The sequence below is a fragment of the Opisthocomus hoazin genome, chromosome Z (genome assembly GCF_030867145.1).
Source record: "Opisthocomus hoazin isolate bOpiHoa1 chromosome Z, bOpiHoa1.hap1, whole genome shotgun sequence".
In the NCBI taxonomy this organism is placed as follows: domain Eukaryota; kingdom Metazoa; phylum Chordata; class Aves; order Opisthocomiformes; family Opisthocomidae; genus Opisthocomus; species Opisthocomus hoazin.
Window position 1 is genome coordinate 34006852 of NC_134454.1, and position 68615 is coordinate 34075466.

A 68615-nucleotide genomic window follows, 5' to 3' on the forward strand; every position below is an offset into this window, starting at 1 on the left:
GCAGAGGGTGCTCCCCGTCTGCACGTCAGCCCTCGCTGCCCACAGGCAGCTCTGCCCAGGTTTTCCACTGCTGCCCCCACGCACCGCGTCGGGGGCGGGGGGGTACAGCTGGGCCGACTGAGGAGCACTGATGGATGGGGAGGTGTCAACGGTTTAGGGACTCATGCCTGCTGGTAGAAATTGAAATGCCATCAATACTCAGGGTCTCTTTCTCAGTGGAGGGGCAGGGGGTTGGACATTGTTTGGCGAGAGGTCTACTGTTTGTGTATCTGCTTTGGTTTTCAAAACCAATGCCTGCAGATTTCTTTACTGAAAGAGTGGTCAGGCATTGGAACAGGCTGCCCGGGGAAGTATTGGAGTCACCATCCCTGGAGGTGTTCAAAAAACCTATAGACATTCAGGTCATGGTTTAGTAGGCATGGTGGTGTTGGGTTGACGGCTGGACTTGGTGATTGATTCTATGGTTCTGTGATGCTATGATTCTATGATTCTTTGTTCAGTGTTCTCTGAGTGCTGTTGTTGGGTTTGGAACCTTGAAGGCGATGGTTACGGGTTTCTGTGTCTAGATGTTAGCATTTTCTGTCTCTCTGAGATAGCAATGATCTATTGTCTCTTTCTTTTGTAGAACATGACTTCCTCAGATAAGGATTTTTCAGAAGACAGTAACTTTTCGCCAAAAGCCAGCACCAGCAAACTGCCAACAGATGCGTCTCCTGACTCTAAATGCCCCATCTGCTTGGATAGGTTTGACAATGTTGCGTATCTAGATCGCTGCTTGCATAAGTTCTGTTTCCACTGTGTCCAGGAGTGGTCAAAAAACAAAGCAGAATGCCCCCTGTGCAAGCAACCCTTTTTTTCCATTTTCCATACGATTCGTGCCGAAGATGACTTCAAGGAGTACGTACTCCCCTTTTCAGAAAATAGCTCTTTTGCCAGCCCTGATGGCCGGAGATTTCGTTACCGTACCACTTTAACAGGCGAACGCCGCGCCAGTCGTTCCCCGTCCCGAAGGACGCAGTTCCCTCCAGATAATGGGATATTGTTTGAAGGCTTGTCCAGCTCACCCGTGCGGCAGAGAGCCGGAGAGATCCAGCAGATGATCAGGAGGCTGGCCTCAAGGAGACAGGCTAGCGCGGAGGGCAGGTCTCTACGGCAGATTCAGGAGGAGGACATGATCAACTTCCGCAGAGCGCTGTACCGTACTGGTGTGCGCATTCGGAATATTCAGGATGGTGGCCGCTACCGAGACATTTCAGCAGAGTTTTTCCGCCGCAACCCTGCTTGCCTTCACAGGTTGGTTCCTTGGCTGAAGCGAGAACTTACGGTGCTGTTTGGTGCCCATGGATCTTTGGTTAATATTGTGCAGCACTTTATCATGAGTAATGTGACCAGGTATGACCTGGAAAGTCAGGCCTTTGCTGACGATTTAAAGCCATTTCTGCTGAATCGGACTGAACACTTCATACATGAATTCATCAGTTTTGCCCGTTGTCCTTTTAACTTAGAAGCGTATGATCAACATGCCAATTATGACTGTCCTGCACCGTCGTATGATGAAGGAAGCCACTCGGACTCATCAATTATTACAATATCTCCGGATATGGCATATTCTCGAGGGCCAGATAACAGTTTGTCTGTGACTGGTCTTGATCAGGCCCCCTGGGATGATGAAACTCCCGGGCCTTCCTATTCTGTTTCAGAAGAGGTTCGTGCAACCATGGCTTCTCCTCTGGAGATGTCAGAAAGTTCTGATGAGGACTCTGCTACAAAGAGTCAAAGAACCAAATGGCAGCCTCAGTTACAGGCTAACGCTGACTCAAACGACAGTGACTCTTCATCGGACAATTGTGTTATTGTTGGGTATGTTAAGCCGTTAGCTGAGAGGACACCAGAAGTGGTTGAGCTGTCCTCGGACTCTGAGGAGTCCATCAGAGAAGAGAAAAGGGAAGATGCGAAGAAACAGCAGCCAATGCAGTGTCGCAGCTGGAGTGACAGTGAACCAAGCAGGAGTTTCTCGCCACGTTCCCCCACATACAGGGAGGGTGTGGGTAGTGGTAGAAGCTGCTTATCTCCTGCAGCTGAGAAGACAGAGTCCAAAGATGAAGAGAAGAACAAGTGTAAGGTGAAAGATCTGTCTCCACGGGACCGGAACTGGAGCCTCTCTCCGGGGAGTGACACAGTGTGCTTCCCTTGGCATCACAGATTGTCCAGAAAGGGGAGGTCCAGGAGCCCACGGTCCTGTTCTCGGAACAGTCGAGGCAGTCGTGGCCATCGGTCTAGGAGGGAGCATCGTAGCAGAAGCCACCTTAAAAGGAGACCATCGAGAAGCAGGGATAGTAGCAAGCGTAGGAGCAAGAGAAGCAGCAGGAGGTCAAGGGCTCGTGACACCAGAGTCTCTCTAAAAAGCCGGAGAGTCTCTCTAAGTCGTGAGAGCAGTCCATCCAGAGAATTAAGCAGATCACGATCACGTAGCAAAGGCCATGGCAAAAGGCGATCAAGAAGCAGGGACAGCGATCGTTATTACATGAGAGACAATTATCAAAGTAGAGACCAGTGGGGTTACACTTCCTGTAGTCGAAAGGACCTTGGAGATGGCTATGACTCCTCCAGCAGAAGGAGGACTCAGCCTAATGCTCGTTATTCGAAGCAATCTGCTAGTCCAGAATACAGGATGCGATCATTTGTTGAAAAGGCAGATCCACAGAGCCAGAGGGGACTCCGTGAGAGACACTATTACTGTGATGAAAGATGCAGGTCGAGGAGTCGATCAAGCAACAGGTCAAGGACCCCTTCTGGAGGAACTAACAGAACGAAAAGTGGAAAGCCTGGTGGAAAAAGGAAGTACAAAACCCGCCATTTGGAGAATGCGTTTGTGGAGAGCACAAGTCTAGAAAGAGAAAATGACCCCGAGAAAACTTTCTCCAAATTCAGTGACTGCTACAAAAATGAAGATAGCCTTTCAGACAATCGAGCAAGCAGTGAGACAAAGCGTAAGAAAAAGACGAAAAAGATGAGGAGTCCAAGTGTGGAGATAGTCTATGAAGGAAAAGCGACAGACACAAGACATCTTAAAAAGAAAAAGAAGAAGCATAAGAAGAAACACCGGAAACATCACGTGAGTAACTCGTCACACTCTTCTCCAGTGGTGATTACGATTGATAGTGATAGTAGCAAGGAGCCACTAACTATGGAATGTGACAGCAGTATTACTTGGACAGGCACAACTCGGACATACGAGAGAGAAGGTGAGTCTCCATCTTCTTTTTTGGAAATGACAGGATGTGAAGATGTTTACAGAGTCGGTGAGAAAACTGGAGGAGCAGCCAAAAAGTACAGTATTCCTACCACAAGGGCAGACTTAGACGGTGACATTAGAAATGCTGATTTTGAACTTCGAGAAACATCGCCTGGTCGGAGGCTTGCCAGAGCGGATACCAGCAGTAGCATCCGTCACATAGAAACTCTAAGCAGCTACGTTGAAGAAGCACCAGCATCGCCTTCTGGTCAGCTGCCTTCCCCCAGGATGTCCTTCCTAGAGTGTCCAGAGAGACAACCACTGATACTAAGACTGCCAAAGAATCTCGTCAGCAGATCTTCTTGGTTTGGTTTCCCGGAAGAAAAAATGTAGCACACTTCCCATGGAACACTTCTTAAAATTGTGAATTTGTTTTGACTACTTTTTTCCCTTTGAGAACAAAAACAGCTGATGTGATTTGTGTATGTTAAAAGATGTCTGGGAAAAGTCTAAAACCTTTGACTGTGTATGCACTTTTAACTCACAGAAGATACAATATTGCTAGTACATAACTTTTAAAGTTTCTCAGAAGACTGTTTGGAAGTTGCAATTTCATAAAACCATCATACGATAATTCTTGTACTAGGTAAAATATATCCACAGAGTATTTCAAAGTTTTGTTTAAAACAAACAGCAAAAAAACAACCCAAACCAAAAGCCAGAAAATGCGTTTTATGGGGATTACTCTTCTTAGACAAGGGAAAAGTAGCTTGGTTCATAAGAAGCTGTTCAGGCTGAATTCTACTGTGCTTTCATCTATTTGTCTGATGCTCATTTGTTTTCATCTGAATAAAGCAATAATACTTTTTTTTGTTAAATTAATCTGAATGTGTGGACTGTGTGCTTTGCAAACGTAACATTTATCTTTCCATTTTGGGTGTCATTGTTTGGTGAGAGATCTACTGTTTGTGATTCTGCTTTGGTTTTCAAAACCAATGCCTACAGCCAGAAGTGCCGTGGCGGCAGGCTTGCTCTGACCCGGTGTTGAGAATTAACCCCGGCTGGCAACAGAGCACCCCACAGCTGCTTGCTCACTTACCCCTGTATGGGATGGGGAAGAGGTTTAGGAGGGTGAAAGTGAGAAAACTTGTGGGTTGAGGTAGACAGTTTAATAAGTAAAGCAAAAGCCATGCACGCAAGCAAAGCAAAACAAGGATTTCATTCAGTACTTCCCATGGGCAGGCAGGTGTTCAGCCATCTCCAGGAAAGCAGGGCTTGGGAAGCAGTTACTTGGGAAGAGAAACACCATCACACTGAAGATCCTTCCCTTCCTTCTTTTCTTTGCTTTATATGCTGTGCATGATGCCAAATGGTGTGGAATATCACTTTGGTCATCAGGGGTCAGCTGTCCCAGCTGTGTCCCTTGTTGTGCACCCCCATCCTACTCGCTGGTGGGGTGGGGAGAGGAGCAGAAAAGACCTTGACTCTGTGTAAGCACTGCTCAGCAGTAACTAAAACATCCCTGTGTTATCTGCACTGTTTTCAGCACAAATCTAAAACATAGCCCTATAGTAGCTGCTACAGAAAAAATTAGCTCTATGCCAGACAAAACCAGCACACCTGGCAGAGATAAAACAGGGCAATTCACAAAAGCAACGGAGGCTGAGCTGTGCCATTCTCTGCTCTCTCGGTGTGGTGGGCATGACCTTGGGGAAACAGCAAGCCAGACGAGAGAAAAAGAGAGGGAATAAGAGAAAATGAAAGACAAAGAAAGTCAAAGAGAGGGGAAGCAAGAGTGTGGCAGCACACCACAATAAGTTACGGCAGTCACAAAGCAAGCAAAAACAAGCAGAAGCAGCAGCAGAAGCACTTTAATGGTTAATCATAACATTTTTATATCCCCTTGTCCCCCACCCCCAGAGTCGCATTGGTGAGGGTCTTCTGGCATGTAGCTCCTTTGTCCTTCTGATTGGTCATCATGTGTCCGTTCACACGACCTTCACACTTATCAAAAAGTTGGTTTTCCCCATCCTGTTTCTTCGTTCCTTTCCTCCTGTTTTTCAAACAGAGGTGCACAAAATAATTAGCTCATAGATATGGCTCTATTCCATCAAGACCGTCAAGGCCGCCCGCGGCCCTGTCGATTCCCACACAAGAGCAGCCTCCAATTAAAGAGGAAGGATTTCTGAGACATGGGGCACACCAATTCTGAAATGCAAGCTCTGTGGAGGGCAAGACTTAGCGGGCTGGCTCCTTCCCACAGGAAAGCAGGGCCCTCGCCCGGCAAGAGCAGCATGCAGAGGGTGCTCCCCGTCTGCACGTCAGCCCTCGCTGCCCACAGGCAGCTCTGCCCAGGTTTTCCACTGCTGCCCCCACGCACCGCGTCGGGGGTGGGGGGGTACAGCTGGGCCGACTGAGGAGCACTGATGGATGGGGAGGTGTCAACGGTTTAGGGACTCATGCCTGCTGGTAGAAATTGAAATGCCATCAATACTCAGGGTCTCTTTCTCAGTGGAGGGGCAGGGGGTTGGACATTGTTTGGCGAGAGGTCTACTGTTTGTGTATCTGCTTTGGTTTTCAAAACCAATGCCTGCAGATTTCTTTACTGAAAGAGTGGTCAGGCATTGGAACAGGCTGCCCGGGGAAGTATTGGAGTCACCATCCCTGGAGGTGTTCAAAAAACCTATAGACATTCAGGTCATGGTTTAGTAGGCATGGTGGTGTTGGGTTGACGGCTGGACTTGGTGATTGATTCTATGGTTCTGTGATGCTATGATTCTATGATTCTTTGTTCAGTGTTCTCTGAGTGCTGTTGTTGGGTTTGGAACCTTGAAGGCGATGGTTACGGGTTTCTGTGTCTAGATGTTAGCATTTTCTGTCTCTCTGAGATAGCAATGATCTATTGTCTCTTTCTTTTGTAGAACATGACTTCCTCAGATAAGGATTTTTCAGAAGACAGTAACTTTTCGCCAAAAGCCAGCACCAGCAAACTGCCAACAGATGCGTCTCCTGACTCTAAATGCCCCATCTGCTTGGATAGGTTTGACAATGTTGCGTATCTAGATCGCTGCTTGCATAAGTTCTGTTTCCACTGTGTCCAGGAGTGGTCAAAAAACAAAGCAGAATGCCCCCTGTGCAAGCAACCCTTTTTTTCCATTTTCCATACGATTCGTGCCGAAGATGACTTCAAGGAGTACGTACTCCCCTTTTCAGAAAATAGCTCTTTTGCCAGCCCTGATGGCCGGAGATTTCGTTACCGTACCACTTTAACAGGCGAACGCCGCGCCAGTCGTTCCCCGTCCCGAAGGACGCAGTTCCCTCCAGATAATGGGATATTGTTTGAAGGCTTGTCCAGCTCACCCGTGCGGCAGAGAGCCGGAGAGATCCAGCAGATGATCAGGAGGCTGGCCTCAAGGAGACAGGCTAGCGCGGAGGGCAGGTCTCTACGGCAGATTCAGGAGGAGGACATGATCAACTTCCGCAGAGCGCTGTACCGTACTGGTGTGCGCATTCGGAATATTCAGGATGGTGGCCGCTACCGAGACATTTCAGCAGAGTTTTTCCGCCGCAACCCTGCTTGCCTTCACAGGTTGGTTCCTTGGCTGAAGCGAGAACTTACGGTGCTGTTTGGTGCCCATGGATCTTTGGTTAATATTGTGCAGCACTTTATCATGAGTAATGTGACCAGGTATGACCTGGAAAGTCAGGCCTTTGCTGACGATTTAAAGCCATTTCTGCTGAATCGGACTGAACACTTCATACATGAATTCATCAGTTTTGCCCGTTGTCCTTTTAACTTAGAAGCGTATGATCAACATGCCAATTATGACTGTCCTGCACCGTCGTATGATGAAGGAAGCCACTCGGACTCATCAATTATTACAATATCTCCGGATATGGCATATTCTCGAGGGCCAGATAACAGTTTGTCTGTGACTGGTCTTGATCAGGCCCCCTGGGATGATGAAACTCCCGGGCCTTCCTATTCTGTTTCAGAAGAGGTTCGTGCAACCATGGCTTCTCCTCTGGAGATGTCAGAAAGTTCTGATGAGGACTCTGCTACAAAGAGTCAAAGAACCAAACGGCAGCCTCAGTTACAGGCTAACGCTGACTCAAACGACAGTGACTCTTCATCGGACAATTGTGTTATTGTTGGGTATGTTAAGCCGTTAGCTGAGAGGACACCAGAAGTGGTTGAGCTGTCCTCGGACTCTGAGGAGTCCATCAGAGAAGAGAAAAGGGAAGATGCGAAGAAACAGCAGCCAATGCAGTGTCGCAGCTGGAGTGACAGTGAACCAAGCAGGAGTTTCTCGCCACGTTCCCCCACATACAGGGAGGGTGTGGGTAGTGGTAGAAGCTGCTTATCTCCTGCAGCTGAGAAGACAGAGTCCAAAGATGAAGAGAAGAACAAGTGTAAGGTGAAAGATCTGTCTCCACGGGACCGGAACTGGAGCCTCTCTCCGGGGAGTGACACAGTGTGCTTCCCTTGGCATCACAGATTGTCCAGAAAGGGGAGGTCCAGGAGCCCACGGTCCTGTTCTCGGAACAGTCGAGGCAGTCGTGGCCATCGGTCTAGGAGGGAGCATCGTAGCAGAAGCCACCTTAAAAGGAGACCATCGAGAAGCAGGGATAGTAGCAAGCGTAGGAGCAAGAGAAGCAGCAGGAGGTCAAGGGCTCGTGACACCAGAGTCTCTCTAAAAAGCCGGAGAGTCTCTCTAAGTCGTGAGAGCAGTCCATCCAGAGAATTAAGCAGATCACGATCACGTAGCAAAGGCCATGGCAAAAGGCGATCAAGAAGCAGGGACAGCGATCGTTATTACATGAGAGACAATTATCAAAGTAGAGACCAGTGGGGTTACACTTCCTGTAGTCGAAAGGACCTTGGAGATGGCTATGACTCCTCCAGCAGAAGGAGGACTCAGCCTAATGCTCGTTATTCGAAGCAATCTGCTAGTCCAGAATACAGGATGCGATCATTTGTTGAAAAGGCAGATCCACAGAGCCAGAGGGGACTCCGTGAGAGACACTATTACTGTGATGAAAGATGCAGGTCGAGGAGTCGATCAAGCAACAGGTCAAGGACCCCTTCTGGAGGAACTAACAGAACGAAAAGTGGAAAGCCTGGTGGAAAAAGGAAGTACAAAACCCGCCATTTGGAGAATGCGTTTGTGGAGAGCACAAGTCTAGAAAGAGAAAATGACCCCGAGAAAACTTTCTCCAAATTCAGTGACTGCTACAAAAATGAAGATAGCCTTTCAGACAATCGAGCAAGCAGTGAGACAAAGCGTAAGAAAAAGACGAAAAAGATGAGGAGTCCAAGTGTGGAGATAGTCTATGAAGGAAAAGCGACAGACACAAGACATCTTAAAAAGAAAAAGAAGAAGCATAAGAAGAAACACCGGAAACATCACGTGAGTAACTCGTCACACTCTTCTCCAGTGGTGATTACGATTGATAGTGATAGTAGCAAGGAGCCACTAACTATGGAATGTGACAGCAGTATTACTTGGACAGGCACAACTCGGACATACGAGAGAGAAGGTGAGTCTCCATCTTCTTTTTTGGAAATGACAGGATGTGAAGATGTTTACAGAGTCGGTGAGAAAACTGGAGGAGCAGCCAAAAAGTACAGTATTCCTACCACAAGGGCAGACTTAGACGGTGACATTAGAAATGCTGATTTTGAACTTCGAGAAACATCGCCTGGTCGGAGGCTTGCCAGAGCGGATACCAGCAGTAGCATCCGTCACATAGAAACTCTAAGCAGCTACGTTGAAGAAGCACCAGCATCGCCTTCTGGTCAGCTGCCTTCCCCCAGGATGTCCTTCCTAGAGTGTCCAGAGAGACAACCACTGATACTAAGACTGCCAAAGAATCTCGTCAGCAGATCTTCTTGGTTTGGTTTCCCGGAAGAAAAAATGTAGCACACTTCCCATGGAACACTTCTTAAAATTGTGAATTTGTTTTGACTACTTTTTTCCCTTTGAGAACAAAAACAGCTGATGTGATTTGTGTATGTTAAAAGATGTCTGGGAAAAGTCTAAAACCTTTGACTGTGTATGCACTTTTAACTCACAGAAGATACAATATTGCTAGTACATAACTTTTAAAGTTTCTCAGAAGACTGTTTGGAAGTTGCAATTTCATAAAACCATCATACGATAATTCTTGTACTAGGTAAAATATATCCACAGAGTATTTCAAAGTTTTGTTTAAAACAAACAGCAAAAAAACAACCCAAACCAAAAGCCAGAAAATGCGTTTTATGGGGATTACTCTTCTTAGACAAGGGAAAAGTAGCTTGGTTCATAAGAAGCTGTTCAGGCTGAATTCTACTGTGCTTTCATCTATTTGTCTGATGCTCATTTGTTTTCATCTGAATAAAGCAATAATACTTTTTTTTGTTAAATTAATCTGAATGTGTGGACTGTGTGCTTTGCAAACGTAACATTTATCTTTCCATTTTGGGTGTCATTGTTTGGTGAGAGATCTACTGTTTGTGATTCTGCTTTGGTTTTCAAAACCAATGCCTACAGCCAGAAGTGCCGTGGCGGCAGGCTTGCTCTGACCCGGTGTTGAGAATTAACCCCGGCTGGCAACAGAGCACCCCACAGCTGCTTGCTCACTTACCCCTGTATGGGATGGGGAAGAGGTTTAGGAGGGTGAAAGTGAGAAAACTTGTGGGTTGAGGTAGACAGTTTAATAAGTAAAGCAAAAGCCATGCACGCAAGCAAAGCAAAACAAGGATTTCATTCAGTACTTCCCATGGGCAGGCAGGTGTTCAGCCATCTCCAGGAAAGCAGGGCTTGGGAAGCAGTTACTTGGGAAGAGAAACACCATCACACTGAAGATCCTTCCCTTCCTTCTTTTCTTTGCTTTATATGCTGTGCATGATGCCAAATGGTGTGGAATATCACTTTGGTCATCAGGGGTCAGCTGTCCCAGCTGTGTCCCTTGTTGTGCACCCCCATCCTACTCGCTGGTGGGGTGGGGAGAGGAGCAGAAAAGACCTTGACTCTGTGTAAGCACTGCTCAGCAGTAACTAAAACATCCCTGTGTTATCTGCACTGTTTTCAGCACAAATCTAAAACATAGCCCTATAGTAGCTGCTACAGAAAAAATTAGCTCTATGCCAGACAAAACCAGCACACCTGGCAGAGATAAAACAGGGCAATTCACAAAAGCAACGGAGGCTGAGCTGTGCCATTCTCTGCTCTCTCGGTGTGGTGGGCATGACCTTGGGGAAACAGCAAGCCAGACGAGAGAAAAAGAGAGGGAATAAGAGAAAATGAAAGACAAAGAAAGTCAAAGAGAGGGGAAGCAAGAGTGTGGCAGCACACCACAATAAGTTACGGCAGTCACAAAGCAAGCAAAAACAAGCAGAAGCAGCAGCAGAAGCACTTTAATGGTTAATCATAACATTTTTATATCCCCTTGTCCCCCACCCCCAGAGTCGCATTGGTGAGGGTCTTCTGGCATGTAGCTCCTTTGTCCTTCTGATTGGTCATCATGTGTCCGTTCACACGACCTTCACACTTATCAAAAAGTTGGTTTTCCCCATCCTGTTTCTTCGTTCCTTTCCTCCTGTTTTTCAAACAGAGGTGCACAAAATAATTAGCTCATAGATATGGCTCTATTCCATCAAGACCGTCAAGGCCGCCCGCGGCCCTGTCGATTCCCACACAAGAGCAGCCTCCAATTAAAGAGGAAGGATTTCTGAGACATGGGGCACACCAATTCTGAAATGCAAGCTCTGTGGAGGGCAAGACTTAGCGGGCTGGCTCCTTCCCACAGGAAAGCAGGGCCCTCGCCCGGCAAGAGCAGCATGCAGAGGGTGCTCCCCGTCTGCACGTCAGCCCTCGCTGCCCACAGGCAGCTCTGCCCAGGTTTTCCACTGCTGCCCCCACGCACCGCGTCGGGGGCGGGGGGGTACAGCTGGGCCGACTGAGGAGCACTGATGGATGGGGAGGTGTCAACGGTTTAGGGACTCATGCCTGCTGGTAGAAATTGAAATGCCATCAATACTCAGGGTCTCTTTCTCAGTGGAGGGGCAGGGGGTTGGACATTGTTTGGCGAGAGGTCTACTGTTTGTGTATCTGCTTTGGTTTTCAAAACCAATGCCTGCAGATTTCTTTACTGAAAGAGTGGTCAGGCATTGGAACAGGCTGCCCGGGGAAGTATTGGAGTCACCATCCCTGGAGGTGTTCAAAAAACCTATAGACATTCAGGTCATGGTTTAGTAGGCATGGTGGTGTTGGGTTGACGGCTGGACTTGGTGATTGATTCTATGGTTCTGTGATGCTATGATTCTATGATTCTTTGTTCAGTGTTCTCTGAGTGCTGTTGTTGGGTTTGGAACCTTGAAGGCGATGGTTACGGGTTTCTGTGTCTAGATGTTAGCATTTTCTGTCTCTCTGAGATAGCAATGATCTATTGTCTCTTTCTTTTGTAGAACATGACTTCCTCAGATAAGGATTTTTCAGAAGACAGTAACTTTTCGCCAAAAGCCAGCACCAGCAAACTGCCAACAGATGCGTCTCCTGACTCTAAATGCCCCATCTGCTTGGATAGGTTTGACAATGTTGCGTATCTAGATCGCTGCTTGCATAAGTTCTGTTTCCACTGTGTCCAGGAGTGGTCAAAAAACAAAGCAGAATGCCCCCTGTGCAAGCAACCCTTTTTTTCCATTTTCCATACGATTCGTGCCGAAGATGACTTCAAGGAGTACGTACTCCCCTTTTCAGAAAATAGCTCTTTTGCCAGCCCTGATGGCCGGAGATTTCGTTACCGTACCACTTTAACAGGCGAACGCCGCGCCAGTCGTTCCCCGTCCCGAAGGACGCAGTTCCCTCCAGATAATGGGATATTGTTTGAAGGCTTGTCCAGCGCACCCGTGCGGCAGAGAGCCGGAGAGATCCAGCAGATGATCAGGAGGCTGGCCTCAAGGAGACAGGCTAGCGCGGAGGGCAGGTCTCTACGGCAGATTCAGGAGGAGGACATGATCAACTTCCGCAGAGCGCTGTACCGTACTGGTGTGCGCATTCGGAATATTCAGGATGGTGGCCGCTACCGAGACATTTCAGCAGAGTTTTTCCGCCGCAACCCTGCTTGCCTTCACAGGTTGGTTCCTTGGCTGAAGCGAGAACTTACGGTGCTGTTTGGTGCCCATGGATCTTTGGTTAATATTGTGCAGCACTTTATCATGAGTAATGTGACCAGGTATGACCTGGAAAGTCAGGCCTTTGCTGACGATTTAAAGCCATTTCTGCTGAATCGGACTGAACACTTCATACATGAATTCATCAGTTTTGCCCGTTGTCCTTTTAACTTAGAAGCGTATGATCAACATGCCAATTATGACTGTCCTGCACCGTCGTATGATGAAGGAAGCCACTCGGACTCATCAATTATTACAATATCTCCGGATATGGCATATTCTCGAGGGCCAGATAACAGTTTGTCTGTGACTGGTCTTGATCAGGCCCCCTGGGATGATGAAACTCCCGGGCCTTCCTATTCTGTTTCAGAAGAGGTTCGTGCAACCATGGCTTCTCCTCTGGAGATGTCAGAAAGTTCTGATGAGGACTCTGCTACAAAGAGTCAAAGAACCAAATGGCAGCCTCAGTTACAGGCTAACGCTGACTCAAACGACAGTGACTCTTCATCGGACAATTGTGTTATTGTTGGGTATGTTAAGCCGTTAGCTGAGAGGACACCAGAAGTGGTTGAGCTGTCCTCGGACTCTGAGGAGTCCATCAGAGAAGAGAAAAGGGAAGATGCGAAGAAACAGCAGCCAATGCAGTGTCGCAGCTGGAGTGACAGTGAACCAAGCAGGAGTTTCTCGCCACGTTCCCCCACATACAGGGAGGGTGTGGGTAGTGGTAGAAGCTGCTTATCTCCTGCAGCTGAGAAGACAGAGTCCAAAGATGAAGAGAAGAACAAGTGTAAGGTGAAAGATCTGTCTCCACGGGACCGGAACTGGAGCCTCTCTCCGGGGAGTGACACAGTGTGCTTCCCTTGGCATCACAGATTGTCCAGAAAGGGGAGGTCCAGGAGCCCACGGTCCTGTTCTCGGAACAGTCGAGGCAGTCGTGGCCATCGGTCTAGGAGGGAGCATCGTAGCAGAAGCCACCTTAAAAGGAGACCATCGAGAAGCAGGGATAGTAGCAAGCGTAGGAGCAAGAGAAGCAGCAGGAGGTCAAGGGCTCGTGACACCAGAGTCTCTCTAAAAAGCCAGAGAGTCTCTCTAAGTCGTGAGAGCAGTCCATCCAGAGAATTAAGCAGATCACGATCACGTAGCAAAGGCCATGGCAAAAGGCGATCAAGAAGCAGGGACAGCGATCGTTATTACATGAGAGACAATTATCAAAGTAGAGACCAGTGGGGTTACACTTCCTGTAGTCGAAAGGACCTTGGAGATGGCTATGACTCCTCCAGCAGAAGGAGGACTCAGCCTAATGCTCGTTATTCGAAGCAATCTGCTAGTCCAGAATACAGGATGCGATCATTTGTTGAAAAGGCAGATCCACAGAGCCAGAGGGGACTCCGTGAGAGACACTATTACTGTGATGAAAGATGCAGGTCGAGGAGTCGATCAAGCAACAGGTCAAGGACCCCTTCTGGAGGAACTAACAGAACGAAAAGTGGAAAGCCTGGTGGAAAAAGGAAGTACAAAACCCGCCATTTGGAGAATGCGTTTGTGGAGAGCACAAGTCTAGAAAGAGAAAATGACCCCGAGAAAACTTTCTCCAAATTCAGTGACTGCTACAAAAATGAAGATAGCCTTTCAGACAATCGAGCAAGCAGTGAGACAAAGCGTAAGAAAAAGACGAAAAAGATGAGGAGTCCAAGTGTGGAGATAGTCTATGAAGGAAAAGCGACAGACACAAGACATCTGAAAAAGAAAAAGAAGAAGCATAAGAAGAAACACCGGAAACATCACGTGAGTAACTCGTCACACTCTTCTCCAGTGGTGATTACGATTGATAGTGATAGTAGCAAGGAGCCACTAACTATGGAATGTGACAGCAGTATTACTTGGACAGGCACAACTCGGACATACGAGAGAGAAGGTGAGTCTCCATCTTCTTTTTTGGAAATGACAGGATGTGAAGATGTTTACAGAGTCGGTGAGAAAACTGGAGGAGCAGCCAAAAAGTACAGTATTCCTACCACAAGGGCAGACTTAGACGGTGACATTAGAAATGCTGATTTTGAACTTCGAGAAACATCGCCTGGTCGGAGGCTTGCCAGAGCGGATACCAGCAGTAGCATCCGTCACATAGAAACTCTAAGCAGCTACGTTGAAGAAGCACCAGCATCGCCTTCTGGTCAGCTGCCTTCCCCCAGGATGTCCTTCCTAGAGTGTCCAGAGAGACAACCACTGATACTAAGACTGCCAAAGAATCTCGTCAGCAGATCTTCTTGGTTTGGTTTCCCGGAAGAAAAAATGTAGCACACTTCCCATGGAACACTTCTTAAAATTGTGAATTTGTTTTGACTACTTTTTTCCCTTTGAGAACAAAAACAGCTGATGTGATTTGTGTATGTTAAAAGATGTCTGGGAAAAGTCTAAAACCTTTGACTGTGTATGCACTTTTAACTCACAGAAGATACAATATTGCTAGTACATAACTTTTAAAGTTTCTCAGAAGACTGTTTGGAAGTTGCAATTTCATAAAACCATCATACGATAATTCTTGTACTAGGTAAAATATATCCACAGAGTATTTCAAAGTTTTGTTTAAAACAAACAGCAAAAAAACAACCCAAACCAAAAGCCAGAAAATGCGTTTTATGGGGATTACTCTTCTTAGACAAGGGAAAAGTAGCTTGGTTCATAAGAAGCTGTTCAGGCTGAATTCTACTGTGCTTTCATCTATTTGTCTGATGCTCATTTGTTTTCATCTGAATAAAGCAATAATACTTTTTTTTGTTAAATTAATCTGAATGTGTGGACTGTGTGCTTTGCAAACGTAACATTTATCTTTCCATTTTGGGTGTCATTGTTTGGTGAGAGATCTACTGTTTGTGATTCTGCTTTGGTTTTCAAAACCAATGCCTACAGCCAGAAGTGCCGTGGCGGCAGGCTTGCTCTGACCCGGTGTTGAGAATTAACCCCGGCTGGCAACAGAGCACCCCACAGCTGCTTGCTCACTTACCCCTGTATGGGATGGGGAAGAGGTTTAGGAGGGTGAAAGTGAGAAAACTTGTGGGTTGAGGTAGACAGTTTAATAAGTAAAGCAAAAGCCATGCACGCAAGCAAAGCAAAACAAGGATTTCATTCAGTACTTCCCATGGGCAGGCAGGTGTTCAGCCATCTCCAGGAAAGCAGGGCTTGGGAAGCAGTTACTTGGGAAGAGAAACACCATCACACTGAAGATCCTTCCCTTCCTTCTTTTCTTTGCTTTATATGCTGTGCATGATGCCAAATGGTGTGGAATATCACTTTGGTCATCTGGGGTCAGCTGTCCCAGCTGTGTCCCTTGTTGTGCACCCCCATCCTACTCGCTGGTGGGGTGGGGAGAGGAGCAGAAAAGGCCTTGACTCTGTGTAAGCACTGCTCAGCAGTAACTAAAACATCCCTGTGTTATCTGCACTGTTTTCAGCACAAATCTAAAACATAGCCCTATAGTAGCTGCTACAGAAAAAATTAGCTCTATGCCAGACAAAACCAGCACACCTGGCAGAGATAAAACAGGGCAATTCACAAAAGCAACGGAGGCTGAGCTGTGCCATTCTCTGCTCTCTCGGTGTGGTGGGCATGACCTTGGGGAAACAGCAAGCCAGACGAGAGAAAAAGAGAGGGAATAAGAGAAAATGAAAGACAAAGAAAGTCAAAGAGAGGGGAAGCAAGAGTGTGGCAGCACACCACAATAAGTTACGGCAGTCACAAAGCAAGCAAAAGCAAGCAGAAGCAGCAGCAGAAGCACTTTAATGGTTAATCATAACATTTTTATATCCCCTTGTCCCCCACCCCCAGAGTCGCATTGGTGAGGGTCTTCTGGCATGTAGCTCCTTTGTCCTTCTGATTGGTCATCATGTGTCCGTTCACACGACCTTCACACTTATCAAAAAGTTGGTTTTCCCCATCCTGTTTCTTCGTTCCTTTCCTCCTGTTTTTCAAACAGAGGTGCACAAAATAATTAGCTCATAGATATGGCTCTATTCCATCAAGACCGTCAAGGCCGCCCGCGGCCCTGTCGATTCCCACACAAGAGCAGCCTCCAATTAAAGAGGAAGGATTTCTGAGACATGGGGCACACCAATTCTGAAATGCAAGCTCTGTGGAGGGCAAGACTTAGCGGGCTGGCTCCTTCCCACAGGAAAGCAGGGCCCTCGCCCGGCAAGAGCAGCATGCAGAGGGTGCTCCCCGTCTGCACGTCAGCCCTCGCTGCCCACAGGCAGCTCTGCCCAGGTTTTCCACTGCTGCCCCCACGCACCGCGTCGGGGGCGGGGGGGTACAGCTGGGCCGACTGAGGAGCACTGATGGATGGGGAGGTGTCAACGGTTTAGGGACTCATGCCTGCTGGTAGAAATTGAAATGCCATCAATACTCAGGGTCTCTTTCTCAGTGGAGGGGCAGGGGGTTGGACATTGTTTGGCGAGAGGTCTACTGTTTGTGTATCTGCTTTGGTTTTCAAAACCAATGCCTGCAGATTTCTTTACTGAAAGAGTGGTCAGGCATTGGAACAGGCTGCCCGGGGAAGTATTGGAGTCACCATCCCTGGAGGTGTTCAAAAAACCTATAGACATTCAGGTCATGGTTTAGTAGGCATGGTGGTGTTGGGTTGACGGCTGGACTTGGTGATTGATTCTATGGTTCTGTGATGCTATGATTCTATGATTCTTTGTTCAGTGTTCTCTGAGTGCTGTTGTTGGGTTTGGAACCTTGAAGGCGATGGTTACGGGTTTCTGTGTCTAGATGTTAGCATTTTCTGTCTCTCTGAGATAGCAATGATCTATTGTCTCTTTCTTTTGTAGAACATGACTTCCTCAGATAAGGATTTTTCAGAAGACAGTAACTTTTCGCCAAAAGCCAGCACCAGCAAACTGCCAACAGATGCGTCTCCTGACTCTAAATGCCCCATCTGCTTGGATAGGTTTGACAATGTTGCGTATCTAGATCGCTGCTTGCATAAGTTCTGTTTCCACTGTGTCCAGGAGTGGTCAAAAAACAAAGCAGAATGCCCCCTGTGCAAGCAACCCTTTTTTTCCATTTTCCATACGATTCGTGCCGAAGATGACTTCAAGGAGTACGTACTCCCCTTTTCAGAAAATAGCTCTTTTGCCAGCCCTGATGGCCGGAGATTTCGTTACCGTACCACTTTAACAGGGGAACGCCGCGCCAGTCGTTCCCCGTCCCGAAGGACGCAGTTCCCTCCAGATAATGGGATATTGTTTGAAGGCTTGTCCAGCGCACCCGTGCGGCAGAGAGCCGGAGAGATCCAGCAGATGATCAGGAGGCTGGCCTCAAGGAGACAGGCTAGCGCGGAGGGCAGGTCTCTACGGCAGATTCAGGAGGAGGACATGATCAACTTCCGCAGAGCGCTGTACCGTACTGGTGTGCGCATTCGGAATATTCAGGATGGTGGCCGCTACCGAGACATTTCAGCAGAGTTTTTCCGCCGCAACCCTGCTTGCCTTCACAGGTTGGTTCCTTGGCTGAAGCGAGAACTTACGGTGCTGTTTGGTGCCCATGGATCTTTGGTTAATATTGTGCAGCACTTTATCATGAGTAATGTGACCAGGTATGACCTGGAAAGTCAGGCCTTTGCTGACGATTTAAAGCCATTTCTGCTGAATCGGACTGAACACTTCATACATGAATTCATCAGTTTTGCCCGTTGTCCTTTTAACTTAGAAGCGTATGATCAACATGCCAATTATGACTGTCCTGCACCGTCGTATGATGAAGGAAGCCACTCGGACTCATCAATTATTACAATATCTCCGGATATGGCATATTCTCGAGGGCCAGATAACAGTTTGTCTGTGACTGGTCTTGATCAGGCCCCCTGGGATGATGAAACTCCCGGGCCTTCCTATTCTGTTTCAGAAGAGGTTCGTGCAACCATGGCTTCTCCTCTGGAGATGTCAGAAAGTTCTGATGAGGACTCTGCTACAAAGAGTCAAAGAACCAAACGGCAGCCTCAGTTACAGGCTAACGCTGACTCAAACGACAGTGACTCTTCATCGGACAATTGTGTTATTGTTGGGTATGTTAAGCCGTTAGCTGAGAGGACACCAGAAGTGGTTGAGCTGTCCTCGGACTCTGAGGAGTCCATCAGAGAAGAGAAAAGGGAAGATGCGAAGAAACAGCAGCCAATGCAGTGTCGCAGCTGGAGTGACAGTGAACCAAGCAGGAGTTTCTCGCCACGTTCCCCCACATACAGGGAGGGTGTGGGTAGTGGTAGAAGCTGCTTATCTCCTGCAGCTGAGAAGACAGAGTCCAAAGATGAAGAGAAGAACAAGTGTAAGGTGAAAGATCTGTCTCCACGGGACCGGAACTGGAGCCTCTCTCCGGGGAGTGACACAGTGTGCTTCCCTTGGCATCACAGATTGTCCAGAAAGGGGAGGTCCAGGAGCCCACGGTCCTGTTCTCGGAACAGTCGAGGCAGTCGTGGCCATCGGTCTAGGAGGGAGCATTGTAGCAGAAGCCACCTTAAAAGGAGACCATCGAGAAGCAGGGATAGTAGCAAGCGTAGGAGCAAGAGAAGCAGCAGGAGGTCAAGGGCTCGTGACACCAGAGTCTCTCTAAAAAGCCAGAGAGTCTCTCTAAGTCGTGAGAGCAGTCCATCCAGAGAATTAAGCAGATCACGATCACGTAGCAAAGGCCATGGCAAAAGGCGATCAAGAAGCAGGGACAGCGATCGTTATTACATGAGAGACAATTATCAAAGTAGAGACCAGTGGGGTTACACTTCCTGTAGTCGAAAGGACCTTGGAGATGGCTATGACTCCTCCAGCAGAAGGAGGACTCAGCCTAATGCTCGTTATTCGAAGCAATCTGCTAGTCCAGAATACAGGATGCGATCATTTGTTGAAAAGGCAGATCCACAGAGCCAGAGGGGACTCCGTGAGAGACACTATTACTGTGATGAAAGATGCAGGTCGAGGAGTCGATCAAGCAACAGGTCAAGGACCCCTTCTGGAGGAACTAACAGAACGAAAAGTGGAAAGCCTGGTGGAAAAAGGAAGTACAAAACCCGCCATTTGGAGAATGCGTTTGTGGAGAGCACAAGTCTAGAAAGAGAAAATGACCCCGAGAAAACTTTCTCCAAATTCAGTGACTGCTACAAAAATGAAGATAGCCTTTCAGACAATCGAGCAAGCAGTGAGACAAAGCGTAAGAAAAAGACGAAAAAGATGAGGAGTCCAAGTGTGGAGATAGTCTATGAAGGAAAAGCGACAGACACAAGACATCTTAAAAAGAAAAAGAAGAAGCATAAGAAGAAACACCGGAAACATCACGTGAGTAACTCGTCACACTCTTCTCCAGTGGTGATTACGATTGATAGTGATAGTAGCAAGGAGCCACTAACTATGGAATGTGACAGCAGTATTACTTGGACAGGCACAACTCGGACATACGAGAGAGAAGGTGAGTCTCCATCTTCTTTTTTGGAAATGACAGGATGTGAAGATGTTTACAGAGTCGGTGAGAAAACTGGAGGAGCAGCCAAAAAGTACAGTATTCCTACCACAAGGGCAGACTTAGACGGTGACATTAGAAATGCTGATTTTGAACTTCGAGAAACATCGCCTGGTCGGAGGCTTGCCAGAGCGGATACCAGCAGTAGCATCCGTCACATAGAAACTCTAAGCAGCTACGTTGAAGAAGCACCAGCATCGCCTTCTGGTCAGCTGCCTTCCCCCAGGATGTCCTTCCTAGAGTGTCCAGAGAGACAACCACTGATACTAAGACTGCCAAAGAATCTCGTCAGCAGATCTTCTTGGTTTGGTTTCCCGGAAGAAAAAATGTAGCACACTTCCCATGGAACACTTCTTAAAATTGTGAATTTGTTTTGACTACTTTTTTCCCTTTGAGAACAAAAACAGCTGATGTGATTTGTGTATGTTAAAAGATGTCTGGGAAAAGTCTAAAACCTTTGACTGTGTATGCACTTTTAACTCACAGAAGATACAATATTGCTAGTACATAACTTTTAAAGTTTCTCAGAAGACTGTTTGGAAGTTGCAATTTCATAAAACCATCATACGATAATTCTTGTACTAGGTAAAATATATCCACAGAGTATTTCAAAGTTTTGTTTAAAACAAACAGCAAAAAAACAACCCAAACCAAAAGCCAGAAAATGCGTTTTATGGGGATTACTCTTCTTAGACAAGGGAAAAGTAGCTTGGTTCATAAGAAGCTGTTCAGGCTGAATTCTACTGTGCTTTCATCTATTTGTCTGATGCTCATTTGTTTTCATCTGAATAAAGCAATAATACTTTTTTTTGTTAAATTAATCTGAATGTGTGGACTGTGTGCTTTGCAAACGTAACATTTATCTTTCCATTTTGGGTGTCATTGTTTGGTGAGAGATCTACTGTTTGTGATTCTGCTTTGGTTTTCAAAACCAATGCCTACAGCCAGAAGTGCCGTGGCGGCAGGCTTGCTCTGACCCGGTGTTGAGAATTAACCCCGGCTGGCAACAGAGCACCCCACAGCTGCTTGCTCACTTACCCCTGTATGGGATGGGGAAGAGGTTTAGGAGGGTGAAAGTGAGAAAACTTGTGGGTTGAGGTAGACAGTTTAATAAGTAAAGCAAAAGCCATGCACGCAAGCAAAGCAAAACAAGGATTTCATTCAGTACTTCCCATGGGCAGGCAGGTGTTCAGCCATCTCCAGGAAAGCAGGGCTTGGGAAGCAGTTACTTGGGAAGAGAAACACCATCACACTGAAGATCCTTCCCTTCCTTCTTTTCTTTGCTTTATATGCTGTGCATGATGCCAAATGGTGTGGAATATCACTTTGGTCATCAGGGGTCAGCTGTCCCAGCTGTGTCCCTTGTTGTGCACCCCCATCCTACTCGCTGGTGGGGTGGGGAGAGGAGCAGAAAAGGCCTTGACTCTGTGTAAGCACTGCTCAGCAGTAACTAAAACATCCCTGTGTTATCTGCACTGTTTTCAGCACAAATCTAAAACATAGCCCTATAGTAGCTGCTACAGAAAAAATTAGCTCTATGCCAGACAAAACCAGCACACCTGGCAGAGATAAAACAGGGCAATTCACAAAAGCAACGGAGGCTGAGCTGTGCCATTCTCTGCTCTCTCGGTGTGGTGGGCATGACCTTGGGGAAACAGCAAGCCAGACGAGAGAAAAAGAGAGGGAATAAGAGAAAATGAAAGACAAAGAAAGTCAAAGAGAGGGGAAGCAAGAGTGTGGCAGCACACCACAATAAGTTACGGCAGTCACAAAGCAAGCAAAAGCAAGCAGAAGCAGCAGCAGAAGCACTTTAATGGTTAATCATAACATTTTTATATCCCCTTGTCCCCCACCCCCAGAGTCGCATTGGTGAGGGTCTTCTGGCATGTAGCTCCTTTGTCCTTCTGATTGGTCATCATGTGTCCGTTCACACGACCTTCACACTTATCAAAAAGTTGGTTTTCCCCATCCTGTTTCTTCGTTCCTTTCCTCCTGTTTTTCAAACAGAGGTGCACAAAATAATTAGCTCATAGATATGGCTCTATTCCATCAAGACCGTCAAGGCCGCCTGCGGCCCTGTCGATTCCCACACAAGAGCAGCCTCCAATTAAAGAGGAAGGATTTCTGAGACATGGGGCACACCAATTCTGAAATGCAAGCTCTGTGGAGGGTAAGACTTAGCGGGCTGGCTCCTTCCCACAGGAAAGCAGGGCCCTCGCCCGGCAAGAGCAGCATGCAGAGGGTGCTCCCCGTCTGCACGTCAGCCCTCGCTGCCCACAGGCAGCTCTGCCCAGGTTTTCCACTGCTGCCCCCACGCACCGCGTCGGGGGCGGGGGGGTACAGCTGGGCCGACTGAGGAGCACTGATGGATGGGGAGGTGTCAACGGTTTAGGGACTCATGCCTGCTGGTAGAAATTGAAATGCCATCAATACTCAGGGTCTCTTTCTCAGTGGAGGGGCAGGGGGTTGGACATTGTTTGGCGAGAGGTCTACTGTTTGTGTATCTGCTTTGGTTTTCAAAACCAATGCCTGCAGATTTCTTTACTGAAAGAGTGGTCAGGCATTGGAACAGGCTGCCCGGGGAAGTATTGGAGTCACCATCCCTGGAGGTGTTCAAAAAACCTATAGACATTCAGGTCATGGTTTAGTAGGCATGGTGGTGTTGGGTTGACGGCTGGACTTGGTGATTGATTCTATGGTTCTGTGATGCTATGATTCTATGATTCTTTGTTCAGTGTTCTCTGAGTGCTGTTGTTGGGTTTGGAACCTTGAAGGCGATGGTTACGGGTTTCTGTGTCTAGATGTTAGCATTTTCTGTCTCTCTGAGATAGCAATGATCTATTGTCTCTTTCTTTTGTAGAACATGACTTCCTCAGATAAGGATTTTTCAGAAGACAGTAACTTTTCGCCAAAAGCCAGCACCAGCAAACTGCCAACAGATGCGTCTCCTGACTCTAAATGCCCCATCTGCTTGGATAGGTTTGACAATGTTGCGTATCTAGATCGCTGCTTGCATAAGTTCTGTTTCCACTGTGTCCAGGAGTGGTCAAAAAACAAAGCAGAATGCCCCCTGTGCAAGCAACCCTTTTTTTCCATTTTCCATACGATTCGTGCCGAAGATGACTTCAAGGAGTACGTACTCCCCTTTTCAGAAAATAGCTCTTTTGCCAGCCCTGATGGCCGGAGATTTCGTTACCGTACCACTTTAACAGGGGAACGCCGCGCCAGTCGTTCCCCGTCCCGAAGGACGCAGTTCCCTCCAGATAATGGGATATTGTTTGAAGGCTTGTCCAGCGCACCCGTGCGGCAGAGAGCCGGAGAGATCCAGCAGATGATCAGGAGGCTGGCCTCAAGGAGACAGGCTAGCGCGGAGGGCAGGTCTCTACGGCAGATTCAGGAGGAGGACATGATCAACTTCCGCAGAGCGCTGTACCGTACTGGTGTGCGCATTCGGAATATTCAGGATGGTGGCCGCTACCGAGACATTTCAGCAGAGTTTTTCCGCCGCAACCCTGCTTGCCTTCACAGGTTGGTTCCTTGGCTGAAGCGAGAACTTACGGTGCTGTTTGGTGCCCATGGATCTTTGGTTAATATTGTGCAGCACTTTATCATGAGTAATGTGACCAGGTATGACCTGGAAAGTCAGGCCTTTGCTGACGATTTAAAGCCATTTCTGCTGAATCGGACTGAACACTTCATACATGAATTCATCAGTTTTGCCCGTTGTCCTTTTAACTTAGAAGCGTATGATCAACATGCCAATTATGACTGTCCTGCACCGTCGTATGATGAAGGAAGCCACTCGGACTCATCAATTATTACAATATCTCCGGATATGGCATATTCTCGAGGGCCAGATAACAGTTTGTCTGTGACTGGTCTTGATCAGGCCCCCTGGGATGATGAAACTCCCGGGCCTTCCTATTCTGTTTCAGAAGAGGTTCGTGCAACCATGGCTTCTCCTCTGGAGATGTCAGAAAGTTCTGATGAGGACTCTGCTACAAAGAGTCAAAGAACCAAACGGCAGCCTCAGTTACAGGCTAACGCTGACTCAAACGACAGTGACTCTTCATCGGACAATTGTGTTATTGTTGGGTATGTTAAGCCGTTAGCTGAGAGGACACCAGAAGTGGTTGAGCTGTCCTCGGACTCTGAGGAGTCCATCAGAGAAGAGAAAAGGGAAGATGCGAAGAAACAGCAGCCAATGCAGTGTCGCAGCTGGAGTGACAGTGAACCAAGCAGGAGTTTCTCGCCACGTTCCCCCACATACAGGGAGGGTGTGGGTAGTGGTAGAAGCTGCTTATCTCCTGCAGCTGAGAAGACAGAGTCCAAAGATGAAGAGAAGAACAAGTGTAAGGTGAAAGATCTGTCTCCACGGGACCGGAACTGGAGCCTCTCTCCGGGGAGTGACACAGTGTGCTTCCCTTGGCATCACAGATTGTCCAGAAAGGGGAGGTCCAGGAGCCCACGGTCCTGTTCTCGGAACAGTCGAGGCAGTCGTGGCCATCGGTCTAGGAGGGAGCATCGTAGCAGAAGCCACCTTAAAAGGAGACCATCGAGAAGCAGGGATAGTAGCAAGCGTAGGAGCAAGAGAAGCAGCAGGAGGTCAAGGGCTCGTGACACCAGAGTCTCTCTAAAAAGCCAGAGAGTCTCTCTAAGTCGTGAGAGCAGTCCATCCAGAGAATTAAGCAGATCACGATCACGTAGCAAAGGCCATGGCAAAAGGCGATCAAGAAGCAGGGACAGCGATCGTTATTACATGAGAGACAATTATCAAAGTAGAGACCAGTGGGGTTACACTTCCTGTAGTCGAAAGGACCTTGGAGATGGCTATGACTCCTCCAGCAGAAGGAGGACTCAGCCTAATGCTCGTTATTCGAAGCAATCTGCTAGTCCAGAATACAGGATGCGATCATTTGTTGAAAAGGCAGATCCACAGAGCCAGAGGGGACTCCGTGAGAGACACTATTACTGTGATGAAAGATGCAGGTCGAGGAGTCGATCAAGCAACAGGTCAAGGACCCCTTCTGGAGGAACTAACAGAACGAAAAGTGGAAAGCCTGGTGGAAAAAGGAAGTACAAAACCCGCCATTTGGAGAATGCGTTTGTGGAGAGCACAAGTCTAGAAAGAGAAAATGACCCCGAGAAAACTTTCTCCAAATTCAGTGACTGCTACAAAAATGAAGATAGCCTTTCAGACAATCGAGCAAGCAGTGAGACAAAGCGTAAGAAAAAGACGAAAAAGATGAGGAGTCCAAGTGTGGAGATAGTCTATGAAGGAAAAGCGACAGACACAAGACATCTTAAAAAGAAAAAGAAGAAGCATAAGAAGAAACACCGGAAACATCACGTGAGTAACTCGTCACACTCTTCTCCAGTGGTGATTACGATTGATAGTGATAGTAGCAAGGAGCCACTAACTATGGAATGTGACAGCAGTATTACTTGGACAGGCACAACTCGGACATACGAGAGAGAAGGTGAGTCTCCATCTTCTTTTTTGGAAATGACAGGATGTGAAGATGTTTACAGAGTCGGTGAGAAAACTGGAGGAGCAGCCAAAAAGTACAGTATTCCTACCACAAGGGCAGACTTAGACGGTGACATTAGAAATGCTGATTTTGAACTTCGAGAAACATCGCCTGGTCGGAGGCTTGCCAGAGCGGATACCAGCAGTAGCATCCGTCACATAGAAACTCTAAGCAGCTACGTTGAAGAAGCACCAGCATCGCCTTCTGGTCAGCTGCCTTCCCCCAGGATGTCCTTCCTAGAGTGTCCAGAGAGACAACCACTGATACTAAGACTGCCAAAGAATCTCGTCAGCAGATCTTCTTGGTTTGGTTTCCCGGAAGAAAAAATGTAGCACACTTCCCATGGAACACTTCTTAAAATTGTGAATTTGTTTTGACTACTTTTTTCCCTTTGAGAACAAAAACAGCTGATGTGATTTGTGTATGTTAAAAGATGTCTGGGAAAAGTCTAAAACCTTTGACTGTGTATGCACTTTTAACTCACAGAAGATACAATATTGCTAGTACATAACTTTTAAAGTTTCTCAGAAGACTGTTTGGAAGTTGCAATTTCATAAAACCATCATACGATAATTCTTGTACTAGGTAAAATATATCCACAGAGTATTTCAAAGTTTTGTTTAAAACAAACAGCAAAAAAACAACCCAAACCAAAAGCCAGAAAATGCGTTTTATGGGGATTACTCTTCTTAGACAAGGGAAAAGTAGCTTGGTTCATAAGAAGCTGTTCAGGCTGAATTCTACTGTGCTTTCATCTATTTGTCTGATGCTCATTTGTTTTCATCTGAATAAAGCAATAATACTTTTTTTTGTTAAATTAATCTGAATGTGTGGACTGTGTGCTTTGCAAACGTAACATTTATCTTTCCATTTTGGGTGTCATTGTTTGGTGAGAGATCTACTGTTTGTGATTCTGCTTTGGTTTTCAAAACCAATGCCTACAGCCAGAAGTGCCGTGGCGGCAGGCTTGCTCTGACCCGGTGTTGAGAATTAACCCCGGCTGGCAACAGAGCACCCCACAGCTGCTTGCTCACTTACCCCTGTATGGGATGGGGAAGAGGTTTAGGAGGGTGAAAGTGAGAAAACTTGTGGGTTGAGGTAGACAGTTTAATAAGTAAAGCAAAAGCCATGCACGCAAGCAAAGCAAAACAAGGATTTCATTCAGTACTTCCCATGGGCAGGCAGGTGTTCAGCCATCTCCAGGAAAGCAGGGCTTGGGAAGCAGTTACTTGGGAAGAGAAACACCATCACACTGAAGATCCTTCCCTTCCTTCTTTTCTTTGCTTTATATGCTGTGCATGATGCCAAATGGTGTGGAATATCACTTTGGTCATCAGGGGTCAGCTGTCCCAGCTGTGTCCCTTGTTGTGCACCCCCATCCTACTCGCTGGTGGGGTGGGGAGAGGAGCAGAAAAGGCCTTGACTCTGTGTAAGCACTGCTCAGCAGTAACTAAAACATCCCTGTGTTATCTGCACTGTTTTCAGCACAAATCTAAAACATAGCCCTATAGTAGCTGCTACAGAAAAAATTAGCTCTATGCCAGACAAAACCAGCACACCTGGCAGAGATAAAACAGGGCAATTCACAAAAGCAACGGAGGCTGAGCTGTGCCATTCTCTGCTCTCTCGGTGTGGTGGGCATGACCTTGGGGAAACAGCAAGCCAGACGAGAGAAAAAGAGAGGGAATAAGAGAAAATGAAAGACAAAGAAAGTCAAAGAGAGGGGAAGCAAGAGTGTGGCAGCACACCACAATAAGTTACGGCAGTCACAAAGCAAGCAAAAGCAAGCAGAAGCAGCAGCAGAAGCACTTTAATGGTTAATCATAACATTTTTATATCCCCTTGTCCCCCACCCCCAGAGTCGCATTGGTGAGGGTCTTCTGGCATGTAGCTCCTTTGTCCTTCTGATTGGTCATCATGTGTCCGTTCACACGACCTTCACACTTATCAAAAAGTTGGTTTTCCCCATCCTGTTTCTTCGTTCCTTTCCTCCTGTTTTTCAAACAGAGGTGCACAAAATAATTAGCTCATAGATATGGCTCTATTCCATCAAGACCGTCAAGGCCGCCTGCGGCCCTGTCGATTCCCACACAAGAGCAGCCTCCAATTAAAGAGGAAGGATTTCTGAGACATGGGGCACACCAATTCTGAAATGCAAGCTCTGTGGAGGGCAAGACTTAGCGGGCTGGCTCCTTCCCACAGGAAAGCAGGGCCCTCGCCCGGCAAGAGCAGCATGCAGAGGGTGCTCCCCGTCTGCACGTCAGCCCTCGCTGCCCACAGGCAGCTCTGCCCAGGTTTTCCACTGCTGCCCCCACGCACCGCGTCGGGGGCGGGGGGGTACAGCTGGGCCGACTGAGGAGCACTGATGGATGGGGAGGTGTCAACGGTTTAGGGACTCATGCCTGCTGGTAGAAATTGAAATGCCATCAATACTCAGGGTCTCTTTCTCAGTGGAGGGGCAGGGGGTTGGACATTGTTTGGCGAGAGGTCTACTGTTTGTGTATCTGCTTTGGTTTTCAAAACCAATGCCTGCAGATTTCTTTACTGAAAGAGTGGTCAGGCATTGGAACAGGCTGCCCGGGGAAGTATTGGAGTCACCATCCCTGGAGGTGTTCAAAAAACCTATAGACATTCAGGTCATGGTTTAGTAGGCATGGTGGTGTTGGGTTGACGGCTGGACTTGGTGATTGATTCTATGGTTCTGTGATGCTATGATTCTATGATTCTTTGTTCAGTGTTCTCTGAGTGCTGTTGTTGGGTTTGGAACCTTGAAGGCGATGGTTACGGGTTTCTGTGTCTAGATGTTAGCATTTTCTGTCTCTCTGAGATAGCAATGATCTATTGTCTCTTTCTTTTGTAGAACATGACTTCCTCAGATAAGGATTTTTCAGAAGACAGTAACTTTTCGCCAAAAGCCAGCACCAGCAAACTGCCAACAGATGCGTCTCCTGACTCTAAATGCCCCATCTGCTTGGATAGGTTTGACAATGTTGCGTATCTAGATCGCTGCTTGCATAAGTTCTGTTTCCACTGTGTCCAGGAGTGGTCAAAAAACAAAGCAGAATGCCCCCTGTGCAAGCAACCCTTTTTTTCCATTTTCCATACGATTCGTGCCGAAGATGACTTCAAGGAGTACGTACTCCCCTTTTCAGAAAATAGCTCTTTTGCCAGCCCTGATGGCCGGAGATTTCGTTACCGTACCACTTTAACAGGGGAACGCCGCGCCAGTCGTTCCCCGTCCCGAAGGACGCAGTTCCCTCCAGATAATGGGATATTGTTTGAAGGCTTGTCCAGCGCACCCGTGCGGCAGAGAGCCGGAGAGATCCAGCAGATGATCAGGAGGCTGGCCTCAAGGAGACAGGCTAGCGCGGAGGGCAGGTCTCTACGGCAGATTCAGGAGGAGGACATGATCAACTTCCGCAGAGCGCTGTACCGTACTGGTGTGCGCATTCGGAATATTCAGGATGGTGGCCGCTACCGAGACATTTCAGCAGAGTTTTTCCGCCGCAACCCTGCTTGCCTTCACAGGTTGGTTCCTTGGCTGAAGCGAGAACTTACGGTGCTGTTTGGTGCCCATGGATCTTTGGTTAATATTGTGCAGCACTTTATCATGAGTAATGTGACCAGGTATGACCTGGAAAGTCAGGCCTTTGCTGACGATTTAAAGCCATTTCTGCTGAATCGGACTGAACACTTCATACATGAATTCATCAGTTTTGCCCGTTGTCCTTTTAACTTAGAAGCGTATGATCAACATGCCAATTATGACTGTCCTGCACCGTCGTATGATGAAGGAAGCCACTCGGACTCATCAATTATTACAATATCTCCGGATATGGCATATTCTCGAGGGCCAGATAACAGTTTGTCTGTGACTGGTCTTGATCAGGCCCCCTGGGATGATGAAACTCCCGGGCCTTCCTATTCTGTTTCAGAAGAGGTTCGTGCAACCATGGCTTCTCCTCTGGAGATGTCAGAAAGTTCTGATGAGGACTCTGCTACAAAGAGTCAAAGAACCAAACGGCAGCCTCAGTTACAGGCTAACGCTGACTCAAACGACAGTGACTCTTCATCGGACAATTGTGTTATTGTTGGGTATGTTAAGCCGTTAGCTGAGAGGACACCAGAAGTGGTTGAGCTGTCCTCGGACTCTGAGGAGTCCATCAGAGAAGAGAAAAGGGAAGATGCGAAGAAACAGCAGCCAATGCAGTGTCGCAGCTGGAGTGACAGTGAACCAAGCAGGAGTTTCTCGCCACGTTCCCCCACATACAGGGAGGGTGTGGGTAGTGGTAGAAGCTGCTTATCTCCTGCAGCTGAGAAGACAGAGTCCAAAGATGAAGAGAAGAACAAGTGTAAGGTGAAAGATCTGTCTCCACGGGACCGGAACTGGAGCCTCTCTCCGGGGAGTGACACAGTGTGCTTCCCTTGGCATCACAGATTGTCCAGAAAGGGGAGGTCCAGGAGCCCACGGTCCTGTTCTCGGAACAGTCGAGGCAGTCGTGGCCATCGGTCTAGGAGGGAGCATCGTAGCAGAAGCCACCTTAAAAGGAGACCATCGAGAAGCAGGGATAGTAGCAAGCGTAGGAGCAAGAGAAGCAGCAGGAGGTCAAGGGCTCGTGACACCAGAGTCTCTCTAAAAAGCCAGAGAGTCTCTCTAAGTCGTGAGAGCAGTCCATCCAGAGAATTAAGCAGATCACGATCACGTAGCAAAGGCCATGGCAAAAGGCGATCAAGAAGCAGGGACAGCGATCGTTATTACATGAGAGACAATTATCAAAGTAGAGACCAGTGGGGTTACACTTCCTGTAGTCGAAAGGACCTTGGAGATGGCTATGACTCCTCCAGCAGAAGGAGGACTCAGCCTAATGCTCGTTATTCGAAGCAATCTGCTAGTCCAGAATACAGGATGCGATCATTTGTTGAAAAGGCAGATCCACAGAGCCAGAGGGGACTCCGTGAGAGACACTATTACTGTGATGAAAGATGCAGGTCGAGGAGTCGATCAAGCAACAGGTCAAGGACCCCTTCTGGAGGAACTAACAGAACGAAAAGTGGAAAGCCTGGTGGAAAAAGGAAGTACAAAACCCGCCATTTGGAGAATGCGTTTGTGGAGAGCACAAGTCTAGAAAGAGAAAATGACCCCGAGAAAACTTTCTCCAAATTCAGTGACTGCTACAAAAATGAAGATAGCCTTTCAGACAATCGAGCAAGCAGTGAGACAAAGCGTAAGAAAAAGACGAAAAAGATGAGGAGTCCAAGTGTGGAGATAGTCTATGAAGGAAAAGCGACAGACACAAGACATCTTAAAAAGAAAAAGAAGAAGCATAAGAAGAAACACCGGAAACATCACGTGAGTAACTCGTCACACTCTTCTCCAGTGGTGATTACGATTGATAGTGATAGTAGCAAGGAGCCACTAACTATGGAATGTGACAGCAGTATTACTTGGACAGGCACAACTCGGACATACGAGAGAGAAGGTGAGTCTCCATCTTCTTTTTTGGAAATGACAGGATGTGAAGATGTTTACAGAGTCGGTGAGAAAACTGGAGGAGCAGCCAAAAAGTACAGTATTCCTACCACAAGGGCAGACTTAGACGGTGACATTAGAAATGCTGATTTTGAACTTCGAGAAACATCGCCTGGTCGGAGGCTTGCCAGAGCGGATACCAGCAGTAGCATCCGTCACATAGAAACTCTAAGCAGCTACGTTGAAGAAGCACCAGCATCGCCTTCTGGTCAGCTGCCTTCCCCCAGGATGTCCTTCCTAGAGTGTCCAGAGAGACAACCACTGATACTAAGACTGCCAAAGAATCTCGTCAGCAGATCTTCTTGGTTTGGTTTCCCGGAAGAAAAAATGTAGCACACTTCCCATGGAACACTTCTTAAAATTGTGAATTTGTTTTGACTACTTTTTTCCCTTTGAGAACAAAAACAGCTGATGTGATTTGTGTATGTTAAAAGATGTCTGGGAAAAGTCTAAAACCTTTGACTGTGTATGCACTTTTAACTCACAGAAGATACAATATTGCTAGTACATAACTTTTAAAGTTTCTCAGAAGACTGTTTGGAAGTTGCAATTTCATAAAACCATCATACGATAATTCTTGTACTAGGTAAAATATATCCACAGAGTATTTCAAAGTTTTGTTTAAAACAAACAGCAAAAAAACAACCCAAACCAAAAGCCAGAAAATGCGTTTTATGGGGATTACTCTTCTTAGACAAGGGAAAAGTAGCTTGGTTCATAAGAAGCTGTTCAGGCTGAATTCTACTGTGCTTTCATCTATTTGTCTGATGCTCATTTGTTTTCATCTGAATAAAGCAATAATACTTTTTTTTGTTAAATTAATCTGAATGTGTGGACTGTGTGCTTTGCAAACGTAACATTTATCTTTCCATTTTGGGTGTCATTGTTTGGTGAGAGATCTACTGTTTGTGATTCTGCTTTGGTTTTCAAAACCAATGCCTACAGCCAGAAGTGCCGTGGCGGCAGGCTTGCTCTGACCCGGTGTTGAGAATTAACCCCGGCTGGCAACAGAGCACCCCACAGCTGCTTGCTCACTTACCCCTGTATGGGATGGGGAAGAGGTTTAGGAGGGTGAAAGTGAGAAAACTTGTGGGTTGAGGTAGACAGTTTAATAAGTAAAGCAAAAGCCATGCACGCAAGCAAAGCAAAACAAGGATTTCATTCAGTACTTCCCATGGGCAGGCAGGTGTTCAGCCATCTCCAGGAAAGCAGGGCTTGGGAAGCAGTTACTTGGGAAGAGAAACACCATCACACTGAAGATCCTTCCCTTCCTTCTTTTCTTTGCTTTATATGCTGTGCATGATGCCAAATGGTGTGGAATATCACTTTGGTCATCAGGGGTCAGCTGTCCCAGCTGTGTCCCTTGTTGTGCACCCCCATCCTACTCGCTGGTGGGGTGGGGAGAGGAGCAGAAAAGGCCTTGACTCTGTGTAAGCACTGCTCAGCAGTAACTAAAACATCCCTGTGTTATCTGCACTGTTTTCAGCACAAATCTAAAACATAGCCCTATAGTAGCTGCTACAGAAAAAATTAGCTCTATGCCAGACAAAACCAGCACACCTGGCAGAGATAAAACAGGGCAATTCACAAAAGCAACGGAGGCTGAGCTGTGCCATTCTCTGCTCTCTCGGTGTGGTGGGCATGACCTTGGGGAAACAGCAAGCCAGACGAGAGAAAAAGAGAGGGAATAAGAGAAAATGAAAGACAAAGAAAGTCAAAGAGAGGGGAAGCAAGAGTGTGGCAGCACACCACAATAAGTTACGGCAGTCACAAAGCAAGCAAAAGCAAGCAGAAGCAGCAGCAGAAGCACTTTAATGGTTAATCATAACATTTTTATATCCCCTTGTCCCCCACCCCCAGAGTCGCATTGGTGAGGGTCTTCTGGCATGTAGCTCCTTTGTCCTTCTGATTGGTCATCATGTGTCCGTTCACACGACCTTCACACTTATCAAAAAGTTGGTTTTCCCCATCCTGTTTCTTCGTTCCTTTCCTCCTGTTTTTCAAACAGAGGTGCACAAAATAATTAGCTCATAGATATGGCTCTATTCCATCAAGACCGTCAAGGCCGCCTGCGGCCCTGTCGATTCCCACACAAGAGCAGCCTCCAATTAAAGAGGAAGGATTTCTGAGACATGGGGCACACCAATTCTGAAATGCAAGCTCTGTGGAGGGCAAGACTTAGCGGGCTGGCTCCTTCCCACAGGAAAGCAGGGCCCTCGCCCGGCAAGAGCAGCATGCAGAGGGTGCTCCCCGTCTGCACGTCAGCCCTCGCTGCCCACAGGCAGCTCTGCCCAGGTTTTCCACTGCTGCCCCCACGCACCGCGTCGGGGGCGGGGGGGTACAGCTGGGCCGACTGAGGAGCACTGATGGATGGGGAGGTGTCAACGGTTTAGGGACTCATGCCTGCTGGTAGAAATTGAAATGCCATCAATACTCAGGGTCTCTTTCTCAGTGGAGGGGCAGGGGGTTGGACATTGTTTGGCGAGAGGTCTACTGTTTGTGTATCTGCTTTGGTTTTCAAAACCAATGCCTGCAGATTTCTTTACTGAAAGAGTGGTCAGGCATTGGAACAGGCTGCCCGGGGAAGTATTGGAGTCACCATCCCTGGAGGTGTTCAAAAAACCTATAGACATTCAGGTCATGGTTTAGTAGGCATGGTGGTGTTGGGTTGACGGCTGGACTTGGTGATTGATTCTATGGTTCTGTGATGCTATGATTCTATGATTCTTTGTTCAGTGTTCTCTGAGTGCTGTTGTTGGGTTTGGAACCTTGAAGGCGATGGTTACGGGTTTCTGTGTCTAGATGTTAGCATTTTCTGTCTCTCTGAGATAGCAATGATCTATTGTCTCTTTCTTTTGTAGAACATGACTTCCTCAGATAAGGATTTTTCAGAAGACAGTAACTTTTCGCCAAAAGCCAGCACCAGCAAACTGCCAACAGATGCGTCTCCTGACTCTAAATGCCCCATCTGCTTGGATAGGTTTGACAATGTTGCGTATCTAGATCGCTGCTTGCATAAGTTCTGTTTCCACTGTGTCCAGGAGTGGTCAAAAAACAAAGCAGAATGCCCCCTGTGCAAGCAACCCTTTTTTTCCATTTTCCATACGATTCGTGCCGAAGATGACTTCAAGGAGTACGTACTCCCCTTTTCAGAAAATAGCTCTTTTGCCAGCCCTGATGGCCGGAGATTTCGTTACCGTACCACTTTAACAGGGGAACGCCGCGCCAGTCGTTCCCCGTCCCGAAGGACGCAGTTCCCTCCAGATAATGGGATATTGTTTGAAGGCTTGTCCAGCGCACCCGTGCGGCAGAGAGCCGGAGAGATCCAGCAGATGATCAGGAGGCTGGCCTCAAGGAGACAGGCTAGCGCGGAGGGCAGGTCTCTACGGCAGATTCAGGAGGAGGACATGATCAACTTCCGCAGAGCGCTGTACCGTACTGGTGTGCGCATTCGGAATATTCAGGATGGTGGCCGCTACCGAGACATTTCAGCAGAGTTTTTCCGCCGCAACCCTGCTTGCCTTCACAGGTTGGTTCCTTGGCTGAAGCGAGAACTTACGGTGCTGTTTGGTGCCCATGGATCTTTGGTTAATATTGTGCAGCACTTTATCATGAGTAATGTGACCAGGTATGACCTGGAAAGTCAGGCCTTTGCTGACGATTTAAAGCCATTTCTGCTGAATCGGACTGAACACTTCATACATGAATTCATCAGTTTTGCCCGTTGTCCTTTTAACTTAGAAGCGTATGATCAACATGCCAATTATGACTGTCCTGCACCGTCGTATGATGAAGGAAGCCACTCGGACTCATCAATTATTACAATATCTCCGGATATGGCATATTCTCGAGGGCCAGATAACAGTTTGTCTGTGACTGGTCTTGATCAGGCCCCCTGGGATGATGAAACTCCCGGGCCTTCCTATTCTGTTTCAGAAGAGGTTCGTGCAACCATGGCTTCTCCTCTGGAGATGTCAGAAAGTTCTGATGAGGACTCTGCTACAAAGAGTCAAAGAACCAAACGGCAGCCTCAGTTACAGGCTAACGCTGACTCAAACGACAGTGACTCTTCATCGGACAATTGTGTTATTGTTGGGTATGTTAAGCCGTTAGCTGAGAGGACACCAGAAGTGGTTGAGCTGTCCTCGGACTCTGAGGAGTCCATCAGAGAAGAGAAAAGGGAAGATGCGAAGAAACAGCAGCCAATGCAGTGTCGCAGCTGGAGTGACAGTGAACCAAGCAGGAGTTTCTCGCCACGTTCCCCCACATACAGGGAGGGTGTGGGTAGTGGTAGAAGCTGCTTATCTCCTGCAGCTGAGAAGACAGAGTCCAAAGATGAAGAGAAGAACAAGTGTAAGGTGAAAGATCTGTCTCCACGGGACCGGAACTGGAGCCTCTCTCCGGGGAGTGACACAGTGTGCTTCCCTTGGCATCACAGATTGTCCAGAAAGGGGAGGTCCAGGAGCCCACGGTCCTGTTCTCGGAACAGTCGAGGCAGTCGTGGCCATCGGTCTAGGAGGGAGCATCGTAGCAGAAGCCACCTTAAAAGGAGACCATCGAGAAGCAGGGATAGTAGCAAGCGTAGGAGCAAGAGAAGCAGCAGGAGGTCAAGGGCTCGTGACACCAGAGTCTCTCTAAAAAGCCAGAGAGTCTCTCTAAGTCGTGAGAGCAGTCCATCCAGAGAATTAAGCAGATCACGATCACGTAGCAAAGGCCATGGCAAAAGGCGATCAAGAAGCAGGGACAGCGATCGTTATTACATGAGAGACAATTATCAAAGTAGAGACCAGTGGGGTTACACTTCCTGTAGTCGAAAGGACCTTGGAGATGGCTATGACTCCTCCAGCAGAAGGAGGACTCAGCCTAATGCTCGTTATTCGAAGCAATCTGCTAGTCCAGAATACAGGATGCGATCATTTGTTGAAAAGGCAGATCCACAGAGCCAGAGGGGACTCCGTGAGAGACACTATTACTGTGATGAAAGATGCAGGTCGAGGAGTCGATCAAGCAACAGGTCAAGGACCCCTTCTGGAGGAACTAACAGAACGAAAAGTGGAAAGCCTGGTGGAAAAAGGAAGTACAAAACCCGCCATTTGGAGAATGCGTTTGTGGAGAGCACAAGTCTAGAAAGAGAAAATGACCCCGAGAAAACTTTCTCCAAATTCAGTGACTGCTACAAAAATGAAGATAGCCTTTCAGACAATCGAGCAAGCAGTGAGACAAAGCGTAAGAAAAAGACGAAAAAGATGAGGAGTCCAAGTGTGGAGATAGTCTATGAAGGAAAAGCGACAGACACAAGACATCTTAAAAAGAAAAAGAAGAAGCATAAGAAGAAACACCGGAAACATCACGTGAGTAACTCGTCACACTCTTCTCCAGTGGTGATTACGATTGATAGTGATAGTAGCAAGGAGCCACTAACTATGGAATGTGACAGCAGTATTACTTGGACAGGCACAACTCGGACATACGAGAGAGAAGGTGAGTCTCCATCTTCTTTTTTGGAAATGACAGGATGTGAAGATGTTTACAGAGTCGGTGAGAAAACTGGAGGAGCAGCCAAAAAGTACAGTATTCCTACCACAAGGGCAGACTTAGACGGTGACATTAGAAATGCTGATTTTGAACTTCGAGAAACATCGCCTGGTCGGAGGCTTGCCAGAGCGGATACCAGCAGTAGCATCCGTCACATAGAAACTCTAAGCAGCTACGTTGAAGAAGCACCAGCATCGCCTTCTGGTCAGCTGCCTTCCCCCAGGATGTCCTTCCTAGAGTGTCCAGAGAGACAACCACTGATACTAAGACTGCCAAAGAATCTCGTCAGCAGATCTTCTTGGTTTGGTTTCCCGGAAGAAAAAATGTAGCACACTTCCCATGGAACACTTCTTAAAATTGTGAATTTGTTTTGACTACTTTTTTCCCTTTGAGAACAAAAACAGCTGATGTGATTTGTGTATGTTAAAAGATGTCTGGGAAAAGTCTAAAACCTTTGACTGTGTATGCACTTTTAACTCACAGAAGATACAATATTGCTAGTACATAACTTTTAAAGTTTCTCAGAAGACTGTTTGGAAGTTGCAATTTCATAAAACCATCATACGATAATTCTTGTACTAGGTAAAATATATCCACAGAGTATTTCAAAGTTTTGTTTAAAACAAACAGCAAAAAAACAACCCAAACCAAAAGCCAGAAAATGCGTTTTATGGGGATTACTCTTCTTAGACAAGGGAAAAGTAGCTTGGTTCATAAGAAGCTGTTCAGGCTGAATTCTACTGTGCTTTCATCTATTTGTCTGATGCTCATTTGTTTTCATCTGAATAAAGCAATAATACTTTTTTTTGTTAAATTAATCTGAATGTGTGGACTGTGTGCTTTGCAAACGTAACATTTATCTTTCCATTTTGGGTGTCATTGTTTGGTGAGAGATCTACTGTTTGTGATTCTGCTTTGGTTTTCAAAACCAATGCCTACAGCCAGAAGTGCCGTGGCGGCAGGCTTGCTCTGACCCGGTGTTGAGAATTAACCCCGGCTGGCAACAGAGCACCCCACAGCTGCTTGCTCACTTACCCCTGTATGGGATGGGGAAGAGGTTTAGGAGGGTGAAAGTGAGAAAACTTGTGGGTTGAGGTAGACAGTTTAATAAGTAAAGCAAAAGCCATGCACGCAAGCAAAGCAAAACAAGGATTTCATTCAGTACTTCCCATGGGCAGGCAGGTGTTCAGCCATCTCCAGGAAAGCAGGGCTTGGGAAGCAGTTACTTGGGAAGAGAAACACCATCACACTGAAGATCCTTCCCTTCCTTCTTTTCTTTGCTTTATATGCTGTGCATGATGCCAAATGGTGTGGAATATCACTTTGGTCATCAGGGGTCAGCTGTCCCAGCTGTGTCCCTTGTTGTGCACCCCCATCCTACTCGCTGGTGGGGTGGGGAGAGGAGCAGAAAAGGCCTTGACTCTGTGTAAGCACTGCTCAGCAGTAACTAAAACATCCCTGTGTTATCTGCACTGTTTTCAGCACAAATCTAAAACATAGCCCTATAGTAGCTGCTACAGAAAAAATTAGCTCTATGCCAGACAAAACCAGCACACCTGGCAGAGATAAAACAGGGCAATTCACAAAAGCAACGGAGGCTGAGCTGTGCCATTCTCTGCTCTCTCGGTGTGGTGGGCATGACCTTGGGGAAACAGCAAGCCAGACGAGAGAAAAAGAGAGGGAATAAGAGAAAATGAAAGACAAAGAAAGTCAAAGAGAGGGGAAGCAAGAGTGTGGCAGCACACCACAATAAGTTACGGCAGTCACAAAGCAAGCAAAAGCAAGCAGAAGCAGCAGCAGAAGCACTTTAATGGTTAATCATAACATTTTTATATCCCCTTGTCCCCCACCCCCAGAGTCGCATTGGTGAGGGTCTTCTGGCATGTAGCTCCTTTGTCCTTCTGATTGGTCATCATGTGTCCGTTCACACGACCTTCACACTTATCAAAAAGTTGGTTTTCCCCATCCTGTTTCTTCGTTCCTTTCCTCCTGTTTTTCAAACAGAGGTGCACAAAATAATTAGCTCATAGATATGGCTCTATTCCATCAAGACCGTCAAGGCCGCCTGCGGCCCTGTCGATTCCCACACAAGAGCAGCCTCCAATTAAAGAGGAAGGATTTCTGAGACATGGGGCACACCAATTCTGAAATGCAAGCTCTGTGGAGGGCAAGACTTAGCGGGCTGGCTCCTTCCCACAGGAAAGCAGGGCCCTCGCCCGGCAAGAGCAGCATGCAGAGGGTGCTCCCCGTCTGCACGTCAGCCCTCGCTGCCCACAGGCAGCTCTGCCCAGGTTTTCCACTGCTGCCCCCACGCACCGCGTCGGGGGCGGGGGGGTACAGCTGGGCCGACTGAGGAGCACTGATGGATGGGGAGGTGTCAACGGTTTAGGGACTCATGCCTGCTGGTAGAAATTGAAATGCCATCAATACTCAGGGTCTCTTTCTCAGTGGAGGGGCAGGGGGTTGGACATTGTTTGGCGAGAGGTCTACTGTTTGTGTATCTGCTTTGGTTTTCAAAACCAATGCCTGCAGATTTCTTTACTGAAAGAGTGGTCAGGCATTGGAACAGGCTGCCCGGGGAAGTATTGGAGTCACCATCCCTGGAGGTGTTCAAAAAACCTATAGACATTCAGGTCATGGTTTAGTAGGCATGGTGGTGTTGGGTTGACGGCTGGACTTGGTGATTGATTCTATGGTTCTGTGATGCTATGATTCTATGATTCTTTGTTCAGTGTTCTCTGAGTGCTGTTGTTGGGTTTGGAACCTTGAAGGCGATGGTTACGGGTTTCTGTGTCTAGATGTTAGCATTTTCTGTCTCTCTGAGATAGCAATGATCTATTGTCTCTTTCTTTTGTAGAACATGACTTCCTCAGATAAGGATTTTTCAGAAGACAGTAACTTTTCGCCAAAAGCCAGCACCAGCAAACTGCCAACAGATGCGTCTCCTGACTCTAAATGCCCCATCTGCTTGGATAGGTTTGACAATGTTGCGTATCTAGATCGCTGCTTGCATAAGTTCTGTTTCCACTGTGTCCAGGAGTGGTCAAAAAACAAAGCAGAATGCCCCCTGTGCAAGCAACCCTTTTTTTCCATTTTCCATACGATTCGTGCCGAAGATGACTTCAAGGAGTACGTACTCCCCTTTTCAGAAAATAGCTCTTTTGCCAGCCCTGATGGCCGGAGATTTCGTTACCGTACCACTTTAACAGGGGAACGCCGCGCCAGTCGTTCCCCGTCCCGAAGGACGCAGTTCCCTCCAGATAATGGGATATTGTTTGAAGGCTTGTCCAGCGCACCCGTGCGGCAGAGAGCCGGAGAGATCCAGCAGATGATCAGGAGGCTGGCCTCAAGGAGACAGGCTAGCGCGGAGGGCAGGTCTCTACGGCAGATTCAGGAGGAGGACATGATCAACTTCCGCAGAGCGCTGTACCGTACTGGTGTGCGCATTCGGAATATTCAGGATGGTGGCCGCTACCGAGACATTTCAGCAGAGTTTTTCCGCCGCAACCCTGCTTGCCTTCACAGGTTGGTTCCTTGGCTGAAGCGAGAACTTACGGTGCTGTTTGGTGCCCATGGATCTTTGGTTAATATTGTGCAGCACTTTATCATGAGTAATGTGACCAGGTATGACCTGGAAAGTCAGGCCTTTGCTGACGATTTAAAGCCATTTCTGCTGAATCGGACTGAACACTTCATACATGAATTCATCAGTTTTGCCCGTTGTCCTTTTAACTTAGAAGCGTATGATCAACATGCCAATTATGACTGTCCTGCACCGTCGTATGATGAAGGAAGCCACTCGGACTCATCAATTATTACAATATCTCCGGATATGGCATATTCTCGAGGGCCAGATAACAGTTTGTCTGTGACTGGTCTTGATCAGGCCCCCTGGGATGATGAAACTCCCGGGCCTTCCTATTCTGTTTCAGAAGAGGTTCGTGCAACCATGGCTTCTCCTCTGGAGATGTCAGAAAGTTCTGATGAGGACTCTGCTACAAAGAGTCAAAGAACCAAATGGCAGCCTCAGTTACAGGCTAACGCTGACTCAAACGACAGTGACTCTTCATCGGACAATTGTGTTATTGTTGGGTATGTTAAGCCGTTAGCTGAGAGGACACCAGAAGTGGTTGAGCTGTCCTCGGACTCTGAGGAGTCCATCAGAGAAGAGAAAAGGGAAGATGCGAAGAAACAGCAGCCAATGCAGTGTCGCAGCTGGAGTGACAGTGAACCAAGCAGGAGTTTCTCGCCACGTTCCCCCACATACAGGGAGGGTGTGGGTAGTGGTAGAAGCTGCTTATCTCCTGCAGCTGAGAAGACAGAGTCCAAAGATGAAGAGAAGAACAAGTGTAAGGTGAAAGATCTGTCTCCACGGGACCGGAACTGGAGCCTCTCTCCGGGGAGTGACACAGTGTGCTTCCCTTGGCATCACAGATTGTCCAGAAAGGGGAGGTCCAGGAGCCCACGGTCCTGTTCTCGGAACAGTCGAGGCAGTCGTGGCCATCGGTCTAGGAGGGAGCATCGTAGCAGAAGCCACCTTAAAAGGAGACCATCGAGAAGCAGGGATAGTAGCAAGCGTAGGAGCAAGAGAAGCAGCAGGAGGTCAAGGGCTCGTGACACCAGAGTCTCTCTAAAAAGCCAGAGAGTCTCTCTAAGTCGTGAGAGCAGTCCATCCAGAGAATTAAGCAGATCACGATCACGTAGCAAAGGCCATGGCAAAAGGCGATCAAGAAGCAGGGACAGCGATCGTTATTACATGAGAGACAATTATCAAAGTAGAGACCAGTGGGGTTACACTTCCTGTAGTCGAAAGGACCTTGGAGATGGCTATGACTCCTCCAGCAGAAGGAGGACTCAGCCTAATGCTCGTTATTCGAAGCAATCTGCTAGTCCAGAATACAGGATGCGATCATTTGTTGAAAAGGCAGATCCACAGAGCCAGAGGGGACTCCGTGAGAGACACTATTACTGTGATGAAAGATGCAGGTCGAGGAGTCGATCAAGCAACAGGTCAAGGACCCCTTCTGGAGGAACTAACAGAACGAAAAGTGGAAAGCCTGGTGGAAAAAGGAAGTACAAAACCCGCCATTTGGAGAATGCGTTTGTGGAGAGCACAAGTCTAGAAAGAGAAAATGACCCCGAGAAAACTTTCTCCAAATTCAGTGACTGCTACAAAAATGAAGATAGCCTTTCAGACAATCGAGCAAGCAGTGAGACAAAGCGTAAGAAAAAGACGAAAAAGATGAGGAGTCCAAGTGTGGAGATAGTCTATGAAGGAAAAGCGACAGACACAAGACATCTTAAAAAGAAAAAGAAGAAGCATAAGAAGAAACACCGGAAACATCACGTGAGTAACTCGTCACACTCTTCTCCAGTGGTGATTACGATTGATAGTGATAGTAGCAAGGAGCCACTAACTATGGAATGTGACAGCAGTATTACTTGGACAGGCACAACTCGGACATACGAGAGAGAAGGTGAGTCTCCATCTTCTTTTTTGGAAATGACAGGATGTGAAGATGTTTACAGAGTCGGTGAGAAAACTGGAGGAGCAGCCAAAAAGTACAGTATTCCTACCACAAGGGCAGACTTAGACGGTGACATTAGAAATGCTGATTTTGAACTTCGAGAAACATCGCCTGGTCGGAGGCTTGCCAGAGCGGATACCAGCAGTAGCATCCGTCACATAGAAACTCTAAGCAGCTACGTTGAAGAAGCACCAGCATCGCCTTCTGGTCAGCTGCCTTCCCCCAGGATGTCCTTCCTAGAGTGTCCAGAGAGACAACCACTGATACTAAGACTGCCAAAGAATCTCGTCAGCAGATCTTCTTGGTTTGGTTTCCCGGAAGAAAAAATGTAGCACACTTCCCATGGAACACTTCTTAAAATTGTGAATTTGTTTTGACTACTTTTTTCCCTTTGAGAACAAAAACAGCTGATGTGATTTGTGTATGTTAAAAGATGTCTGGGAAAAGTCTAAAACCTTTGACTGTGTATGCACTTTTAACTCACAGAAGATACAATATTGCTAGTACATAACTTTTAAAGTTTCTCAGAAGACTGTTTGGAAGTTGCAATTTCATAAAACCATCATACGATAATTCTTGTACTAGGTAAAATATATCCACAGAGTATTTCAAAGTTTTGTTTAAAACAAACAGCAAAAAAACAACCCAAACCAAAAGCCAGAAAATGCGTTTTATGGGGATTACTCTTCTTAGACAAGGGAAAAGTAGCTTGGTTCATAAGAAGCTGTTCAGGCTGAATTCTACTGTGCTTTCATCTATTTGTCCGATGCTCATTTGTTTTCATCTGAATAAAGCAATAATACTTTTTTTTGTTAAATTAATCTGAATGTGTGGACTGTGTGCTTTGCAAACGTAACATTTATCTTTCCATTTTGGGTGTCATTGTTTGGTGAGAGATCTACTGTTTGTGATTCTGCTTTGGTTTTCAAAACCAATGCCTACAGCCAGAAGTGCCGTGGCGGCAGGCTTGCTCTGACCCGGTGTTGAGAATTAACCCCGGCTGGCAACAGAGCACCCCACAGCTGCTTGCTCACTTACCCCTGTATGGGATGGGGAAGAGGTTTAGGAGGGTGAAAGTGAGAAAACTTGTGGGTTGAGGTAGACAGTTAATAAGTAAAGCAAAAGCCATGCACGCAAGCAAAGCAAAACAAGGATTTCATTCAGTACTTCCCATGGGCAGGCAGGTGTTCAGCCATCTCCAGGAAAGCAGGGCTTGGGAAGCAGTTACTTGGGAAGAGAAACACCATCACACTGAAGATCCTTCCCTTCCTTCTTTTCTTTGCTTTATATGCTGTGCATGATGCCAAATGGTGTGGAATATCACTTTGGTCATCTGGGGTCAGCTGTCCCAGCTGTGTCCCTTGTTGTGCACCCCCATCCTACTCGCTGGTGGGGTGGGGAGAGGAGCAGAAAAGGCCTTGACTCTGTGTAAGCACTGCTCAGCAGTAACTAAAACATCCCTGTGTTATCTGCACTGTTTTCAGCACAAATCTAAAACATAGCCCTATAGTAGCTGCTACAGAAAAAATTAGCTCTATGCCAGACAAAACCAGCACACCTGGCAGAGATAAAACAGGGCAATTCACAAAAGCAACGGAGGCTGAGCTGTGCCATTCTCTGCTCTCTCGGTGTGGTGGGCATGACCTTGGGGAAACAGCAAGCCAGACGAGAAAAAAAGAGAGGGAATAAGAGAAAATGAAAGACAAAGAAAGTCAAAGAGAGGGGAAGCAAGAGTGTGGCAGCACACCACAATAAGTTACGGCAGTCACAAAGCAAGCAAAAGCAAGCAGAAGCAGCAGCAGAAGCACTTTAATGGTTAATCATAACATTTTTATATCCCCTTGTCCCCCACCCCCAGAGTCGCATTGGTGAGGGTCTTCTGGCATGTAGCTCCTTTGTCCTTCTGATTGGTCATCATGTGTCCGTTCACACGACCTTCGCACTTATCAAAAAGTTGGTTTTCCCCATCCTGTTTCTTCGTTCCTTTCCTCCTGTTTTTCAAACAGAGGTGCACAAAATAATTAGCTCATAGATATGGCTCTATTCCATCAAGACCGTCAAGGCCGCCTGCGGCCCTGTCGATTCCCACACAAGAGCAGCCTCCAATTAAAGAGGAAGGATTTCTGAGACATGGGGCACACCAATTCTGAAATGCAAGCTCTGTGGAGGGCAAGACTTAGCGGGCTGGCTCCTTCCCACAGGAAAGCAGGGCCCTCGCCCGGCAAGAGCAGCATGCAGAGGGTGCTCCCCGTCTGCACGTCAGCCCTCGCTGCCCACAGGCAGCTCTGCCCAGGTTTTCCACTGCTGCCCCCACGCACCGCGTCGGGGGCGGGGGGGTACAGCTGGGCCGACTGAGGAGCACTGATGGATGGGGAGGTGTCAACGGTTTAGGGACTCATGCCTGCTGGTAGAAATTGAAATGCCATCAATACTCAGGGTCTCTTTCTCAGTGGAGGGGCAGGGGGTTGGACATTGTTTGGCGAGAGGTCTACTGTTTGTGTATCTGCTTTGGTTTTCAAAACCAATGCCTGCAGATTTCTTTACTGAAAGAGTGGTCAGGCATTGGAACAGGCTGCCCGGGGAAGTATTGGAGTCACCATCCCTGGAGGTGTTCAAAAAACCTATAGACATTCAGGTCATGGTTTAGTAGGCATGGTGGTGTTGGGTTGACGGCTGGACTTGGTGATTGATTCTATGGTTCTGTGATGCTATGATTCTATGATTCTTTGTTCAGTGTTCTCTGAGTGCTGTTGTTGGGTTTGGAACCTTGAAGGCGATGGTTACGGGTTTCTGTGTCTAGATGTTAGCATTTTCTGTCTCTCTGAGATAGCAATGATCTATTGTCTCTTTCTTTTGTAGAACATGACTTCCTCAGATAAGGATTTTTCAGAAGACAGTAACTTTTCGCCAAAAGCCAGCACCAGCAAACTGCCAACAGATGCGTCTCCTGACTCTAAATGCCCCATCTGCTTGGATAGGTTTGACAATGTTGCGTATCTAGATCGCTGCTTGCATAAGTTCTGTTTCCACTGTGTCCAGGAGTGGTCAAAAAACAAAGCAGAATGCCCCCTGTGCAAGCAACCCTTTTTTTCCATTTTCCATACGATTCGTGCCGAAGATGACTTCAAGGAGTACGTACTCCCCTTTTCAGAAAATAGCTCTTTTGCCAGCCCTGATGGCCGGAGATTTCGTTACCGTACCACTTTAACAGGGGAACGCCGCGCCAGTCGTTCCCCGTCCCGAAGGACGCAGTTCCCTCCAGATAATGGGATATTGTTTGAAGGCTTGTCCAGCGCACCCGTGCGGCAGAGAGCCGGAGAGATCCAGCAGATGATCAGGAGGCTGGCCTCAAGGAGACAGGCTAGCGCGGAGGGCAGGTCTCTACGGCAGATTCAGGAGGAGGACATGATCAACTTCCGCAGAGCGCTGTACCGTACTGGTGTGCGCATTCGGAATATTCAGGATGGTGGCCGCTACCGAGACATTTCAGCAGAGTTTTTCCGCCGCAACCCTGCTTGCCTTCACAGGTTGGTTCCTTGGCTGAAGCGAGAACTTACGGTGCTGTTTGGTGCCCATGGATCTTTGGTTAATATTGTGCAGCACTTTATCATGAGTAATGTGACCAGGTATGACCTGGAAAGTCAGGCCTTTGCTGACGATTTAAAGCCATTTCTGCTGAATCGGACTGAACACTTCATACATGAATTCATCAGTTTTGCCCGTTGTCCTTTTAACTTAGAAGCGTATGATCAACATGCCAATTATGACTGTCCTGCACCGTCGTATGATGAAGGAAGCCACTCGGACTCATCAATTATTACAATATCTCCGGATATGGCATATTCTCGAGGGCCAGATAACAGTTTGTCTGTGACTGGTCTTGATCAGGCCCCCTGGGATGATGAAACTCCCGGGCCTTCCTATTCTGTTTCAGAAGAGGTTCGTGCAACCATGGCTTCTCCTCTGGAGATGTCAGAAAGTTCTGATGAGGACTCTGCTACAAAGAGTCAAAGAACCAAACGGCAGCCTCAGTTACAGGCTAACGCTGACTCAAACGACAGTGACTCTTCATCGGACAATTGTGTTATTGTTGGGTATGTTAAGCCGTTAGCTGAGAGGACACCAGAAGTGGTTGAGCTGTCCTCGGACTCTGAGGAGTCCATCAGAGAAGAGAAAAGGGAAGATGCGAAGAAACAGCAGCCAATGCAGTGTCGCAGCTGGAGTGACAGTGAACCAAGCAGGAGTTTCTCGCCACGTTCCCCCACATACAGGGAGGGTGTGGGTAGTGGTAGAAGCTGCTTATCTCCTGCAGCTGAGAAGACAGAGTCCAAAGATGAAGAGAAGAACAAGTGTAAGGTGAAAGATCTGTCTCCACGGGACCGGAACTGGAGCCTCTCTCCGGGGAGTGACACAGTGTGCTTCCCTTGGCATCACAGATTGTCCAGAAAGGGGAGGTCCAGGAGCCCACGGTCCTGTTCTCGGAACAGTCGAGGCAGTCGTGGCCATCGGTCTAGGAGGGAGCATCGTAGCAGAAGCCACCTTAAAAGGAGACCATCGAGAAGCAGGGATAGTAGCAAGCATAGGAGCAAGAGAAGCAGCAGGAGGTCAAGGGCTCGTGACACCAGAGTCTCTCTAAAAAGCCAGAGAGTCTCTCTAAGTCGTGAGAGCAGTCCATCCAGAGAATTAAGCAGATCACGATCACGTAGCAAAGGCCATGGCAAAAGGCGATCAAGAAGCAGGGACAGCGATCGTTATTACATGAGAGACAATTATCAAAGTAGAGACCAGTGGGGTTACACTTCCTGTAGTCGAAAGGACCTTGGAGATGGCTATGACTCCTCCAGCAGAAGGAGGACTCAGCCTAATGCTCGTTATTCGAAGCAATCTGCTAGTCCAGAATACAGGATGCGATCATTTGTTGAAAAGGCAGATCCACAGAGCCAGAGGGGACTCCGTGAGAGACACTATTACTGTGATGAAAGATGCAGGTCGAGGAGTCGATCAAGCAACAGGTCAAGGACCCCTTCTGGAGGAACTAACAGAACGAAAAGTGGAAAGCCTGGTGGAAAAAGGAAGTACAAAACCCGCCATTTGGAGAATGCGTTTGTGGAGAGCACAAGTCTAGAAAGAGAAAATGACCCCGAGAAAACTTTCTCCAAATTCAGTGACTGCTACAAAAATGAAGATAGCCTTTCAGACAATCGAGCAAGCAGTGAGACAAAGCGTAAGAAAAAGACGAAAAAGATGAGGAGTCCAAGTGTGGAGATAGTCTATGAAGGAAAAGCGACAGACACAAGACATCTTAAAAAGAAAAAGAAGAAGCATAAGAAGAAACACCGGAAACATCACGTGAGTAACTCGTCACACTCTTCTCCAGTGGTGATTACGATTGATAGTGATAGTAGCAAGGAGCCACTAACTATGGAATGTGACAGCAGTATTACTTGGACAGGCACAACTCGGACATACGAGAGAGAAGGTGAGTCTCCATCTTCTTTTTTGGAAATGACAGGATGTGAAGATGTTTACAGAGTCGGTGAGAAAACTGGAGGAGCAGCCAAAAAGTACAGTATTCCTACCACAAGGGCAGACTTAGACGGTGACATTAGAAATGCTGATTTTGAACTTCGAGAAACATCGCCTGGTCGGAGGCTTGCCAGAGCGGATACCAGCAGTAGCATCCGTCACATAGAAACTCTAAGCAGCTACGTTGAAGAAGCACCAGCATCGCCTTCTGGTCAGCTGCCTTCCCCCAGGATGTCCTTCCTAGAGTGTCCAGAGAGACAACCACTGATACTAAGACTGCCAAAGAATCTCGTCAGCAGATCTTCTTGGTTTGGTTTCCCGGAAGAAAAAATGTAGCACACTTCCCATGGAACACTTCTTAAAATTGTGAATTTGTTTTGACTACTTTTTTCCCTTTGAGAACAAAAACAGCTGATGTGATTTGTGTATGTTAAAAGATGTCTGGGAAAAGTCTAAAACCTTTGACTGTGTATGCACTTTTAACTCACAGAAGATACAATATTGCTAGTACATAACTTTTAAAGTTTCTCAGAAGACTGTTTGGAAGTTGCAATTTCATAAAACCATCATACGATAATTCTTGTACTAGGTAAAATATATCCACAGAGTATTTCAAAGTTTTGTTTAAAACAAACAGCAAAAAAACAACCCAAACCAAAAGCCAGAAAATGCGTTTTATGGGGATTACTCTTCTTAGACAAGGGAAAAGTAGCTTGGTTCATAAGAAGCTGTTCAGGCTGAATTCTACTGTGCTTTCATCTATTTGTCTGATGCTCATTTGTTTTCATCTGAATAAAGCAATAATACTTTTTTTTGTTAAATTAATCTGAATGTGTGGACTGTGTGCTTTGCAAACGTAACATTTATCTTTCCATTTTGGGTGTCATTGTTTGGTGAGAGATCTACTGTTTGTGATTCTGCTTTGGTTTTCAAAACCAATGCCTACAGCCAGAAGTGCCGTGGCGGCAGGCTTGCTCTGACCCGGTGTTGAGAATTAACCCCGGCTGGCAACAGAGCACCCCACAGCTGCTTGCTCACTTACCCCTGTATGGGATGGGGAAGAGGTTTAGGAGGGTGAAAGTGAGAAAACTTGTGGGTTGAGGTAGACAGTTTAATAAGTAAAGCAAAAGCCATGCACGCAAGCAAAGCAAAACAAGGATTTCATTCAGTACTTCCCATGGGCAGGCAGGTGTTCAGCCATCTCCAGGAAAGCAGGGCTTGGGAAGCAGTTACTTGGGAAGAGAAACACCATCACACTGAAGATCCTTCCCTTCCTTCTTTTCTTTGCTTTATATGCTGTGCATGATGCCAAATGGTGTGGAATATCACTTTGGTCATCTGGGGTCAGCTGTCCCAGCTGTGTCCCTTGTTGTGCACCCCCATCCTACTCGCTGGTGGGGTGGGGAGAGGAGCAGAAAAGGCCTTGACTCTGTGTAAGCACTGCTCAGCAGTAACTAAAACATCCCTGTGTTATCTGCACTGTTTTCAGCACAAATCTAAAACATAGCCCTATAGTAGCTGCTACAGAAAAAATTAGCTCTATGCCAGACAAAACCAGCACACCTGGCAGAGATAAAACAGGGCAATTCACAAAAGCAACGGAGGCTGAGCTGTGCCATTCTCTGCTCTCTTGGTGTGGTGGGCATGACCTTGGGGAAACAGCAAGCCAGACGAGAGAAAAAGAGAGGGAATAAGAGAAAATGAAAGACAAAGAAAGTCAAAGAGAGGGGAAGCAAGAGTGTGGCAGCACACCACAATAAGTTACGGCAGTCACAAAGCAAGCAAAAGCAAGCAGAAGCAGCAGCAGAAGCACTTTAATGGTTAATCATAACATTTTTATATCCCCTTGTCCCCCACCCCCAGAGTCGCATTGGTGAGGGTCTTCTGGCATGTAGCTCCTTTGTCCTTCTGATTGGTCATCATGTGTCCGTTCACACGACCTTCACACTTATCAAAAAGTTGGTTTTCCCCATCCTGTTTCTTCGTTCCTTTCCTCCTGTTTTTCAAACAGAGGTGCACAAAATAATTAGCTCATAGATATGGCTCTATTCCATCAAGACCGTCAAGGCCGCCCGCGGCCCTGTCGATTCCCACACAAGAGCAGCCTCCAATTAAAGAGGAAGGATTTCTGAGACATGGGGCACACCAATTCTGAAATGCAAGCTCTGTGGAGGGCAAGACTTAGCGGGCTGGCTCCTTCCCACAGGAAAGCAGGGCCCTCGCCCGGCAAGAGCAGCATGCAGAGGGTGCTCCCCGTCTGCACGTCAGCCCTCGCTGCCCACAGGCAGCTCTGCCCAGGTTTTCCACTGCTGCCCCCACGCACCGCGTCGGGGGCGGGGGGGTACAGCTGGGCCGACTGAGGAGCACTGATGGATGGGGAGGTGTCAACGGTTTAGGGACTCATGCCTGCTGGTAGAAATTGAAATGCCATCAATACTCAGGGTCTCTTTCTCAGTGGAGGGGCAGGGGGTTGGACATTGTTTGGCAAGAGGTCTACTGTTTGTGTATCTGCTTTGGTTTTCAAAACCAATGCCTGCAGATTTCTTTACTGAAAGAGTGGTCAGGCATTGGAACAGGCTGCCCGGGGAAGTATTGGAGTCACCATCCCTGGAGGTGTTCAAAAAACCTATAGACATTCAGGTCATGGTTTAGTAGGCATGGTGGTGTTGGGTTGACGGCTGGACTTGGTGATTGATTCTATGGTTCTGTGATGCTATGATTCTATGATTCTTTGTTCAGTGTTCTCTGAGTGCTGTTGTTGGGTTTGGAACCTTGAAGGCGATGGTTACGGGTTTCTGTGTCTAGATGTTAGCATTTTCTGTCTCTCTGAGATAGCAATGATCTATTGTCTCTTTCTTTTGTAGAACATGACTTCCTCAGATAAGGATTTTTCAGAAGACAGTAACTTTTCGCCAAAAGCCAGCACCAGCAAACTGCCAACAGATGCGTCTCCTGACTCTAAATGCCCCATCTGCTTGGATAGGTTTGACAATGTTGCGTATCTAGATCGCTGCTTGCATAAGTTCTGTTTCCACTGTGTCCAGGAGTGGTCAAAAAACAAAGCAGAATGCCCCCTGTGCAAGCAACCCTTTTTTTCCATTTTCCATACGATTCGTGCCGAAGATGACTTCAAGGAGTACGTACTCCCCTTTTCAGAAAATAGCTCTTTTGCCAGCCCTGATGGCCGGAGATTTCGTTACCGTACCACTTTAACAGGGGAACGCCGCGCCAGTCGTTCCCCGTCCCGAAGGACGCAGTTCCCTCCAGATAATGGGATATTGTTTGAAGGCTTGTCCAGCGCACCCGTGCGGCAGAGAGCCGGAGAGATCCAGCAGATGATCAGGAGGCTGGCCTCAAGGAGACAGGCTAGCGCGGAGGGCAGGTCTCTACGGCAGATTCAGGAGGAGGACATGATCAACTTCCGCAGAGCGCTGTACCGTACTGGTGTGCGCATTCGGAATATTCAGGATGGTGGCCGCTACCGAGACATTTCAGCAGAGTTTTTCCGCCGCAACCCTGCTTGCCTTCACAGGTTGGTTCCTTGGCTGAAGCGAGAACTTACGGTGCTGTTTGGTGCCCATGGATCTTTGGTTAATATTGTGCAGCACTTTATCATGAGTAATGTGACCAGGTATGACCTGGAAAGTCAGGCCTTTGCTGACGATTTAAAGCCATTTCTGCTGAATCGGACTGAACACTTCATACATGAATTCATCAGTTTTGCCCGTTGTCCTTTTAACTTAGAAGCGTATGATCAACATGCCAATTATGACTGTCCTGCACCGTCGTATGATGAAGGAAGCCACTCGGACTCATCAATTATTACAATATCTCCGGATATGGCATATTCTCGAGGGCCAGATAACAGTTTGTCTGTGACTGGTCTTGATCAGGCCCCCTGGGATGATGAAACTCCCGGGCCTTCCTATTCTGTTTCAGAAGAGGTTCGTGCAACCATGGCTTCTCCTCTGGAGATGTCAGAAAGTTCTGATGAGGACTCTGCTACAAAGAGTCAAAGAACCAAACGGCAGCCTCAGTTACAGGCTAACGCTGACTCAAACGACAGTGACTCTTCATCGGACAATTGTGTTATTGTTGGGTATGTTAAGCCGTTAGCTGAGAGGACACCAGAAGTGGTTGAGCTGTCCTCGGACTCTGAGGAGTCCATCAGAGAAGAGAAAAGGGAAGATGCGAAGAAACAGCAGCCAATGCAGTGTCGCAGCTGGAGTGACAGTGAACCAAGCAGGAGTTTCTCGCCACGTTCCCCCACATACAGGGAGGGTGTGGGTAGTGGTAGAAGCTGCTTATCTCCTGCAGCTGAGAAGACAGAGTCCAAAGATGAAGAGAAGAACAAGTGTAAGGTGAAAGATCTGTCTCCACGGGACCGGAACTGGAGCCTCTCTCCGGGGAGTGACACAGTGTGCTTCCCTTGGCATCACAGATTGTCCAGAAAGGGGAGGTCCAGGAGCCCACGGTCCTGTTCTCGGAACAGTCGAGGCAGTCGTGGCCATCGGTCTAGGAGGGAGCATCGTAGCAGAAGCCACCTTAAAAGGAGACCATCGAGAAGCAGGGATAGTAGCAAGCGTAGGAGCAAGAGAAGCAGCAGGAGGTCAAGGGCTCGTGACACCAGAGTCTCTCTAAAAAGCCAGAGAGTCTCTCTAAGTCGTGAGAGCAGTCCATCCAGAGAATTAAGCAGATCACGATCACGTAGCAAAGGCCATGGCAAAAGGCGATCAAGAAGCAGGGACAGCGATCGTTATTACATGAGAGACAATTATCAAAGTAGAGACCAGTGGGGTTACACTTCCTGTAGTCGAAAGGACCTTGGAGATGGCTATGACTCCTCCAGCAGAAGGAGGACTCAGCCTAATGCTCGTTATTCGAAGCAATCTGCTAGTCCAGAATACAGGATGCGATCATTTGTTGAAAAGGCAGATCCACAGAGCCAGAGGGGACTCCGTGAGAGACACTATTACTGTGATGAAAGATGCAGGTCGAGGAGTCGATCAAGCAACAGGTCAAGGACCCCTTCTGGAGGAACTAACAGAACGAAAAGTGGAAAGCCTGGTGGAAAAAGGAAGTACAAAACCCGCCATTTGGAGAATGCGTTTGTGGAGAGCACAAGTCTAGAAAGAGAAAATGACCCCGAGAAAACTTTCTCCAAATTCAGTGACTGCTACAAAAATGAAGATAGCCTTTCAGACAATCGAGCAAGCAGTGAGACAAAGCGTAAGAAAAAGACGAAAAAGATGAGGAGTCCAAGTGTGGAGATAGTCTATGAAGGAAAAGCGACAGACACAAGACATCTTAAAAAGAAAAAGAAGAAGCATAAGAAGAAACACCGGAAACATCACGTGAGTAACTCGTCACACTCTTCTCCAGTGGTGATTACGATTGATAGTGATAGTAGCAAGGAGCCACTAACTATGGAATGTGACAGCAGTATTACTTGGACAGGCACAACTCGGACATACAAGAGAGAAGGTGAGTCTCCATCTTCTTTTTTGGAAATGACAGGATGTGAAGATGTTTACAGAGTCGGTGAGAAAACTGGAGGAGCAGCCAAAAAGTACAGTATTCCTACCACAAGGGCAGACTTAGACGGTGACATTAGAAATGCTGATTTTGAACTTCGAGAAACATCGCCTGGTCGGAGGCTTGCCAGAGCGGATACCAGCAGTAGCATCCGTCACATAGAAACTCTAAGCAGCTACGTTGAAGAAGCACCAGCATCGCCTTCTGGTCAGCTGCCTTCCCCCAGGATGTCCTTCCTAGAGTGTCCAGAGAGACAACCACTGATACTAAGACTGCCAAAGAATCTCGTCAGCAGATCTTCTTGGTTTGGTTTCCCGGAAGAAAAAATGTAGCACACTTCCCATGGAACACTTCTTAAAATTGTGAATTTGTTTTGACTACTTTTTTCCCTTTGAGAACAAAAACAGCTGATGTGATTTGTGTATGTTAAAAGATGTCTGGGAAAAGTCTAAAACCTTTGACTGTGTATGCACTTTTAACTCACAGAAGATACAATATTGCTAGTACATAACTTTTAAAGTTTCTCAGAAGACTGTTTGGAAGTTGCAATTTCATAAAACCATCATACGATAATTCTTGTACTAGGTAAAATATATCCACAGAGTATTTCAAAGTTTTGTTTAAAACAAACAGCAAAAAAACAACCCAAACCAAAAGCCAGAAAATGCGTTTTATGGGGATTACTCTTCTTAGACAAGGGAAAAGTAGCTTGGTTCATAAGAAGCTGTTCAGGCTGAATTCTACTGTGCTTTCATCTATTTGTCTGATGCTCATTTGTTTTCATCTGAATAAAGCAATAATACTTTTTTTTGTTAAATTAATCTGAATGTGTGGACTGTGTGCTTTGCAAACGTAACATTTATCTTTCCATTTTGGGTGTCATTGTTTGGTGAGAGATCTACTGTTTGTGATTCTGCTTTGGTTTTCAAAACCAATGCCTACAGCCAGAAGTGCCGTGGCGGCAGGCTTGCTCTGACCCGGTGTTGAGAATTAACCCCGGCTGGCAACAGAGCACCCCACAGCTGCTTGCTCACTTACCCCTGTATGGGATGGGGAAGAGGTTTAGGAGGGTGAAAGTGAGAAAACTTGTGGGTTGAGGTAGACAGTTTAATAAGTAAAGCAAAAGCCATGCACGCAAGCAAAGCAAAACAAGGATTTCATTCAGTACTTCCCATGGGCAGGCAGGTGTTCAGCCATCTCCAGGAAAGCAGGGCTTGGGAAGCAGTTACTTGGGAAGAGAAACACCATCACACTGAAGATCCTTCCCTTCCTTCTTTTCTTTGCTTTATATGCTGTGCATGATGCCAAATGGTGTGGAATATCACTTTGGTCATCTGGGGTCAGCTGTCCCAGCTGTGTCCCTTGTTGTGCACCCCCATCCTACTCGCTGGTGGGGTGGGGAGAGGAGCAGAAAAGGCCTTGACTCTGTGTAAGCACTGCTCAGCAGTAACTAAAACATCCCTGTGTTATCTGCACTGTTTTCAGCACAAATCTAAAACATAGCCCTATAGTAGCTGCTACAGAAAAAATTAGCTCTATGCCAGACAAAACCAGCACACCTGGCAGAGATAAAACAGGGCAATTCACAAAAGCAACGGAGGCTGAGCTGTGCCATTCTCTGCTCTCTCGGTGTGGTGGGCATGACCTTGGGGAAACAGCAAGCCAGACGAGAAAAAAAGAGAGGGAATAAGAGAAAATGAAAGACAAAGAAAGCTACCCCTGAAGCAGCCAGAGTGACAAGTGCAAGGTTCTGCATCTCATTTGGAATAACCACAGAGCCCAGTACAGGCTGTGATCTGTGTGGCTGGGGAGCAGCCTTGCTGCAAGGGACCTGGGGGTTCTAGAGGACAACAAGCTGAATGTGAGTTAGAAGATGAGCTTGGCTGAACAGGGGGTTCCTCATGGAGCTCCAGAGGAAAAAGAAGCTGGGCAATCTCTGGTAGCAAGGTCAGGCTTCACAGGAGGATTAAAGAGCTGTTGTTTGTGTATGCAGGGAGAAGACAAGAAAGGCCAAAGCTCAGTTAGAGTTGAAACTGGCCAGTCCTGTACCTGGAACAAGAAGGGCTTTTTTAAGTACATTGATAGCAAAAGGAGTTCTAAAGAAAATGTTGGACTGATACTTTTTGAAGATCATCACCTTTCTAATACAGATGAAGATAAAGCAGGGGCATTCAGTGCTTCTGTTGCCTCAGTCTTTAATAATACTGGTAGACTTTGGGCTGCCCAGTCCTCTGAATCGGAGGGCCGGAGTGGGAAGAGTGACTTTGCATTTGTGGCCACTGAAATTGCAAGGAATCAGCTGTATCAGCTGAATGTTCATAAGTCCTTGGGGACTGAAGGGATTCATCACAAAGTATCAAAGGAGCTAGTGGATATAGCATCAGGACCCCTCTCGATCATTGACCAAATGTCTTGGGAGCCTGGGGAGGTTGTTTCTGACTGGAAGCTGGCCAATGTTATTCCAATTTACAAGAAGGGCATGAGCAAAGACCCGGGAAACTACAGACCTGCTAGTCTAACCTCAGTTCCTGGAAAAATTATGGAGAAGATGAGAATGGCTGCTATTGAAAGGCATTTAAAGAACAATGCAGTAATCAGCCAAAGTCATCAAGGGTTCACACAGGGAAAGTCATGTATAACTAATCTGATATGCTTCTACATTAAGGTCACCCACCTCGTGGATGAAAGGAAGGCAGTGGCCAGTGCCTGGGGCTCAGGTGGACAGCTTCCCTTCTGAGGTCTGGGTGGACTTTTTCAAGAGCCACCCGAATACCGTCAGGCCCCTGCTGCCATGGCTGTGATGGGAGCTCGAGGTGCTCGCTGAGGGTGAGTGGTGGAAGGAGGCTGCGGCGGAGGGACACGTCATGGCCCAGCTGTGCCTTTGCGGGCTGGACAAGGAGGAGTTGGTGCGGCAGCTGCAGCAGTGCATGCCAGAACATGCCAGGACCTTCGTCTGCCGGCTCATCGCCATCACCCAGCGCCTGTGCGGCAGGCAGATCCACTGGCACCTGGAGCAGCAGGACCCCCCGTGCTGCCAGCGGGGAGGATGATGGCCCTGTGGCCAGCCCCAGCCCCACCAGCTGGGGTGAGGAAAGTAGAAAGAAAAAGGAGAAACGTAGAAGGAAGAGAAAGAAAGACAGAGGCAAAGAGTGAAAACATGGGAGGGGGAGGGAGAGAGAAAGAGAAACCAAACCCAGCTTACATCACAACTCCCTCCCTTGTTTTCCTGAAGTTTTCCTTGCAAGAATTTGTGGAAATAGCTTTATCCCTAAAGTTCAAAAAAATGATATGCATTTCAATAGCTGCTTGCAGAAACTTAGACTAACTCAGTCATCCCACAAAAAAAGAAAAAAACCAAAACAAAAAACAAAAACCACCCAACAATCAGCAACAAGGAACCCCTTTGCAAAACCCCAGTGATCCTCTGTAGGCCATGGAAAATGCAAAGCATACCTGCCCCACGAACGACTTAAAATTTGCACATGCAGTTTATTGCTCCCTAGGTTAAGCAACAGGACAATGTCCTAGCACAGAGGCAAGGCTTTCAGCTCTGCCTCCAACAATATTCTTGCATTAGGACATTGCAGAAGGGGCTGTGGGGCTGGGCTGGTTCAGCCTGGAGAACAGATGGCGTTGGGGTACCTAACAGCACCCCTGTGTCTATGGGGCAGGGATGGAGTGCCCAGGGCCAGGCTTTTTGTGGAAGTGCCTGGTGGGACTCTCAGGCACATGGAATCAGCTGAAGTGGGGAAGTTCAGACTGGAGATCAGGAGCACCCTTTCCACTGTGAGGACAGTCTGACAGTGGTGCAGACTGCCCAGAGAGGTTGTGCCACCCCCATGCGATCATCCTGAGTGCCGTCATGCGGCACACACAGGACAACGAGGTCACCAGGCCCAGCCAGCATGGGTTTATGAAAGGCAGGTCCTGCTTGATTAATCTGATCTCCTTCTATGACAAGGTGACCCACTTAGAGGATGAGGGAAAGGCTGTGGATGTTTACATGGACTTTAGCAAAGCCTTTGACACCTTTTCCCACATCATTCTGCTGGGGAAACTAGCTGCTCATGGCTTGGATGGGCATATTCATTGCTGGGTAAAAATCCAGCTGGATAGCTGGGCCCAAAGGGTTGTGGTGAATGCAGTTAAATCCAGTTGGTGGCCGGTCACAAGTGGTGCTCCCCAGGGCTCAATATTGGGGCCAATTCTGTTTAATATTTTTATCAATGATCTGGAAGAGGGGATTGAGTGCTCCCTCAGTAAGTTTGCAGATGACACCAAGCTGAGTGGGAGTGTTGGTCTGCTTGAGGGTAGGAAGGCTCTGCAGAGGGATCTGGACAGGCTGGATCAATGGGCCGAGGCCAACTGTATTGGGTTCAACCAGGCCAAGTGCCAGGTCCTGCACTCGGTCTCAACAACCCCATGCAAAGCTACAGGCTTGGGGAGGAGTGGCTGGAGAGCTGCTCAATGGAAAAGGATCTTGGGCTGTTGGTCGACAGCCGGCTGAACATGAGCCAGCAGTGTGCCCAGGTGGCCAAGAAGGCCAAGGGCATCCTGGCTTGTGTCAGGAATAGTGTGGTGGCCAGCAGGAGCAGGGAGGTGATGGTGCCCCTGTATGATGGTGCACTGGTGAGGCCGCAGCTTGAGTGCTGTGTTCAGTTTTGGGCCCCTATCTACAAGAAGGACATTGAGGTGCTGGAGCGTGTCCAGAGAAGGGCAACGGGGCTGGTGAAGGGTCTGGAGAACAAGTCTGATGAGGAGTGGCTGAGGGAGCTGGGGCTGTTTACTCTGGAGAAGAGGAGGCTGAGGGGGAACCTTGCTGCTCTCTACAACTAGAGAGGTTGTAGTGAGGTGGGTGTCAGTCACTTTTCGCAAGTAACAGGTAATAACATGAGACCAAACATCCTCAACCTGTGCCAGGGGAGGTTTAGATTGGACATTAGGAAAAATTTCCTCACTGAAAGAGTTATCAAGTATTGGAACGGGCTACCCAGGGAGGTGGTTGAGTCACCATCCCTGCAGGTATTTAAAAGATGTGTAGGTGTGGTGCTCAGGGATAGGATTTAGTGGTGGACTTGGTAGTGTTTGGGTTGGAGTTGGACTCAATGATCTTAAAAGTCTTTTCTAACCTAAAACACTCTATGATTCTGTGCCTGGAGGTTTTCAAGCACCAGCTGGACAAAACCCTGAGCATCTGATCCGACCCCATGGCTGGTCCTCCTTTGGGCAGGAGGCTGGATGAGAGACCTCCCAAAGTCGCAGCCTGAGATATTCTGTGGTCCTATGGGATGGCTGTCACTTCTGTAATCCTGTCAGTGCACGATCATAACTTGCTGGGTGAACAAGGGAAAGAATACAAGAACCAAGGTGGCACTGAACACTGGAGAAACTACAGCCATTCAAAGAGGACCTGTGGGTAATGACGTCATTGTACTGCAGGGGATTTTCCTTAGCATCCTCGGCTGATGTAAATGCATCTGGGTGGATCCTAGTACTGCAAAGAAACACTGCTCTGGAGCAGGTGTACAGTTGCTGCCGTTAACCTGTGTGCTGAGGAAAATGTTTTCCTGTGTTATGGATTCATACTCTTAATCCACATCAAATGGCAGCATTTGAAATGATGTCCTAACCTTGTCTGTCCAAAATCCATATGTACTTTGATTAGCAGTGATGTTTTGTATGTTTTGATAAGAAGGCATACACGGTCATTTCTTGAATGATTTTACAACTGGGTGTATGTATCTGTGCATGGTCATGTCTGTGGAGGCGGCAGGGAGGGAAGACAGGGTGCACAACTTGCTTTAATGCTGAGAATAGATTAATACAGTTTCCCAATAAGACCTTTAAATAGCATACAAATGGCCACACTATTCTCAAATGAAAGGCCTGATCTTTGACAGCAAGCTGTAGAACTTCCCAGGAAGCACGGAAGAACAAACTGATAATTAGAGTTGGATACCCTTCCAAGTCTGCAATGTTCTGTGTTGAAAAAAAAATATTTCTTTGTATTGAAAGCATACAAGGTCAGTGGATATTTTTTTTCTCCACATAGTTGTTCACTTGCCTTCTGAACTTCTGTAAACTTTGTCTATAAAGTCTTTAACATAATTCCTCATTCCTCTAGGAATCCTGTGTACAACAAGGTTCAGGACACTGGATGAGGGCTAGGAGTCCTCTTTCTCATTTAATTGTTGCTGCTTTTCTGAGAGGAAGTAATTACATTTTTCCTTGCTTCAGTTTCTGCATTGCTAAAACAGATGAAATAAGATGTCTCTCATAATGCAGACTGATGGATGAAAGGTGATGTGAAAGTGTGGTAAATTCTTGTTGTTGCAAGGGGATGACTTTACAAGAGCTCTTGCTAGCTGAGTGGATCAAGGACATGAATTTGACTGTAAGCAAGAACAGGAGTAATTTGAACTGCAAAGCTGTGGAAGCACCTGACAGGTGAATTTCTTCCCTGGGATCAGGTTTGAATTCCGGGCTGCTAAAATCTGACACCACAGGTCTCCACTAAGTATGACAGGAAAAAGAGTTGAAGTTGGGTGGAAAAAGGATTTTTTTTATCACTGGATAATGGATATTTGGTGAAGTGCTGTAATCAGAAATTAGATTTGGAAAGAAATATGTATTTCAGTTGATTTTGAGAGACTTGGGGTTTTTAGAATTTTCATCGTTCTGCCCAAAGAAAAAAAATATAGTCAAAACAGAATTACTGTGATGATGGATCTGTCTGGTATGCTTGATTTTAGATCAGGGAGGAAAGAATGCTCAGCCTGTGCTATTTAAATATCTGTGGAACTGTTAATAGAAATGCTTAATAACTCTTCACCTCATTTAAACAACTCTGTTTATATACCTGGTTACACAGGTATCAGTAAAAATAAGCTTGCAAAACACTTCAAATTAGCCCTTTGCTTTGAATTAGTGAATATCTAGGTTCTGTCACTGCATTTAGTGAAAGAGGGGAATTATCATGGCCTCCTTCTAATACCAAACATGTCTGTTTTTTTCATTAAAAACATTAAAATCCAATCACATATTTGCAGATCGCATGAAACATGCTTCTCCTTCCAGCTGTGTAGACGAGTAGGTTGGGGTATTTGTTTTTCTACAAGGCTTCCTTTTGAGCATAGGTCTAGTTCTGAGCTTTTTTATAAAATGGGTATCAAATTTTTGTGTGCCTCAAGTTGAAACGGACATTTTACAATACAGAAAGTTTCTCTTCCAGGAAGAAACTTGGGGTTGGAGGGCTGTGTAATTTTCTGAAAAGCATTGCAGAATTTCACAGTAACACCTGAAGAATACACTGCGTATTATATAATGCAAGGGTATTGTTCAGAAATTGCATTCTCTTAGACTGATTGCCCTCCCAAGCCCAGTCTGATGTCAGTTGATGTCAAACGCTGCTTCATTTTACTGACATAGTAACATTGCTGCAGTGGCAATAAATGACATGACTGGAGGATGCACCTCCAGAACAGGCTGGGGTTCTTCTTTTCATGTGCAGCTGTATCACGTGTTTTCAAGCTGTTTGCTGTCAGTAGAATCTCCCTGACAGAATTGTTTACCAAGTCCCAGAGAAGCAAAAGATGGAATAAAACCCAGTTTCTGGTTTGCTATTGTTGCTACAGTTGGCACATATAAATCTGATAAACCTACAGAGAGAGACAGAGCTCTGGTATGAAGTGCTACTCTTCTTTCCTGCTTCACATGATCATATTATTGAGACAGCACCACATTTCAGCGTTTGCCAGTGGGAATATCTGTAAGGGATGCATAGGTTTCATTCAGAGGAATGAGAGTCTGGACACCTTGGAATACACCTCGATTATCATTTTGCTTTATTGGTTTCCTGTTATTTTGTTTTCTAAAGGTTGAACAGACAGTAACTGCCAGCTGATTGGCCCTGAAACTGATTGAAGTTATGCTGGCTAGCATCAAATTCTACCAGAATCACAGAATCATAGAATAGTAGGGGTTGGAAGGGACCTCTGTGGGTCATCTAGTCCAACCCTCCTGCCGAAGCAGGGTCACCTACAGTAGGCTGCACAGGATCTTGTCCAGGCGGGTCTTCATCTCCAGAGAAGGAGACTCCACAACCTCCCTGGGCAGCCTGTTCCAGTGCTCCGTCACCCTCAGAGGGAAGAAGTTCTTCCTCATGTTCAGACGGAACTTCCTGTGCCTCAGTTTGTGCCCATTGCCCCTTGTCCTGTCACTGGGCACCATTGAAAAGAGCTTGGCCCCATCCTCCTGACACCCACCCTTCAGATATCTGTAGGCATTTATAAGGTCCCCTCTCAGCCTTCTCTTCTTCAGGCTGAACAAGCCCAGTTCCCTCAACCTCTCCTCGTAGGGGAGATGCTCCAGTCCCCTCACCATCCTTGTAGCCCTCCGCTGGACTCTCTCCAGTAGCTCTTCATCTTTCTTGAACTGGGGAGCCCAGAACCGGACAGAGTACTCCAGATGAGGCCTCACCAGGGCAGTGTAGAGGGGAAGGAGAACCTCCCTCGTCCTGCTGGCCACACTCTTCCTGATGCACCCCAGGATCCCATTGGCCTTCTTGGCAGCCAGGGCACACTGCTGGCTCATGGTTAACCTGTCATCCACTAGGACACCCAGGTCCCTCTCCGCAGAGCTGCTCTCCAGCAGGTCCACCCCAAGCCTGTACTGGTGCATGGGGTTGTTCCTCCCCAGGTGCAGGACCCTGCACTTGCCCTTGTTGAACCTCATCAGGTTCCTCTCTGCCCAGCTTTCCAGCCTATCCAGATCACGCTGAATGGCAGCACAGCCTTCTGGTGTATCTACCACACCTCCCAGTTTGGTGTCGTCAGCAAACTTGCTGAGGGTACATTCTAACTCTTCATCCAGCTCGTTGATGAAGAAGTTAAACAAGACTGGGCCCAGTACTGACCCCTGAGGGACACCACTTGTCACCAGCCTCCAACTAGACTCAGCGCCGCTGATGACAACCCTCTGAGTTCTGCCATTCAGCCAGTTCTCTAACCAGTTCACCGACCACTCATCCAGCCCACACTTCCTCAGCTTCCCTAGGAGGATATCATGGGAGACTGTGTCGAAAGCCTTGCTGAAGTCAAGGTAGATAACATCCACGGCTCTCCCTTCGTCTACCCAGCCAGTCATGTCATCGTAGAAAGCTATCAGATTGGTCAGGCATGATTTCCCCTTGGTGAATCCATGTTGACTACTCCCGATAACCTTCTTTTCTTCCACTAGCTTCATGATGGCCTCCAGGATAAGCTGCTCCATCACCTTTCCCGGGATGGAGGTGAGGCTGACCGGCCTGTAGTTCCCTGGGTCCTCCTTCTTGCCCTTTTTGAAGATTGGAGTGACATTGGCCTTTCTCCAGTCCTCGGGCACCTCTCCTGTCCTCCAGGACCTCTCAAAGATGATGGAGAGTGGCTCAGCAATGACATCCGCCAGCTCCCTCAGCACTCGTGGGTGCATTCCATCGGGGCCCATGGATTTGTGGACATCCAGATCACTTAAGCGATCCCTCACACAGTCCTCCTCAACCAAGGGAAAGTCGTCCTCTTTGTAGGCTTCTTCTCTTACCTCCGAGGCCTGGGATTCCTGAGGGCCAGTCTTAGCACTGAAGACTGAAGCAAAGAAGGCATTCAGTAGCTCTGCCTTCTCCGCATCCTCCGTCACCAGGACACCTGCCTCATTCAGCAGCGGCCCCACGTTGTCCCTAGCCTTCCTTTTGCTGCTGATGTAGTTGAAGAAGCCCTTCTTGTTGTTTTTGACATCCCTTGCCAGCTTCAATTCCAGGTGAGCCTTGGCCTTCCTCGTCGCATCCCTGCATGCTCTCACTACGTTTCTGTACTCTTCCCAAGTGGCCTGTCCCTCTTTCCACATTCCATGGACCTTTCTCTTCTGCCTGATCTCCGCTAGAAGCTCCTTGTTTAACCATGCAGGTCTCCTGCCTCCTTTGCTAAATTTCTTTCTCAGGGGGATGCATTGCTCCTGTGCATGGAAGAAGTGTTGTTTAAAGAGCGACCAGCACTCATGGACCCCCCTGCCTTCGAGAGCCCTGGCCCACGGGATTCCTCCCAGTAGCTCCTTGAAGAGGGCAAAGTCAGCCCTCCTGAGGTCCAGGGTTTTGATCCTGCTTATCGCCCTGCTTCCTCCACGCAGGATCCTGAACTCGACAATTTCATGGTCACTGCAGCCGAGTCTACCTCCAACCTTCACATCCTCCACCAGTCCCTCCTTGTTTGTTAACACGAGGTCCAGCAGAGCGCCTTTCCTTGTTGGTTCCTCCACCACTTGCATCAGAAAGTTATCATCGATGCTCTGTAGGAACCTCCTGGATTGCGCCTGCCTAGCTGTATGGTCTTCCCAGCTGATGTCAGGGTGGTTGAAGTCCCCCATGAGAACCAGGGCCTGTGACTGTGAGGCTGCTTGCAGCTGCCTGTAGAAGGCCTCATCAACCTCCTCCTCCTGGTCAGGTGGCCTGTAGTATACACCCACCGTAATGTCACCCGTGTGAGCCTGTCCCTTAATTCTAACCCACAAGCTTTCAACTCCTTCTTCACTTGCCCCCAGGCCAAGCTCAATGCATTCCAGTTGCTCCCTCACATATAGAGCAACTCCCCCACCTCTCCTTGTTGGTCTGTCTTTCCTAAAGAGTCTGTAGCCATCTATGACAGCATGCCAGTCATGCGAGTTGTCCCACCACGTTTCTGTGATGGCGACCAAGTCATAGCCGTCCTGCTGTATAATGGCTTCCAGCTCCTCCTGTTTATTGCCCATACTACGTGCATTGGTATAGACACACTTGAGCTGGGCTGTCAATCTCACCCCTGGCCTTGGCACTCCAAGCCTAGGCTCATCCCTAGTGAGCTGGGCAATATCCCCTTCCCCCTTCGAACCTAGTTTAAAGCCCTCTCAATGAGCCCTGCCAGCTCGTGGCCAAGAATTCTTTTTCCCCTTTGTGATAGCTGAGCTCCACTTGTTGCCAGCAGGCCCGGTGCTGTGTATACCCTCCATGATCAAAGAAGCCAAAATTTTACCGATGGCACCAGTCCCTGAGCCACCTGTTAACCAGGTGAGTTTTCCTGCCCCTTTCAGTGCTGTCCCCTGCCACTGATGGGATGGAGGAAAACACCACCTGCGCCCCTGATCCCTCAACCAGTCGCCCCAGTGCCCTGAAGTCCCTTTTGATGGCCTTGGGACTTCTTTCTGCTACCTCGTCCCCGCCAACCTGCATTACCAAGAGGGGGTAGTAATCAGAAGGCCGCACCAGACCAGGGAGTTTCTTTGCAACATCCCTAACCCGGGCCCCAGGGAGGCAGCAGACTTCCCTGTGGGATGGGTCCGGTCGGCAGATCGGGCCCTCTGTTCCCCTCAGAAGGGAATTACCTATGACAATGACCCTCCTTTTTTTCTTAGTTGAGGCAGTTGTAATACGTGGGGCTGTCTGACTCGTTCTAGGCAACCCCCTGGATGGAGCCTCACCTTCACCCACATCCTCTGTGGCCAGTCCCTCACATTCCAGAGCCCCATATCTGTTGCTTAAGGGCAATTGGGCCGGTGAGGGAGGCCGGGGGGAGATTCGCTTGCCCCCCCGAGCAGGGACCCGTTTCCATTCCCCCCCATCTCTTAGGCCCCCTCTTTCTGCTCGGTGGCAAGAGGGTAGGGGGTTCTCTGCTTTCTGTGGAGCCGCCTCCTGCTGCCGCTGCCTCAGGGAGGGCAGGGTGCGGCTCCACCAGTCGATCTCCCTCTCACACTCCCGGATGCTCCTCAGCCTCTCCACTTCCTCCTTCAGTTCTGCCACCAGGCTGAGCAGGTCATTCACCTGCTCGCACCGAACACAGCCGTTGTCTCTGCTGTCCTCCGGTACGAGCGCCAGGCTCAGGCACTCCCTGCAGCCAGAGACCTGGACACCCGCGTTCTTGCGTGGGGCCTCCGTCTGGGTCCTCACACTCCTTCGAGCAAGATCTTTACCACGGGTGGTAACCATGGCTAGAATATCTCCTGGAAGAGCGATGCCCACTACTTGAGTTGCCAGAAGGGGCGGCTGTACCCTGCCAGTCGCCTTCCCCGCTCGCCCTGCCCGCGCGAACTGCTGCGCCGCTCCCGGGCTGCTGCGCCGGCTCTGTTTGCCGGCTCTGGTCGCCCGCGCTCCCTGGGAGCTGCTCTTATCCCTGAGGGGGTTTGGCCGCTGTCACACTCGACTCCGCCCCCGCTGAGTCAGAGCTGCCGCTCGTTGGCACCTCCCGCTTTCCCGCTGAGGGGGGGGGCTGGGGTCTCCTCTCTCTCTCTCTCTCTCTCTCTCTCTCTCTCTCTCTCTCAGCGCTTTTTCCCGCCTCGCCGCTGCGGTTTTGCCACCGGAGAAAGGGTCCCTCGGCGCGAGCCTCTGCTCCAGAACCCTTCACCTTCAGTAGCTTCACCATGAACTCAAACAGAGCAGCAAGTCGCACAGTTCTTATGCTGATAATTCTATTTGTGACTCTAGCTTTAAAAATCAAGACAATCAGTACCCTAGGAATTTCACCACCATCAGCTAGGGGTCTTGCAAAATGACTTATTTAGTTGTACTTTTGTCAAAGACTTGCAGTGTAGTGATATAATAATAGAAGTCTATAGGTTCATGGAAACACAATAATTTTATGAAAATGAGTAACTGAAAAATAGAATATTTTTTCATTTGGAGAGGTCTAATGAGAACATATCTTTGTGGCCCTGACTCAGTTTCCTTTTATCTACTTTCTTCATTACATCCCATTTGGTTTCCTGCTTTATTGACTCTCCTTCCTGGCTAGTGTAATGATAGAGTGTTCTTTATCTAAACGGATTCATTTATATGTCTGTGTCCCAAAGGGAGTGTGTCTTAAAGAAACACAACTCGAAATCAGTTCGCCTCTTTCCCCACTGGCCTTTTGTGTCAAGTGGTAAGCTTTTCTAACTCCTGATGTTATTGGCTGTATTTCCCAGTGCCATTCATTCTTTTCTTAAAGTTTTCCCCATTTACGAAATCATTTATCATCTACAATAAAACCAGTTAAAATTTACATTACCAAAATAGAAGCGTGAGTGGCAGGTAAGGTCAATTCACCTAAAGCACAGTCCTAAATGTGTAAAACATTTTCCTTTTAGAGGAAGCAAAGTGTACAGAATATCTCCTGTGTGTTATGCTCCCCAGCGTCAGCTGTGGTGTGCACTTGTGCATGTGTGTGTGTGCATTTCTTGATGAACTTCACATTACTCAAAGAGGACTTCTTGGCATTTATTAGTCATGCCAAATTCTCTCAGGAACCGGATCCTTAGCCTGCTTTTATTCTCTATCTTGCCCAAGGGCAGCAGGCATTTGAAGTAACCAAGGAATACCGCAACAGTCCCAAAATGCAAACTCTCCAAGGATATCCCATACTTTGATTGACTTTTCTTACCGTTATTAGAAACATTCTCATTTCAAACCACCCATGATATGATTTTGGCAGTGACTAACACACAGTTATTTCAGATGTTGACAGTATTCAGGGTCCTCCGCGCTGTGGAAAATCAGGTGCCAAGATAGCAAAACTACAGAAGCTTCTTGATTGTTTGAGATAATGCCACAGAAAACACGGCATACACGTGAAAAAGATGTACATGAATATAATTCCTTATCCCCAACCATGACAACGAACTTGTAATCTTAAATTCTAACTGTGTCAGTAATATCATGTCAACCTAAGGAATTCAAAAGTAGACTGTATGAAAACTAGAGCTGAATAAATTGTTATTTTTGTATTTGTACAATTAAATTTGTTACTTTTGAGATTAATTTGTACTATAGCATGGAGGAAATTATGTACCTTATTATTGCGCACACCTCCTGCTCTTTTGTGTTTGCTTATATGCCTGTTTGAGAATGAAGCTAGCAATATCTTCAGCAATAGTTTTCTGAGTCCAGTTATAACTGTGCCAATGACAGGCATTTGAACAAATTAAATGGGAGATAGTTCATGCCGTAGCCCTTGGTCCAGTCCGGTCAGGGCAAGATGTTAAAAATGTGCTCTACACCACAGATGGGGAGAATGGCCCAACCTGGAGTGTCTGGCAGAAGGCTCCAGGGGAGACTCGAGGTCGACTCCTGGGGTTTTGGAGCTGGGGATACAAAGGATCCGAGGCCCGCTATACTCCCACTGAAAAAGAGATTCTGGCAGCATATGAAGGCATTTGAGCTGCTTCAGAAGTGGTCGGCACTAAAGCACAGCTCCTCCTAGCACCACGATTGCTGGTCCTGGGTTGGATGTCGGCACTGAAGCATAGCTCCTCCTAGCACCATGACTGCTGGTCCTGGGCTGGATGTTCAAAGAGAGGGTCCCCTCTACGCATCATGCCACTGAAGCTATTTGGACTAAGTGGGTCGCGCTGATCACACAACAAGCCCGAATGGGAAACCCCCGTTGCCCAGGAATTCTGGAGGTAATCATGGACTGGCCAGAAGGCAAAGATTTTGGAGCATTGCCAGAGGAGGAGGTGACACGTTCTGAAGAGGCCCCACTGTATAACCAGCTGCCAGAAGATAAGAAACAGTATGCCCTGTTCACGGATGGGTCCTGTCGCATTGTGGGGAAGCAGCGGAGGTGGAAGGCTGCTGTGTGGAGCCCTACACAACAAGTTGCGGAAACTGCAGAGGGAGAAGGTGAGTCCAGCCAGTTTGCAGAGGTGAAAGCCATCCAACTGGCTTTAGACATTGCCAGTCGAGAGAGGTGGCCAGTGCTCCATGTTTACACCAACTCCTGGATGGTGGCCAATGCCTTGTGGGGGTGGCTGCAGCAATGGAAGAAGAATAACTGGCAGCGCAGAGGCAAACCTATCTGGGCTGCCCCATTGTGGCAAGATATTGCTGCCCGTCTGGAGCGGTTGGTTGTAAAAGTCCGTCACGTGGACGCCCACGTCCCTAGGAGTCGGGCCACTGAGGAACATCAAAACAACCACCAGGTGGATCAGGCTGCCAAGATTGAAGTATCTCAGGTGGATCTGGACTGGCAACATAAGGGTGAACTATTCATAGCTCAGTGGGCCCATGACACCTCGGGCCACCAAGGAAGAGACGCGACATACCGATGGGCTCGTGACCGAGGGGTGGACTTGACCATGGACACCATCGCACAGGTTATCCATGAATGTGAAACATGCGCTGCAATCAAGCAAGCCAAGTGGGTAAAGCCTCATTGGTATGGAGGACGATGGCTAAAATATAAATATGGGGAGGCTTGGCAGATTGACTACATCACACTGCCACAAACCTGCCAAGGCAAGCGCTATGTGCTCACAATGGTGGAGGCCACCATTGGATGGCTGGAAACCTACCCTGTGGCCCATGCCACCACCCGGAATACCATCCTGGGCCTTGAAAAACAAGTCCTGTGGTGACATGGCACCCCCGAAAGAATTGAGTCAGACGATGGGACTCACTTTCGTAACAGCCTCATAGACACCTGGGCCAAAGAACATGGTATTGAGTGCGTGTATCACATCCCCTACCATGCACCAGCCTCTGGAAAAATTGAACGGTAGAATGGGC

At 47.6% G+C, this 68615-nt stretch overlaps 10 protein-coding genes across 10 annotated transcripts; all 10 read left to right on the top strand.

The window, feature by feature from the left end:
- Positions 1 to 605: 605 nt before the first annotated feature.
- On the top strand, positions 606 to 4025 carry LOC142358941 (E3 ubiquitin-protein ligase Topors-like). The gene has a single exon (XM_075411700.1). The coding sequence runs from the start codon at positions 629 to 631 to the stop codon at positions 3626 to 3628; it is 3000 nt and encodes a 999-aa protein (XP_075267815.1). The 5' UTR covers positions 606 to 628; the 3' UTR covers positions 3629 to 4025.
- A 2111-nt stretch (positions 4026 to 6136) lies between these two features.
- LOC142358939 (E3 ubiquitin-protein ligase Topors-like) lies at positions 6137 to 9556 on the top strand. The gene has a single exon (XM_075411687.1). The coding sequence runs from the start codon at positions 6160 to 6162 to the stop codon at positions 9157 to 9159; it is 3000 nt and encodes a 999-aa protein (XP_075267802.1). The 5' UTR covers positions 6137 to 6159; the 3' UTR covers positions 9160 to 9556.
- Positions 9557 to 11667: 2111 nt separating this feature from the next.
- Positions 11668 to 15087, top strand: LOC142358940 (E3 ubiquitin-protein ligase Topors-like). Its single transcript, XM_075411696.1, has one exon. It carries the CDS (start codon positions 11691 to 11693, stop codon positions 14688 to 14690), a length of 3000 nt encoding a protein of 999 aa, XP_075267811.1. The 5' UTR covers positions 11668 to 11690; the 3' UTR covers positions 14691 to 15087.
- A 2111-nt stretch (positions 15088 to 17198) lies between these two features.
- On the top strand, positions 17199 to 20618 carry LOC142358938 (E3 ubiquitin-protein ligase Topors-like). The gene has a single exon (XM_075411686.1). It carries the CDS (start codon positions 17222 to 17224, stop codon positions 20219 to 20221), a length of 3000 nt encoding a protein of 999 aa, XP_075267801.1. The 5' UTR covers positions 17199 to 17221; the 3' UTR covers positions 20222 to 20618.
- A 2111-nt stretch (positions 20619 to 22729) lies between these two features.
- Positions 22730 to 26149, top strand: LOC142358934 (E3 ubiquitin-protein ligase Topors-like). The gene has a single exon (XM_075411680.1). The coding sequence runs from the start codon at positions 22753 to 22755 to the stop codon at positions 25750 to 25752; it is 3000 nt and encodes a 999-aa protein (XP_075267795.1). The 5' UTR covers positions 22730 to 22752; the 3' UTR covers positions 25753 to 26149.
- Positions 26150 to 28260: 2111 nt separating this feature from the next.
- LOC104338362 (E3 ubiquitin-protein ligase Topors) lies at positions 28261 to 31680 on the top strand. The gene has a single exon (XM_009944399.2). The coding sequence runs from the start codon at positions 28284 to 28286 to the stop codon at positions 31281 to 31283; it is 3000 nt and encodes a 999-aa protein (XP_009942701.1). The 5' UTR covers positions 28261 to 28283; the 3' UTR covers positions 31284 to 31680.
- Positions 31681 to 33791: 2111 nt separating this feature from the next.
- Positions 33792 to 37211, top strand: LOC142358933 (E3 ubiquitin-protein ligase Topors-like). The gene has a single exon (XM_075411678.1). It carries the CDS (start codon positions 33815 to 33817, stop codon positions 36812 to 36814), a length of 3000 nt encoding a protein of 999 aa, XP_075267793.1. The 5' UTR covers positions 33792 to 33814; the 3' UTR covers positions 36815 to 37211.
- A 2111-nt stretch (positions 37212 to 39322) lies between these two features.
- Positions 39323 to 42742, top strand: LOC142358936 (E3 ubiquitin-protein ligase Topors-like). The gene has a single exon (XM_075411684.1). The coding sequence runs from the start codon at positions 39346 to 39348 to the stop codon at positions 42343 to 42345; it is 3000 nt and encodes a 999-aa protein (XP_075267799.1). The 5' UTR covers positions 39323 to 39345; the 3' UTR covers positions 42346 to 42742.
- A 2110-nt stretch (positions 42743 to 44852) lies between these two features.
- LOC104338361 (E3 ubiquitin-protein ligase Topors) lies at positions 44853 to 48272 on the top strand. Its single transcript, XM_009944398.2, has one exon. The coding sequence runs from the start codon at positions 44876 to 44878 to the stop codon at positions 47873 to 47875; it is 3000 nt and encodes a 999-aa protein (XP_009942700.2). The 5' UTR covers positions 44853 to 44875; the 3' UTR covers positions 47876 to 48272.
- Positions 48273 to 50383: 2111 nt separating this feature from the next.
- LOC142358778 (E3 ubiquitin-protein ligase Topors-like) lies at positions 50384 to 53803 on the top strand. The gene has a single exon (XM_075411690.1). The coding sequence runs from the start codon at positions 50407 to 50409 to the stop codon at positions 53404 to 53406; it is 3000 nt and encodes a 999-aa protein (XP_075267805.1). The 5' UTR covers positions 50384 to 50406; the 3' UTR covers positions 53407 to 53803.
- The last annotated feature ends 14812 nt before the right edge of the window (positions 53804 to 68615 follow it).

What these genes read in the sequence shown, in the direction of transcription:
- LOC142358941 (XM_075411700.1), top strand. Translation starts at nt 629, where the DNA reads ATGACTTCCTCAGATAAGGATTTTTCAGAAGACAGTAACTTTTCGCCA.
- LOC142358939 (XM_075411687.1), top strand. Translation starts at nt 6,160, where the DNA reads ATGACTTCCTCAGATAAGGATTTTTCAGAAGACAGTAACTTTTCGCCA.
- LOC142358940 (XM_075411696.1), top strand. Translation starts at nt 11,691, where the DNA reads ATGACTTCCTCAGATAAGGATTTTTCAGAAGACAGTAACTTTTCGCCA.
- LOC142358938 (XM_075411686.1), top strand. Translation starts at nt 17,222, where the DNA reads ATGACTTCCTCAGATAAGGATTTTTCAGAAGACAGTAACTTTTCGCCA.
- LOC142358934 (XM_075411680.1), top strand. Translation starts at nt 22,753, where the DNA reads ATGACTTCCTCAGATAAGGATTTTTCAGAAGACAGTAACTTTTCGCCA.
- LOC104338362 (XM_009944399.2), top strand. Translation starts at nt 28,284, where the DNA reads ATGACTTCCTCAGATAAGGATTTTTCAGAAGACAGTAACTTTTCGCCA.
- LOC142358933 (XM_075411678.1), top strand. Translation starts at nt 33,815, where the DNA reads ATGACTTCCTCAGATAAGGATTTTTCAGAAGACAGTAACTTTTCGCCA.
- LOC142358936 (XM_075411684.1), top strand. Translation starts at nt 39,346, where the DNA reads ATGACTTCCTCAGATAAGGATTTTTCAGAAGACAGTAACTTTTCGCCA.
- LOC104338361 (XM_009944398.2), top strand. Translation starts at nt 44,876, where the DNA reads ATGACTTCCTCAGATAAGGATTTTTCAGAAGACAGTAACTTTTCGCCA.
- LOC142358778 (XM_075411690.1), top strand. Translation starts at nt 50,407, where the DNA reads ATGACTTCCTCAGATAAGGATTTTTCAGAAGACAGTAACTTTTCGCCA.